The sequence below is a fragment of the Hypomesus nipponensis genome, chromosome 2 (assembly GCF_054491055.1).
Source record: "Hypomesus nipponensis isolate SF chromosome 2, ASM5449105v1, whole genome shotgun sequence".
Lineage (NCBI taxonomy): Eukaryota > Metazoa > Chordata > Actinopteri > Osmeriformes > Osmeridae > Hypomesus > Hypomesus nipponensis.
Window position 1 is genome coordinate 6,794,654 of NC_140362.1, and position 72,089 is coordinate 6,866,742.

Here is a 72,089-nt window from a genome sequence, read left to right on the forward strand (position 1 = left end):
CTGGCCTGTCCGCCAACATACTTGCGAAGATAGTAAATCTTCTCATTCACCGGAATGCTCTTCCTGTCTATTAGTGTCTGAAAGGACATTTTCCAATCCTTGTACTTGAGAGGGTCGGCATTAAAAACACCAGGCTCTGGTACTAGTAGACGACTTATGTTGATGGGCTCTGCCAACGCTCTAGCCAGTGCTGTGGTGCTATCTTCTTGTGTGGCATTAGTTGTAGGTTGCCACCTTGTAGTCTGTTGTGGAGCAGAAAGCTGTTGCACATTTGTAATGGGTTGTAATGGTGCGAGCTGAAGTGCAGGAAGACTTGCTGACTTAGGAGAAGTTTTTCTTTGTTTAACATTGTCGTGTAAAAGATCTGAGATTTCTTCATCTGAGTTGCTTTCTTGTTCATACACTTTCAGTCGTGCTTTGGGAGCATTCATTTTCTTTACAGTTTCTAGACGTTCTAGCTCTCTTCGCTTTTGTTCCAAAACTTTTAGTTTTTCAGTGTTTTCTGCTTCTTGTTTTGCTTATCTTTGTTGGTTTTCTACTTTGAGGTTTTCAAGCTTGTTGGGGAGTGCTTGCCTTTGGCGAGGACAAACCATTGTAATCTCACATATATATTCTTATTATTTATTTCTTTTCGCCCCCCTAAGGATGCCTCAATATTTGGACTATATAGACAACGTCGATGTCAAAAGGTTTGTCTTGGTCTCGATTGCGTTGGTTCTATTTGGATTTATGTTCCGTTGCACGGTTTAGGTTTTAATTACGTTTTTTGTGGCAAAAGTGAAGCTAACGGTGGCTAACTTGCTAGCCACAATCACTGACGCTACTGACGTCACTAACGTCACAAAATATCGCGTGAGTACCTCTAGCAGAACATTAGTTCAGCAGCTCGTTAACTTCTGGGAGATAGCTAGGCTAACTGCTTAACTGCAAGGGAGCTGCAGAAACACCACAAGCAAAGAGGCCAGGGTGATAACTATTTACTCATTTTACTTTGTGATGTGAAACACAATTGTGAAGTGTAATGTACAATATAAGCTGATATAAGGAAGTAGTTACATCTACTTTCGGAAACAGTAGTCTACTATTTCACTGAAGCATTAGCATCATGACATTAGCCTCTGTTGCCCGGGCAACACATACTACAGCAGTCTATGATGCATCTGTTTTCAATCGTTAAAATAAACATTCCTTACAAATACATTTTTTTGTAGGATTTATTATGACATTAAATTACAAGTAAACAATTTGTTGGTGAAATTATCATTACCTTTGGTTTCAAACCAGTGCAGCTCACTGCAATGCTGAACTGTAGCATTGTCTAGTAGCTAAAAAAAACATCTCCACAACTGTTTACAGTAGCCTATGTAGGAAGTCATACGGCGGCACTACCCTTAGTAAGGGCCTTACTTAAAGCAAAAGTCTTTCAATAAGTGAAATTATCTGACTAGTGACTACTAACCTGAACTCCATTGCCACAGCCTAAACTTCAATCGGTTCATGAAAATAATTCATTTCAGCCTAGACCGTACAACTGAAGTAACGCTAAATCCAATTCAACCGACGCAATCGCTACCAAGACAGTCTACTAGTAGTTTTTACCAGGGCAGCTTCTCCACACAGCTCTGCTATATCGCATTTTGCCTTGTTACTGACAATGATCGCTACCACTGACATTTTCCCCTAGATAAATGTTACGTTTTTGGGGGCATATTTTCAGTTAGCAGATGGTACTATTTGAATCGCGATTCCATCTGAGATAGCTACTGCTGGTAACGTCGTTGTTAAAATAAGCTTCAAAGGGGGTTATTTATTAATGAATGAATGCAATATGAGTAGGCTAAATGCCTGAAAATATCACTAGAAGGGAAAAACTTACAATGACGTTTAAGTCATAGAGATTAGGTCAATTTTTACACCGGTCTGCCAAATGTATTAGTTTTGATGAGGTTCAACTATGAGGTTGCTGATCACCATTCCCTCTTGCAGGGGAAATTAGAAGACAACTATTTAATTCTACTCTTCACTCTTAGTATTTTGAGTTGTAAATGAGCAGAAAAAATATGCTTTTAAATCTATGTAATCTTTATAAATAATAGGTAGGCTATGCATTTTAACGCAAGCAAGCACACCCTACAATTTCCCCAGAAATTGTACCCTCTCTAGCTTATTTCGCAATCCATTTTCTCCATAACTTTCAGAGTGGCTTCAGTTGCAGCTAGTTCGGCTGCTGCTTCTAGTTTCTTCACAGACAACCTGCTTGAACTTGAACATGTGCTTCTTGAACCTTTGGATCTTTGGGAGGCTGCTGTATTTCTTGACCCTTCAGATGTTTGGGACGCTGCTGAGATGAACACTGAACCAGCTTCACTCCAGTGAGTCGATCTCTTTGCTGGATCTTTTACATTTTCTTCTTCTGCAAGACATTCATGTGCTTGCTGTATGAGCCTTTGAGAAACGGCATCACATGTGTCCACTCTGCGACGAGTGTCTCAGTCAGGAGTTGCATGACTGCGTAGCTCGCCATAGGCTTGTTTTACTTCTGCTGAAGCATATTGGATTTGGACAATCTGATCAAGTAATCTTGCACTGACAGGTGCTTCAAGTGCTCCTTTAACTTGTTTAGCAGCAGCTTTCCATCCATCATAGCTTGCCTTAAAATGAGTCTGGAGCTTATTCACTCTTTCTTCGTGCAGTGCTTGGCCCTTTTCAGTGAGTCTCCTAACTCTTTGGCCTTTCCTCAAGCTCTCTTCTTTAGCAGCTTGACCTGTGCTTGGCTCGTGTGGGCTTGTGTCTGGAGTTTCATCATCAGAACTTACTTCTTGCTGCAACTCCACAGCTTCAGTGCCACAGTCTTCTTGATCAGCCATGTCACTATTCTAGTGTGCTAAAGACTTTGTTACTTGTGACCTTTAACTTAACTAACATATATCACACTTAAATGTGCTTATGAGCTTCACTCTTTAAAGATGACATAAGTGTGTGATAAACACATTAAACCAAAATTAGGAATACACTTTCTTGTTATAAAATAAAAAACAAGTGACCTTCAGATCCAAAAATGAAATAGTCAAGACTTTAACTTTACCCTTAAATTAGCTTGAACCTTAAATACTTGTAGTTAACTGGAAATAAGCTCTTAGTAACAGTAATCCTTCTTTAAACAAACAATAACTTAAGCTTGGACTTATATTTTTTGACCACTGCACTTTACCCCTTCAAGCACTTAATGGAGTCCCTTCAGAGTTAGCAAAAGGTTAATTTACTACTTCACATTTAACTTGTTTTAAATGGGTTGCTTCTTCTTTGCTTAACCACGCTGCACTCTTGGACCTCGATTGCCGCTGATTTGGGCCTCACGTGCATACAGTCCGTCTTTCCTTCGTTGCTTGAGAGTGACGTTACCACTCAACGAGCTGTGTAAAGGATTTACGGCTACGCTGCGACTGGCACCGCTCACCTCTCCTCCAGCACGAAGCAGGCTGAGTTCTGACTGTTACTCCTCTCAAGCTAAATGAAAGGCTATCGTTCTTGGGTTCCAACTGACATTTATTCTCCAACAATGCCGTCAGAACTAAGAAAGTAAAATCATCAACTTCAATTACCTTTCTTAACAGTGTATTACACAGAATAAACGAAATGTACATACAAAACGAATACATAAAGTGCACATTCAACACGTACGAAAATATGCTTAATTGGCTAATTACACGTTCACATACAGAAAAGCAATAAACACGACAAACACATACCTCATTGGCCTCTCTTACTCGAGAAGAATAAACTTGGACAACTTCTTCAAAATAAACTTATTTGACTTTGTATGTACAGTATGTTGGCTTATTTACTTATGAACTGTCTCGTAGGCTACATGCCACCAGCACAGCACCTCATGTGTCTCCTTTAGAGTAGTGCACCGACAAACCCATCCTGACAGCAACAATCAACAATACAAAAAACGTAAAGAAAGATTGGTTCCCACTTTTGTTCATGGTTCTATCTAAATGACAAGAAATTAACCAACATACACCAACAGAAAATATAATCCTCATTCATTCAAAACCCATGCTGACATGGACATGGCTAATTCAAAAGCAGTTTGCTAGAGGCAAGCTAGCTGCCGTTGCTATCCACACTCCACTGATTGTTTGAAAGCGCAGGAAATTAGAATGTTTCTTTTGTAAGGGATAATGTATAGTAGACCCGACAGGGCGAACAGCACCCGACGCGAAGCGGAGGGGTTTTGTTTCGCCCTGAAGGTGCTTATTTCCCCGATAATGACCGGCGTTCTATACATTATCCCGCTTATTACATGGCTACTTGCCAACAAAAATAACTTAACACAGTGTGTCTTTTTACAATGTATTTGTTACCATTCGTATTGTTGATCATCAGAGAAATAGTTCGCCAAAGACATTGAACTTTATAGACTTAGAACATTATTTAGGCTTCAAATCAGCTGAAGTCGCTCAGCAACAGAGTACGTTGGGGTTGAAAAGTTACCGGACTACTTGCGGAGTGCTACAAAAGACGTGAATCCGAGGCAAAAAGGCCCCTTGACAGCGGTCAAATATGCATAGCAACGGTCAAATATGAGAAAATTGTTCACCGCAGAACGTTGGGAAGCCCCATTCAAGTGAATGGAGCATTCTACAGCATTAAGAACAGCCGTGTAATAAGACATAATAAAGTTTAGCTGTGGCATTGAAGACAGAACTGTAGCCTACTACTACACACTGCCAGTGGGCGAGCCGAGTTTGTTACTCTGAGGCTAACGTCAGAACAAGACGCGGTCTCACTCAAATTCTACGTTTTATACAAATAACAAAAATATGCTGACCCGCTGGCTGTCTTCGCAATCGCCATATCTTTAAAACACTGCTGTCCCTTTGGATGTAGAATTGACCCTGGTACGAAATTAAGAAAATACTCACCAGGCGCAGATCGACAGTTAAGTCAGTGTCAACACTGTTGACAACACTGTTCTTGCTGCCGCAATCGTCAATGGAGGCTGACAGGCTCTCACGTAGAAAACAAATCAAAGTGTTTACAGCAATCTATATTGAAATCTCACCACCTGGCTGTTTTCACAATAGTCATATCGTCATAAAATTTCCCTCTTTCAGTTTTTTCGTGTAAAATTGAACTATAAAATTAGCTACAGAAAATACTACTATGATGCTTTCCAGCATGGCTGCCGCTTAAAAGACGAGGCGGTCTCACGGGCGATCTGCACTCGCTCAAATTTCAAAGACTGTCACGACCTAAATCAAAAATGCGAGATTGCAGTTCCACTCGAAATCGCTTTCTCTACAAAGCCAAATGGTTGTGATTTTTTGGGGGTGGTATATTTCACTCGTAATTCAGGCTCCAATTTGGGATCTAGAAAGTCTATCACGTTGTATCCATGCGTCGTTGCTAACGTGTGTTGACGTAGCTAGCACAGATTACCCTTTATCGACAAAAGGCACTTTGTCACCACAAAAACGTAACCTCCTAAACTGTGCAACGGAACTGAAATCCTAATACAAGCAACGCAATCAAGACCAAGATGAATATTTTGACACAGCCGTTGTCTATGTAGTCCAAATATTGACTGATCCTTAAGGGGGCAAAAATAATAAATAAATATATATGTGAGATAACAACCCAGTTAGCAAAACAACGTTGAATCAATGTTGTTTTTCCATCGCGAAAGGCGTTGTTTTAACGTAGTTTTCCGACGTCGAAATGGATTCTAACGCGCACATTGATTCTTGGTTGATACAACATTGTTTCAACGTTATTTTACGATGCATCCAAACGCAGAAACAACATTCAATCAATCATACCTTTTGGTTGGTTTATGGTTGTTTAGTGGGTTCCCACTTAATCAATGGAGTGTATGCTTACAGGCTACATTGAGAGAAAGTTACTATTTCCCAGCAGGAGCAGTTTCTCATTAGGTCTAGGCCTACTGTTCTTTGGGATAGGCCTACATTAGTTTCAGCTACTGGCTGTAGCCTATCGAGGCTACGATACTGGCACAGCTGGACATACTCATACTCATTTACCATTGAAGTAGGCTATACAATAAAAAGAAAAACATGGTTTGATATTCAGTAGAATGGAGACTTTATTTAAGTAGACCTATGGTTCCTTTGTCTCTCCAGCGCGTTTTCGTCCTTTCCCCCCGTCTCGCTCTGGCGCATACCGCAGCCAGCGCTTCACGGTGTCAGAAAACTCAGCATGAGTTTCGCCAGGAAATAACTTCCGTACAGCATCTGAAACAGATAAGGGACTTAGTTACATACCAGTTAATGCAAATGATACAAAGTAGCTGACCTTACATCTGTAGCTGGGTGGGGAAAATACAGTGTATATTTTGTCATAAACCTTGAAGGTATTTAGATTAATTTATTTCTGTCACTAGGTGGCGGTGTGACGAGCCAGGCGTTAGCGTGGTGCATCTTAGTTGTTCACTCTTTTTCTTTTCTGCCAAGCATGAAAGCAGCACCTTCGTGGATGCCGGAGTTAACCTTGTTAAATATAGGTAAATATTGTTATACCGTTTTAAAAATATGTTAGAAGGTTTGATTTACACCTGTTAGTCTTGTGACTGGATGATGTTTTGTGTTTATAATTTATTTTTGGATATGTCTATGGATTCGTATGTGGCTGCTAGCGCCAGGGTTTCCATGACTGTATATTGTTTTCAATGTCAGTGTCCTAAGCCCACTGCCGTATTGTTTTGTATTATTTTGTTTTAAATAATTTCTTGGGGTGGCCTTTAGGCGAAAGTAACAGTTAATACACGAACCTGGGAAAAGTAATTGTGTCCTGTGTGGGTCTCAGTTCGGCAGGCTACACATGCACTAGACATACAAAGTAAGTTAACTCTGGTCGGTTAATGTTTGTGTTTCTTGACAACAGTCTAGCGGAGTTAGGGAATTATTGTGTTGCCAATGATAATAAAAAAAACAAACATCTGTTGTTACTTTGTTAACCTCTGAATAGTAATACTATCAAATTCGCCTAAAACGCCTAAACCAGGGCATATCGAAAGTAAGTTGAAAGCTGTTCTTGAACCATTTGGAGTACATGCATGGTTGTGGTCTCTTTTGAAAGGATCCCTAGAAGTCCTACTGGTTATGGTACATACAGTAATATCACAGTGCAACATCACAACCATGTGATATTCAGCACAAACACATAACCTCGGGTGTCACATTGCTTAAATTTCAGTTGAATAATTATCCTTATTTAAATCTATTATGACTTTCAGAACATGCAGTCTTGCACTTTTGTGGATTTTAGTCCTGTCTTCATCCCTTTCCCGGCCCAGTTGAGAGAACTGGCAAAGGAGTTTGTGAAGGTCTGAATGAGCAGACGCCTTGTGAAATCCTTTGCCGTGTGACCACCCAATACAGTATAGTATGTTGTCTAGAAAACAGAAATACAATGGAAATTAATTTAGAACTCACTGTATTAGCTGTGACAGTTAGAGCTTATTGGCTAGGGTCTAGAACGAGTGGATGAGCAGTCTATTGTTGCCAAGAGAGGTTGATATTTATTGTGACTTTAATTTGTTGTTTTGCATTTTGTTAGTGGCCTCTGTATAGCCTTTTAATTTGAAATATTAGTTTGAGTGAGTAAATAATTATGACAAAAATAATTCTGGTTGAAATTTAATATTTGTTTAGTGCCTACCAATTTTTGCCGCTCCACCTCCGATAGTAGCATCTGCTCCATCTCCTCTAGCTTGGCAAAGGTTGTGAGGGGTAGGCTGACTGGTGGTCTGGAAACAGTTTGAGGGTCATTGGATCCTGACTTGGATTTGGTCCCCCAAATTTTCATTTCAGCCCTCATCTGGACCGTCTCCTGCCTGAGTGCCTGCACCTCCTCTTTTAGCTCCCCCAGGGCCCGCAGGACTTTACTGAGAGCGAGGTCTTTGGACAGATAAAAGAGAGGGAGGGGAGGAGAGGAAGGAAATTAATACAGACCCAAACTCAAAGTCTTTAACATTTTCTCAAATCTAGAAATACTAATGATCGGGAGTCAGGTGGCTGAGTGGTTAGGGAATCGGGCTAGTAATCTGAAGGTCGCCAGTTCGATTCCCGGTCACACCAAATGATGTGTCCTTGGGCAAGGCACTTCACCCTACTTGCCTCTGGAGAATGTCCTTACTTACTTACTGTAAGTCGCTCTGGATAAGACCGTCTGCTAAAAGACTAAATGTAAATGTAATGATCTGTCATGAGATATGACTGAAAAGTCTCTCCAAATCCTATGCTTACCACTCATGATCTTCCTGGGATCCTCAGACTGCCCAAATCGGAATCCTGCACAATATTGTACTGATTAAATCTGTGTTTAGTTTTTTGGTACAAGTAAGAGTACAAAAGAGAAAACCTGTAGTTACCCTGGTAGAAGGGAGGTGGCTGAGGTTGACCATATTGCCCTTCACTGGCCCGTGGTGCTTCAGCTGGTTCTGAAAACAACATACTATTTGAAATTGAACTATACATTGATACACTAAACAGACCTAACATGATACCAAATTTTCATTCTAACCCCTCCTGTTGTAGAAGGGGTTAGAATGAAAAATTGGTGTCATGTTAGGATTAATGATGAAGTGATAAGGAAATGCATATGGTCTCTTGTCGTTATTCAAGTCTGCACAAATAACACAGTTTACAAATGTTTCTTTTTACAGCTATTATTATTATTTATTTATTGCTGTTTTGATTACCTGCAAGTGGTCTCTGGGACAAGCAATTCCAGGACATAGATGGTTGTGCCAGGACTTGATCTAAAACCAGAACCAAAAAAGTTATATTTTATACTTTGTTGTATACACAAGTGTTATAGCTATAAACACTTGTGTGTTTATGTAAAGTCCACGGATCTATTGTTTTAACCATACCTGGCATGACTATTGTGGGTCGGACCACTCGTCTTTTAGGACCCCTATCAGGTTCCTCCTCACTCTCCTGATCCTCCAGGTAACGTGGATTAGGCCTTTTGAACAAAATGAGTGATGTGACACAACCCAACATGGAATTGATATGCAAAACAATTTACGGTGAATAAAATTAACTGAACAGAATGCACTCACTTATAGCTGGGCAATATTTACGTAGTCATAGTTTAAATATCAAAAGTGAATTGACAGTACAAGAGGAAATTCAATTTATTACAAACTCTTTGTACAACAAGACATTTACCTTATTTTTCTTTGCCTGGTGTTGCTCTCTTCTTCGGACTGAATGTCCGACGTAAGGCAATCTGCCTGCAAAGACTTCTGGAGATGTTGCTTTGCCTTAAGATAGGATGCTGAAAGGGAATTAAGTAAATTAAACTAAACAAGCCTGTTTTTTTTTTCCTGTTTTTTTCTTTAAGTAACCTTACTTACCACAGTTAGCCAAGACCCTGACGCCTTTATGAATGGACCACTCTCGTCCTGGTGGGATGTGGTTCATTACTGCTTTTTGCATCCGCTGTCCATCATATGGAGGCCAATAACATGTCTTCTCTTGTCCTGTCTCTTCCAACCAGTTTGATGCAACAACTGCAGTGCTTTTGTCTGGAAATTCCACCACTTTCCACAGCTGTGCCATCTGGTAACCTAATAGTTATTGAATTGAATGAATTTGTTTGAGAGAGATTCATTAAACAGGGCATATAACATATTTTGAGTGATAAGAGTGTTAAAGAGTGATAAAAGGCCACCCTAAAAACTGTAGCCATTTATTATTATAATTCTTATTGGTTTATAAAGATTTCTGCCATCCTTTTTAAATATTTGTATTGTTATTTTGTTATGTTAGGCTGTACCCAACCCCCAAGGTGGAAACAAGAAAGAGACAGCCCTATCACAGAAGTGGAGCTAACCCTAACCCAGCAACCTAACCCATTCACTAACTCAACCCTAGTCTTCATGTGTGATACTGGCGGTGGGTATTTATGCACTTGAGCCCGATGGAATGTTGAGGCAACCAGCAATTGGCGACCCGCTCAAACCATGGATGTGCCCCCGAGACCACTGCTCTAGCCGCACGGAAAACACACAAAAACAATAAACCAGCTACAAAACAACAAATCAATGAGCCCCCTCTATTGAGGACACATAGCTTATTCCTATTTGGGTTAGGGTCTGCCATCCACTTGTTTGTTTTTTGCTATTGTTTCCTATTAGGCTTGGTGAAGAAGGGGGATTGCAATGAAACTTTCTTTTTCTGGGAACAATACACATGTTCTCTTAATATTCTCAAGTTGCCCAACACCAAAGCACTTGTGTAAACCATAAACTCTGTAACAACTGATGTATGAGGAGGGACAAGGATAAGAAAAATATGATTCAGTGTTGTTAAACTTTCTATAAATTACATATACTGCACCACTGAACTTCAGTATGTTTTGTACCAGTGCAATTTCTTGTCCTATTGCAATGCAGTTGTCTCCCTGCTTGGTGGAAAGGCAAAACTCCTTTGTAACAACCTTCCTATACTGCTGTGCAAGACTAAACTGGGGTGGCAATGGACCCTCCTGGTGAATGTCTAGAAGTACAGGCTGGACACCTGGCGGTTGTACCAGTATACCAGGTACCTCAGAAAGCCTTTTGACCACTTGTTGTAAAGGCTGGTGTGGCTTTCTTAACATTCTTTTTATTTTTCCAAGGAAATTTTCAAATGGAAAAGAAGATACGTTGTCAAGTGGACCAAACTGCCTATACTCATCAGCCAAATGTATTACTTGATGTATGGTAAACACCATCTCCTCTTTACCATACAACTCACCAAAATTACTCACAAAAGCTACCAACATTCTATGTGCAAAATCTATCATGGAGCCCGAGAGGTTAGGGCAGAGAAGCAATGACATACCAACTGAAAATAATAAGAAATTCTCATAAAGCTCCTGTGGAAGAATGTCTTTGAGAACCACAGGCCCACTGTAAATCATGAACTGTCGCAGTTCTGTTGCCTTCCATCTATCAATTTCTGTCAATCCACGAGGTTTGCGGGCAAATTCTGCTGGAATATGTGGACGAAGATTAATTAATTTGTCTGACAATGCTGAAACCACTTTTGACGGCTGCCGTGTGGTCAAGTTTTTGCCCCTTAACCAAAACTGTATTAATTTCCGAGTAACACCAAGACAACAGAGGTGCATGTAGTCGATAGGAAACTGGGACACCATTTTCACAATACCTGTGAGAGGACTAGGGTTTAAATGATGACCCTCATCTGCCATCATAACAAACTCCTCATCAGATCTAAGCCTAACAGTGGTCTCTGGATATGTCATTTTTCTCCGCCACTCACCAACTTGATGGCATTTGTCACAGCCTGAGTAGCCATTGTGACATTTTACCTGTTTGACAAATGCACGTGCAGGAGCATCACAAATAAAGGAGGACACAATGACTGTCAAAGGTGTACCTCTATAAGTCACACCATTCTTTAACAAGTGGGAGAGGTCATCCACCAAGGCTTTCAGATACTCCCAAACACTGTTTGGTTTTCCAGATCCACAAAAAAGACCAACAATGAATGGTGTCTTTGTGTAGTCACAATCAATCATGCATAGAATAGACCAAAACTGAATCTTAGAGCTTTTGAAAAGAGGAAGACCGTCAATATTAAACTGTAGTTTAAGTACTTTCAGATAATCGGGGAGGTAAAGGATGCTACTCAATTTAGATAAAATCCCCTTTGCTAATCCAAAGTGGTAGTATTCACCACCTCCTAGTCTTTCCACAGCTATTTTGGACTGTGTACCAAGTAGTGTCCTTGCATCCTTTGGCAGGTTAGGAAGGTACATTCTTAGGATAAGAAGAAGAGCAGTTACTGCAACGAGAGGCACAGAGAAAGTTGAAGCCCAGTGTTGCAATTTAAGCTTAAGACCGATGTCTCCACAAGAGTCACTCTCACAAGAGTCACTCTCATCTGAATCTGATGAAACAGTGAAATCTGCCCTTTGGCTAACCTCTTCGTCGTTTGTAATTGTGTTAACAGGACGCTCCTCATTGTCCTCATTAGTCTCACATATAGTCTCACATATATTTTCATTTCTGGCCTGATTTGCAACTTGTAATTCAAACTCAATATATCATTTTCTGTTTCCTTTGTTTTGCTTAAGATTCGCCTCCGTTTTGCCCAATAGGAGGCCATAATGTTAAGGTCGAGGGAAGGTAAGAATTACCTATTAAGAAGAGCTTGAAACTGAGTCTTCAATGTCCGGTCATAGGGAAAATGGGAAAAGAGACAAAACGAGTTAGTTACAAAGACAAGGATATCATATTACGTAATCTTTTATATGGGTATATATCTACATCTTAAAAACAATGCTTTGACAACATTTATATTTTTATTTATATACTGTATATAGTCTTGCTCTACAGCATTAAAGTATGGAAATTCAGTAGACTAAATGTTCTGGTTTCGTTGGTAAATACACTTATCATGGGACTGAAGAGGTTAAGTATCGCGACAATTGTACACTCAGTAAAGAAGTACCAGTCACTTGCGTCCATAGCAGTTTATGAATGAACTTCAACAACGGCGGTCATTCGTGATGAACACAAGAAACTGGTAAGTTGTTTACCTATATGCTTAGTAGATTAATAGTTGTATTGTCACATGAATATTTGTTTATCAGTGATCGTGTGTTTGAAAGGTTACCGTCAGTATCGTAAGGCTATGTGTAAGTTAACGTTGACTCCCAGCTCGTAGCTATAGCCAGTTCATTCGCTCGCGCAATGTGTTTGATTTTAGCCGTTAGCTCCGAAGTTCAACTGTCATATTTAGCATAGGCAAATCTGACCTTAACAAATGGTTCTAATAGAAAAACTGAGATTACTGAGATTCCTAAATGTAAATATCTTAAAACTCAGACCCACTTTAACCGTAAATACTAAACGGTAATAACATTGTGTAGTGGCTGTGTACTGTACTCACCTGCCAATAAATTGCGTTGTCGGTTGATGATGGTCAGCCTTGGGTACTATATCTAACCTACTGTAACTGACGCTAAAACCTAGACTAGCTATGTTGTGGACTTAAAAACCGTACAAAACACTGCTATTAAACAATTAATTACACGAAATATAAAAAACACTACTGTAAGTTACTGTACACGTCTAGAGCTAGCTTTATGAGCTTCGCTTAAAAATACTAACAACCTAACCTTACTAGCTACTAGCTATACTATAACGCTACCGGAACACTAAACAAGAACTGTCAAAAACTACTGTATATAAAATATTAAACGACTAAATTCAACTATTAAACTATCAACTATCAACCCTAACTATATTCTAAAAGTCTCTTAATCTCTCTCTGTCTTATCTTGCTGAAAACCACCACCAACTGCGAAAGAATAACGTTAGCATTTGAATATGTTGCTAAACCATCCACGAGACGGCCCGGCCCGTGCCCTCAGTGTTTGGCTACGTGTTTAGACAGCCTATGTTTTGGTGTGTTAAAATTAGTTAGCTCTCTACCCAATATAAATGGAGACATTAAAATAAGTGACTTACTGTATGGTAACCATAACCAACGTTAGAAGTGTGAACAACAGAGTCGGATGAACCAGTCAAATTTGTAACAGTAAATGTTAATAACATGCAACAAATAATAACACTTGTTTTGTTACTGATTATAATGTACCCGGTGCTGTTAAGGTGATTTTATTCACATGATTGCACTGCAATGTATTTTACATTGGGAAATCTACATTGTAGGCCTGTACTTTTATGCTATATGTGTTATATCCAGTACTGTGTGTACATAAGTAGCAGAGGGAATATGTTACAAACATGCACAAGTATTTGTTTTCCACTCATTGACTCTTGATGTCACTAGTAGCGTGTTCACATGTATTCTCTCAAAGTAACTTTTGCCTCAAGAATTCTTAATGTAGAGATATTGACCTACTAAATACTACTGTAAAACTAGTGTTAGCCTAATACAATTTAACTATATGTCTCCAGTTTCAAATTCCTGGCTGTTCACACCTCTGAGGAGCTCTCCTGGCCCCTCATAAGAGAGCCTGCGGAGGGCTCGGGGCATCACCAGGGACCCCAACCAGACTGTTTGTCCCCCACCTCTTTGCTCCTGCACCAACAGGTACAGAAACTGCACTACCACACATACAACTACAAAACTACACCCAGACCACATACCTATTCACTTCATATTTACATGTCTCACTACATATAATTATGTATTTACTTACAGTGTATGTACAGTCAGGGGATTGTTTTTGGATCCCCTGCTGATTTATGGTATGTTTATTTGAACAGTGAGAGACAAAATACAAACAAAAAATCCAGAATGGCATGTCAACATTTTTTTAAATTGATATGCTTTTAAGGAGTGAAATAAGTATTTGACCCCTTTGCAAAACCTAACTTAGTACTTGGTGCAACGTTCAAAATCACCATGGAATCAAAACATTTTCCCTCACTGTATATTGGTATGCATACCATCTGTAATACTACATATACCTGTGTAAATGCAATTCTGGTTCGATGCTACTCATTTTTTGTTGTTGTCATAGTACCTGAAGGCTGAAGTACCTGAAGTTCAATCTGAATTACATATGTATTTTATGTTTCAGTATTTTATTAATGGAGCAAGCTGATATAATTACTCACTTGCTCATGACATGTCATTGTTGTAGAAAGTAAACCTATGAAAATGATCTTGTATTAGAATACAAAGAATGAACATCATATCTAGAATTGGCTGCAAATTTTCATCTGTGTCTCTCCTTCTTTTCTCTTAGCAGCGAGGAAGGCTAGCAGAGGAAGTTCATGGCCAGGAGGCCGAAGTCCTAGAAGCATCCACTGCCAGCTGTGCTGCTTCAGTGTGTGTGTGTGGGGGGGGATAGATCACGGCAAAAGCAGACCTGCATAGTATCTTTTCTCACTAGCATTTTTATGGACAGGTCTTTGAGCTGCAATCTCTGTATGAAAATGTGTTGTATCAATACAGTTATTATTATTATTCTGCAATTGCTGTAGTTGTGTATTCTTTTCCAAAATGTTAGTTAGGTTCACTCAGAACTGTGATATCCTGTGATTATTTGTCTTTGGAAATGAAACTCAAGGGAGATTTGCCGTTTCATCACATTTAACTCTTAAATTATTGGAGCTCAAATTTGCATCAGAATTGGTGTTTATTCACCATGAAAGTTTGCACAGACAAGGAATTTACTTTGGCAGGAGAGCCTACCTAGGCAGCCATTTTTGCCTTCAACTAGAAAAGTTACAGCATAACATGAGAGAGGAGGAGAGAAAACCTCAGAACATAAGCCCAACAACATTTACAAAGACACTTGCAGGGGGGGGGGGGGGCAGGCTGGACCTGCAGCCATGGTGGGCGCTGGACACAGACCCGCCAGCCACTGCGGGGAAACAAGCAGTTGAAAGCGTTGAGTGGGGGTGGGGGGGTGGTGGTATCTGTAGTAGGTGAAAGTTAATGTGTACTAGAAAAGTTGCAGCATAACAATGTATGATTTATACAGCTTTGGTCTGCTATACCAATAATGTTTGCTTAATAATGTCACACATCACCAATTGATTGCTTCTGTAATTTTTTATAGTAAAGAATGGAAATTATTCCAAGTTCATTTTAGTATCTTAGCTAGTAGCCCAAATAGTTTCTGTAGATAAAAAAAATGAATGACTACTATGATATAAGGCTGTGTTGCCAATTAATTACATGACATAGCCTACATTTATGATTGAAATCCATGTGGTAGCTATATATTTCAAAACTGTCACTTGCAATAGGTTACAAACTGTTAAAATGAAAATGCACTCGAGATCTGTGGTCCCATGACCAGAACGACGTCGTCACGGCAATTGTAGCCAACCCATCTTCCTCACTGTAATGCGAATGATCATGTTACAACAATTTACAATAGAAGAAGGTGATATGAAGTTGCCTGTCTAGGTTTATTTTTAGGCGTCGTATTAATTGTAGCCTATATAGGCCCAATGTAGAAAAACTAACCGTTTAAAGGAAGCTCGCATCACGCACTTTTCAAATGTGGGGTCGAAGTCTATGCTGCAAAATCCCTATTCTACGTACTGTACCCACTTGTTAACAAATCCGATCCATATTCAACAGTTGTGAACGATGTTGAAACAATCAAAAGCAACGTTGAATCGATGTTGTTGGAACGACGTTCCACGACGTTGATAGAACAACCACTTACAACGTCGATTCAACGTTGAATTTAGGTTATCCGACGGAAACCGATCAATATAACCAAAACTCAACGTCAATTCAACGTCTGTTTGCTATCTGGGAATGGTTTGTGCTCGCCGAAGGCAAGCATACCCCAAATATATCCCCTGTATGTTCTATTGCTACTGAGAAAAAGATGGTTGAAGCACCACAGATAGCAGCTGATTCCGCGCCGGATCCGGCTGAGTGCCGCAGATCCGCGTAACAATCGCATCCGTTTTGCGGATCCGTTCCAGATCTGATACAAATCCTACATTCTTAGTATCATTTTACGGAACTGGCCCGTTTTTGGAACGGATTCGGACATTTCTCAAAATTATCATTAATTTTACATTTAAATTGCTCAGTCTTTTTGACGGCGTCTTAATCGAGTTTTAAACTAGTTTGACACATTCCCAGACGAAGTATTGGACATTGAGTCTTTAAAAGACAGCTTGCTTGCATATTCAATAGTCTATTAGCCTACGTTATTGTCATTTTCCTTAACCCATTGTGTGTTACTTTTTATTGTAAGACATGTCAATGGGTTACACACTCATAGGCCTACCTGCATTCATAGCCTTCACCCTGATATACACAAGGCCAATTATAGGCAATCTACCCCATAATCCAACATCAGAAACCATGGTTTGCAAACTCTGTGCAGCCACATGTGGGTGGTTAAACAATAACACACAATTAGCACCACAATGTGTGATTAACAAGTCAGTTTATGTATAATGTTAAGCCTAAAAGCCTGAAACTTGTAAGAAGGCAGATTTATTGACAGTCTGTTCTAACCAACATAAATGTGCATTTTCTAGGAGGGATATCCTTAGCGGAGCTCATGGGATGAGCCCTCTGGAAATTGTAATGAAGATGTGCAATTATAATAGAGAGGCTATATGGATTGATAACATTGGAGTGACACACCAGCCAGGTTGTCTCCAAATTGCCTACCATGCTAACAAAACATTTACATAACTTTGTAAGACATTAAAGTAACCAAGCACTACACCATCTGATTTGACTTTGTGGCTCCCAATTAATAAAGAGCAGCACTCAATTGTAAAATCAGCTGGTATAGTTGTTGTTTGAACGAAAGCCCACACCCTCTTGGCACTTGATTGCTGTACACATTTTGACAAATGAGTAGAGACAACAGTTATGTTTGTGGAATGGAGAATGGTTGTTATAACAGGAGGTAAGAAGAAGCACACAGAAGTCCCCAACACGGTTGATGATGTACAGCAGATCACCAGGAAGAATCTTCAATGCTCTGCTCACTGGAAAATAAAAGTAGTAAGTAAGACACTCTTACAGAAACAGCCAATAACATTAAACTCATCTTGCTACAGAACCATGTTAAAGATTTGCTTATAACATGCTAAATAAGAGTCACCATCACCAACAGCCCACTGGCAATCAGAACATAACATTAGACGAGGAGGAGTAATCCAACAGGCCTACTTTAGTAATTAAGGAGGTGTTTAGTTGGTTTCATAGCCAAATCAGTAACATCTCATGACTTGAAGGATTTTTTGACATCATTTGATATAGGATTGCTGTTAAGACTTTTAGAAGTGCATGGCAACTATCAGTTAATTACATATTTACTTTTGCAGTATACCGATAGACCTCGTATATTACTCTACATCCCAAACTGTATATAAAAACAACGTTAAAACGGTACAAACATTGACTCTAAATGTTGTCCCTTAATAGTCAACAAGCGGCAAGCTGATAGCACGAGATGGCTGTCTCGTGAATTTGTGGCTAAACATTCGGACAAAAGCCGTTATTTTGGCAGTTTGTTCGAGGACACTTACAGTACTAGATGGTCTACCAGCTTTTTCCAAAGTAACGTTGAGTAAGTAGATAAATGTTTATAACCTTCTTGTGTCCATTTCCTTATATAATGGGTAGACTAACTGCTGTAGCTAGATGGCGCTAGCAATGTACTGTACATCGAATACGATCCAGTGGTGTGCTCTGTTAAATAGTTAGAGCTAGCGAAGCTACTGTAACTACTGTAGCCTCTACTAGTACTACTGTACTGGCCGGGCATTTCTAGCCTCTTTATGGCTAGACCTGTTGCTAGTAGCTTGTATATATATATATATATATATATATATATATATATATATATATATATATATATATATATATATATATATATATATATATATATCACATATAGCCGATTGGTCAGTTCATTCTACAATTATAAAATATATTGTAAAACCACGACTGGGAGAACTGCTGTAAAATAAACTACTCACTAGCAGCGAAGCTAGTAGTAGCTCTAGCTTTGTCTACTGTAGCCTAGCAACTGATCAGTGCTATGACGGAAAATTAGCCAGATTTGCCAGTGTACGAGCTACAACACAAACGTAACAAATACACTGTGTTCCATTATTTTAATTAAATATTACTTGTTGCACCTAGATATTTTATATTATCACGCTTACCTCGATGTTGGGTAAAACTGTTCTTATCAACGTCGCTGTCCGTTACTGCTCACGTATCACGAATAGCTCTACCTTTAGCCAGACAGGATATGGATGGGCATGGCAACGGCAAATCAAAAAATTATGCACTTTCCATTGTATTGTATTTTATTATTTCACCATATAATTTGTAACGGCAATTAATTCGTTGATTCTGATCTATCATATAATATGTATGTATTATGTATGTATTAATAAATGTAAATAATAGAGACCCTATATAATGCTCTTGTTCCTAACACCACTGACAAAGTGAAGCACTTTAGTGCCAGCTGGGAATTGTTTTGGCAACAACAAACAACATTTTACACTATTGTAAGACAAGAAAGCAGGGTCCTGGACTTGTTTTAAGTGCAAAGATACAATATTTCTCTTCACTGGGATACAAATGGAATGAATGACTGACATTTTGTTTTTCTCTTTCAGAATGTATCACTTGGTAAAATTTATCCAGACCAAAACTGTTTCAGTTGTACCATCTGACTGGTACAGAGATGGAGCATCATTTTGGCCATGCTACACCACTGATGACAGGATAAATAGAGCAGTCAGACGAAGAGAGGAGCCTGGAGAGGACTGGGAACAACATGACTGCACAGTTCTGAAAACTTGTGGTATGTAACCCAAAAGCTACCCTTTCAGACATGCACCCCAATATGGCGTCATATTTCTCTATGCCTGTGATAAAACACATTTGAGCAACTCTGTAGTCAGTGACCAATTGCCTTGTGTTCACAGACAAAATATAGGCTACTCTATAATCTCATTTAGAGTTCACAATTTTAGGTGAAATGTGTCAGAAACCCATGTTTTGATCAGTCAGTGTGTTATAGAGGGGGTTCGGGAAATTTTTAATCACTGAGGGTCATCCGATTAGAATGGGAAAGAATGGAGGCGTGGATGTCCATTTATCTGAATCAGGTGTGTTGGAGCAGGGAAATAAATGCATCTAAAACATGCAGGGCAGGGGCCCCGAGGACCAGGATTGAGAACCACTGGGCTAGATAATCAGTGTGGGACTAGTTTAAGTCCACTCGTCTACTTTTTTCGAAGGCAAAGTCACGAATCAAATCGTTGAAGTCAATTTGGCGAAGCAGGTCAAACTCGTTTGACATCACCTTCTTGCGAAGCCATTAATTGCGTTTGACTTCATGCAGCGCCGGCGGCACCGACAGCCGGCTGCAGTCGGCTGCCTTGAAGCTGAGAATGCCATTGGCTGCTTCAAGTCAGCCGGGCTGCAGGCGACGCCGGCGATGCATGAAGTCGAACGCACCTATTGTTGTCTTGCATGATTTGATACCGGCAACGACACGTGACGCTAAGAGAACGTGGACTTCACTACGGGTGGGTAAATGCATCAAAAAATATAGATTTTTGTTGTGTTTTTTTTATCTCCCGTGCCGGGGCCCCCTAGTGGCCGGGGCCCGGGGCAGCAGCCCCTCCTGCCCATTGCACAAACGCGGCCCTGAGTGGAGTGGAGTCACATGACCAAACAATTACCAAATATGGTCATTATCCAAAACATGCTCTGTTTTGGCAACATAACAAATAAGTACTATTGCCTTTTTAACAGTGTTTATATGTTCTAGATGACTATTTGTCAGCAAGACAGTCACTCAGGAAGTCACTGACTTGCAACACGTCCGACTTAGAGTCCGAGTCTGAGGATGATCTCAGACCACGGAGAAAAATCAAGCCAAGGTTAGTTTCAGCATGACAGAAAAACATTTTTTGTTCCACTCAAACATTTAAAACTAAATGATCTGTTTGGTCTTGTTTATTTTAATTCAGGCACTTATTTGGTGACACCGATGGGGAGGAAAGTGATGAGCCTGTCTCACAGAAGGCAACCCCCCAGCCAGCTCGGCAGTGTCCAACTGTGTCACTGTCTAACCAGGCACCACAGGTTCCACCACCACCTATAACTCCCTTAAACCCTCTACCACGACCTGGAAGTTCAATGAATCCTCCTCCACCACGTCCTAGGGCTTCCTCTCCAGGGGATTACATAAGTGGGTGCACAGGGGATGGTGTACGCCTGTTTACACCAACATGCCGAGTGGCCAGGTCTGGGATTGGACCAATCCCATGCAGTGGTAAGCTCCATTGTTACATATTTGTGTGGTTTGTGTAAAACTGTCTGCACTCATTTACTTATGCTCAATCTTTAGTTGGTCATGTTGACAGTATATCTGTTTTTTCCCTTGCTTTTATTATCTTATTTGCAGCAGGCCAATTGCAAATGCTCACCTTGTTGGAGCATATGAAGCACCAACAAACACAGATGCTCTCAATGATCAACCACTTGGCTGCTAAAATAGATGGCAATGAAAGAGCATGCCCTTCTGAAATGCCAGTGGATGTGTCTTTCCCTTTGGAGACTCTAGGGGACGTAGATGATTTTGAAGCCTGGCTTCAGGAGGAGTGTCATGCTGCTGCAAAAAAAAATATGGTACATATTGTCTGTCTTTCCATTTAACTATTTTGCTCAGAGTGCATATCACTGTGATCGTATTTTCAAAAAGAGTAATTCAAGTGATGATTTCCTAATATTTGTTTTTCATACAACAGATTGCAGTTCTAGCTTCAATTGGGGGACAGGACACCAGAAAGGTGACTTGGAACATCCTGGCCCACATGTTTTCCGACAGTGTTGCCAAAAGAATAAATTGGAAGGGCGTGAATGGCAAAAAAAAGTTTTGCCAAATGAAGGCAAAGGCTGTACTCATGCGTGAGTAGAAAATTGGTTCCCTCAAAATCTTCTTTTCATTATTTTGAGTTGATGTAACTAGATAAATAGGCACTGTTTGTTGATGGGGATGTGAGTGTCTGTAATTTTTTTACAGGTGCAGTGAGGAGGTGCAGTGTCTGCAGTGGGGCCACAGACACCGAAATCACTAAGCACACAATCCGATGGTTCAACCTTGCATCTGACCGTGGGGGTGGACGTAGGGAACGCAGCAGGTGTTTAAGGGTTCTACAATGCTTTTTAGCTTAATTTTTTTTTAGCAAAATGAATACCTTTAATTCCAAACACAGGCAATGGAAAATGTTATGTTACTTTGTGAATAAAAATGTACTTATGTGTGTGTAAAGTACTCTTACCTTTATTTACCACAGGTCATCTACTGCTCCACCTGCCTTGATGAACTCAGACATGTAGAGGGATGTTCTCAGACATGTAGAGGGATGTTCTCAGACATGTAGAGGGATGTTCTCATACATGTAGAGGGATGTTCTCAGACATGTAGAGGGATGTTCTCAGACATGTAGAGGGATGTACTCAGACATGTAGAGGATGTCCCTCTACAAGTCTCAGTACATCCCTCTACATGTCTGAGTACATCCCTCTACACATGTCACATGTATAGCCTATATACATTTTATATACTTAATTGTACTTAATGTTTTACTTATGTTTATTATTTCTTAAATAAAAATGCACCCTTTTGAAAAGTATGCAAGAGATGTTATTTCTAATGTAAGTCACCTGTTTACAACATGGAGTTTGAATACTAAGATACAACAACATTTGACGGTATTATTTGCTCTGTGACATCGGTTCTATGTTTTCAATGCTCTGAATTATATAGCCTAACTGGCAGCAACTGCATGGGCCATTTTACTTGATAAATGAATCCGTAATACGGAGCCGGGCCGGTGTCCTTTTGCAATGCGGGACAATCCGCTTTACGGGTCTGGGCCAGTCCTGGCCCTGTTCCGTTCTGGATCCGTAAAACGGATCCGCGCCAGCATTGGGCCGCGTTGCAAAAAGACACCGGCCCAACTCCGTCTTACGGATCTGGCCCGAATGCTGCCCAACATTCGGGCCAGTTCCGGCGCGGAATCAACTTGCCAGCTGGGACAGTTTCAGTCGCTAACAAGCATTTGTCCAAACAGTTGTCACATTTTCAAAACTCTGAACATAATTAGTACAGCATCAGTCTTTTTTGGCCATACAATTCACATATTTCAAACAAGCTATACCTCCCAACAAAATGATGGATTGTTTGTGTAGTATTTACGAATGTTAACACACAACATCCCACAATAGCAAAAACAATTATCCAAACCTTAGATACAGTATAAAAACATCTGCTTCTGCAATGATGTTAGTTCAAAAACAACATATGTCAGCTGAAAAAATAAATAAAACTGACACACATCTGATTGATGTTGGGTAAAGTGGGCAAACCACAGCTGATTCCATTCTAGCTTAGACTCAGTGGCAGGGGTTATTTCCTTCAATTACTATAAAAGGACTTTGAGGAGTGCTGTTTTTGGAAACAGAAAAATACAAACACTGTAATGTTTGGACGAGGAAGAGCAAGGGGCTCAGGGAGATTCGAGCAGGCCCAGTGAGAGATGGAGGGAGAGGTGCAGAAGCAGTGAGAGACGCAGAAGGAGGTGCAGGTGCAGTGAGAGGAGCAAGGCTGGGGATAAGAGCAGGCCCAAGGAGAGGGCAAGGTAGAGGTGGTGGCATTCCAAGGGCTGCAAGAACAGTCGTCAGTGATGAACTTCGTACCACTATCATTGACCATGTAATCAACCACTATAAGAGAGGCTGGTGAAAGAGTGCAACCCAAGTTGAGGTGGTCAACGGTTGCCTCCATTATACACATCTTTCAACAAACCAATATTTTGTTCACTGTAAGCATTACTGTAAAACTTTTTCTGTTCTATTACTGTATACTGTGTTTCTACTGTACTTCCTTTAGTAAACACTAAAACTGATTTGCTTTTTACTGAAATGTGTTTGAATTTAAACATTATTGTATATGTGGACCAGCCTGATCTTGTCATACTCATAATTCTAGTCAGAATACGAGTCTGATAACTCTCCGTTGGGCTGTGACTATGGGGCATGTTTCAACCGAACTCGTAAAACAAATGCCACTTCGCTCAATTGGATAGACCTACAACCAATCATAGCAATGTAATATGTTGTTTGTTGAAAATGAAGTCAACCCAAGCGCTCTTTTGTAACGTTGTTGATTACGTTACTGTTGATCATCTGTCCATCATCCTAAAGGCCCGCCCTGGCAATTTCATTGGTCCGCCCAGCTCCTGGTTTTATATAGTTTGTCCCCAATACAAGCCCCTCCAGACCCAACTTCCCGACCAAATGTTTTTGGGCGGGGCGAAGTTGGGATGGAAGCCAGGCTATATGTGGACATACAGTTCCCAACCAAGACATTTAGTGTAAAAGGTGGATTGCATGTTTTGCATGCAAATACCTGAAACATAAGTCTACGCTGTTTTTATAATGTCGATAATAGCCAGTATTTTGAAACCTGGTGTACTTTGACTGCAGTTGCCTTGTTAAGTGAAAACAAGTGTTATTCTTTGATAGAATCATTTCATTTTGAGTCAGATTTCCAGTAGCTTTAACGGTGAAAGACTGTAAATTAGCAACAGTAAAGAACTGTTAATTATAAAACACGAATTAACCGTTGAATTCACAGATAAGTACTGTTGATGTAAATACAAGAAAGCTCGATAACATTTGCATTATTGCTTTGTAAAAAATATATTATTTCACCGTAAAAAACAAATGTAACGGTGAAAAACTGTAAAGTAGCAACAGTAAAAAACTGTTAATTATAAAACATGAATTAACTGTTGAATTCACAGATAAGTACTGTACATATAAATACAAGAAAGTTTTATAACTTTTGCATTATTGCTTTGTAAAAACTAAATTATTTTACCATAAAAACAACAGTAAAGTACACAAAAAACTAAACGGTAAATTACTGTGTTTGTATCTGTATACAGATGCATGCTGTTAGAAATGTTTTTACCCCATGTGTTTTCTCGATGATATGAAAATAGCCTGCACTAAAAAATGCTGGGTTGAAACCCAGCGGCTGGTTAACATTTAGTCATTTAGCAAGTTAAATATAGGAGAGAACATCTCTCCTACATTTAACCTGCTAACCTGTGCACACGTTGGGTTAACCCAGCAAGATTGTAACCCAGCAAGTTTATCATTCAACTCAAATATGGTTCATATTGAATTGACCAGAAGGCTGGGTAAATTTGACCTAATGGGTTATTATTATGTTTCCTTACAGTTAAAATATTTAGCTAACGCCTAGCTAGCATTACCAGAACAAGCTATAGCAAGAACAGGGCTACCAACTTTTCAAAAAACATTGATAGAACTTGACAGTTAACAGAACTACTTGGTTGGCATTAGCTTCTCAGCTAAGAAATACGGTGTGGCTGAGAGCGTGTGAACTTGTTGAAATGCGTGTCTCACGGCCAATACGCGAGAGTTGGCAGACCAGCACATGCAACAATAAAAATGTACTATACAATCACGGAGATAATTAACGTTGTTAGATACGGTTTTATTTTCTGTTTAATTTACTATAGACTACCTTTTCAATTTGTATGACCATCCAAAGACAACTTAATCAATGTGAATGAATGAGATGGTGCGAGATCTCTAGCTAGCTAGCTAGGTAGCTAGGCTAACAAACAGGACGTTCACAATGCTGTTTGTCCGTTGCATAGCAACAGCCACAAGTACGGGACTATTTTCTCTCGGCCACTGAAATGCGATACACAACATGTTGGCTATAACTATTTTGTGCTGAAAGGCAGCAATATTTATTTAGTTACTATAATGTCGCAGGTGACCGTATCATAAAAGCAATAAGGTACTCGAGGCAGTACTGTATCGTCAAAAAGTACGTGTTCCAGGGTTTGCCGGCCCTCCGCTGCGAGTCGGGCCTAACAACACCCTTGAACACGTACTTCATTGACGATACAGTAAAGCCTCTGGTACAGTACCTTAGTATAAATACAAAATCTACACAGACATTCTACAACACAGTGTCCATATTTTGCAGTTAGGTTCATCATGACCCTAAATGTGGAAAATTCATTTAATTTTATGATGAAAACGAGAGTTTAACTAGTATTTTAGACAACTCAAAATTGTAAATGGGTCAAATTGACCCGCAATATAATAGAAGGGTTAAGAGCCGTTGAAAAGACCTCGTTCTCCCAGATTAGATTGTTTCAATGACTCCTTGATGAAAAAGATAATTTGTGTGTGTTGAAGCTCAGTCTTTTTTTAAATTGGCTCTTCAGTTGTCCCATATGTACCACGACGCTGCATAATATAAAGAAACCATATTTTTACAAACATTTTATGATTTGAAGTTATTATCTTTTGAATTGTCCAATAAGCGCTCAGGAAGTTGCATCACGTGCGCTCGCGCCTTTTGCCCTTGAACTGGCGGTTTTTCTGGAACAGACAGCACAGCAAGCACAGACCGTCACAGACCGTCAAGCTACTGAAAACGAAAAAAAATTCCCCACACAAAATCTGTCTGGTAAGTACAAATAAAGAAGATTAAGTTAAATAATATGTTTACAAGCTGTTGACTACAGCATGTGTGTTGTAAAGCGTTTAACTGGCGGTTTTTCTGGAACAGACAGTACAGCAAGCTAGAAGAAAGTCACAGCCCGTAAATTGAAAACGGAACATTTTTCCCCACACAAAATCTGTCTGGTAAGCACAAATAAAGAAGATGAAGTTAAATAATATTTTTACAAGCTGTTGACTACAGCATGTGTGTTGTAAAGCGTTTATTTTATTTTCATATAGCCTACTAGCATGTCGTTATCGTAACTGTTTGCTGTCTTGATGGAAGCTAACGTCTTCTCTTTTTAATATATACAGTAGACTTACTCATTGGAAATACACGAATTCGCTCAAATGTATTTGATTTTAAACGTTTGTAAATAGGTTTAGTAGTAGGATGTCGTTCTATGACATTTTGCTAGGCAAACTTCATGTTTAAACGATATCTCGCATTGGTTACATGTTGAATTCAGGATGAGTACGTTTTGAAAACCAATTAAAATGTACACTTGTTGTTTTTGTAGTTTAACAGTGCAAAGTCTGAGGGAATATGTTCTGCACTGCAGACTGCATCGTAACGAACCTCGCGCCATTTTCAAATGTGCAGCATTTGAGTGCAAACAGTTATTTTCCAAATATGTAGCATTCAAGAGCCATTTCTATCGGCGCCATAACAGCTCTACCACTGCTGTGACTGCACATGCAGTGGTTGATACAGCCTTGACATGCAGTATTTCACTATGTAGTCATCAGTGCCAGGATGTGACCAGTCTTGTTGCTCACTTAAAGAACCATATGAAGGAAGGACGTGCAGTTAACTGTCCAGTGAGAGGGTGCAAAAGTGCTTTTCAAATCATGTCCTCTTTTACCAGTCATATGTCTAAGAAGCACAGGAACTGTTCCATAAACAGCATTAGCGATTCACATCGGCATTCTGCATCAGAGATACCGTCTGTTTCAACTGAGCAATGTCCTGTTGACCTAGATGCATGTGTGTCAGAAGAAAGTGAAACGGGTTTGTTTCAAAATTTTGATGATTTGTATTTGAGAAATGTTAGCTTATTTTATCTGAAATTACAAGGTCAGTTTCTTCTCCCAGCGTCTACAATACAAAATATTGTAGATGAGATGCAAAATATTTATGAATTGGGACAGATATATACTTTTAGTAAGCTACATTCACTTCTGCAGAATTTGTCGTTACCCACAGAGACTATTTCTCAAATATTTTCTACTGTGCAGGAATCAGACTTGTTTTCTGTTTGTCATAAGGGACCTATGCGAACAGAGTACTCAAGGGGTCAGACCTTTAAAAAAGTTTTCAAATATGTTGAACCAAAAAGAATACTTTTAGGTAGAGATGTGAATCGTACAGAGCGATTTGCATACTATGTACCTGTGAAAGAGACATTGAAGTGTCTGTTAAATTCAGAGTTTGGGAGTAATTGCATTTCGATGCACCTGCCTGAAACAAACTCTCCTGATGTACTTTCTGATTGCACAGATGGCCAAATACTGAAGTGCAGAGATGTCTCTCAAGACAACCCAAGTCTCCAGCTACTCCTTTATCAGGATGCTTTTGAGGTGGTAAACCCTTTAGGTTCTGCACGAAAGAAACACAGCATCTTGGCTGTATATCTCTCTCTTGTTAATTTGCCAGTTCATCTCAGGTCAAACACAGAACATATGCAGCTGGTTATGTTGTGCAGAGAGAAAGACTTTAAATACTTTGGCCATGAAAGTGTTTTCTCAGAGCTAATAGCAGACCTGAAAGACCTTGAGGAAAATGGGATTTCTTTGTCAGATCAATCTGTTATAAAAGGCACTCTTTACTGCATTGCTGGAGACAATTTAGGATCCCACTGCATTGGTGGTTTCACAGAAAACTTCAGTCAGTCCAGCTATTTTTGCAGGTACTGTCTAATTACCAGAGATAAATTCCAAAGTGTTGACCCAAATGTATGTGGTCCACCACGCACTGTTGAGGGCTATAGTGCTGCTGTTAACCAGTTACAGACAGAAAATGCAACTGTTCAAGGCATAAAGTTCGATTCAGTTTTCAACTGTTTGAAGAACTTTAAAGTGTGCCAACCTGGCTTGCCACCTTGCCTTGGTCACGATATTTTTGAAGGCGTGTTGTCTTATGATGTTGCTCTTTACATCAAGTACTTTGTTAAGAAGAAGTGGTTCACTTACCCAATTCTTAACCGTCGAATCAGGCAGTTCAAATATAATGGCTCGGATGCTTTAACAAAACCTTGTGAGGTCAGTAAACATGGAACTAAGCTGGCAGGTCAGGCCATTCAAAATTGGAATTTTTTACGGCTTCTACCTGTTATACTTGGTGATAGAGTAATGGATCCTGCTGATGAAGTTTGGCAATTAACTCTACAGCTAAAGGACATTGTTGAACTGATTTGTGCTCAGAAAATCTCTGTGTCACAGGTTGCTTATTTGAATGTTCTTATCCAAGAATAGTTGGAGTCTAGAAAATTAGCTTTTCCAGAAGTGAATCTAAAACCAAAACATAATTACCTGCGACACTATCCAGGTCTGATACTCATATTTGGTCCGTTGATCAGATTATGGACAATGAGGTTTGAAAGTAAACATAGTTACTTCAAAAGGTGTGCCAGACATTTGAAGAATTTCAAAAACTTGTGTCACACCCTTTCTGAAAGGCATCAATTGTTTCAGGCTTATTTGACAGCTGGGTCTTCTCCCCCATGTTTGCAAATGAAAGACTGTTCTTCATTTTATTCTGAGCTTTACAGTGAAACGGTCAAAGATGCAGTTAGTCAGTTCAGCTTCAGTGAAATAGAAACAAAGGTTTCTGTGGAAATACAGTATAAAGGAACTGTATTCAAAAAGGGCCAACTGTTTATCATTAGAAATGATGAGACAGTGGAGTTTGGTGAACTTCTGCTCATGTTTGTCACAGAGGAGCGTGTTCATCTGCTGACCAGGGTGTTTATAGCTGATTTTCTTCCTGAGTATCATTTGTATTCGCTTAGAAATACCAGCGAAAGAGTTCACTGTCTGAACATTGAGAACTTGCTTGACTTTTACCCATTGACGTCGTACATGTTGCAAGGATGTAGGGTAGTTCCACTGAAACACAGCGTAGTGTCACATTAGTTCAGTACAAGTCTCACATTGTTGTAACATTAGATTGGATTGATAATCAATGCAAAAACTTAAATAATACAAACCAAAATGTGATACATATTTCTTTTATACCTTTAATACATTTTAATGACAACAAATTGTTCTCTGTTTTAGTCATGGATGAATCGGAACACAGCAGTGTAGTAACCAGTGCAATTGCTGAGGTACTGAAAGATCTTTCACCCTCGTTGCTGCAAACAGTTGTGGACACACTGACTTCACTTGGAGCAACATCACCTGAGGATTTTAAATACGTTCAAGAATCAGATCTCTTGCCAGCATTACGACCAATTCAGGCCAGAAAACTTGTATCTGCCTGGAGCCATATCAGTAAGTACATTTCATCCTTTGATTTCATAATGTATAAAAATTATAGTTTTCCTAAATAATCTGGTATCATAAGTGATCAAATAACTCATTTTTTACCTCTGTGTTTTTAGAACTAAGTGCTGAAAGCTCGTCAAGTTCCAGAGAGAGCAGCAGTGCTTCATGTTCATCATCCCCATCGTTGGGCAAGACTTCAAGAGTTGTTTCGGACTGGGCAGACAGTTTTAAGATTCCATGGCAGAAGTTTCCAGAAGAATTGACTCAATCTTTAGAAAGGAAGAAAAGACCAAGTCCAAGAATGCGACGAGATATGGTCAGAATTGTCGTGTCTGAAATGATGAAGGTATGTGACTGTCCCAGTAAACAAAGCTCTACAGCTATTGCCAAACAGATGGTGGGCAAATACCCTGCATCCTTGCAGGATGTCATCGAAGGGGATATTATCGGTTCAGGATATACCTCGCTGGTCAAGCAAATTCAGAATCGCATCGAAAATGTGAAGAGACCCAACGTGCCAAAAATCAGAAAGCGCAACAGAACAAGACTCTGACACAGAGGAGATTTCTCCTGAAAAAAAGGCAGTGGTTCAAGACACCTATGGCTGTGTAAACTGGAATTTAAAATTTATGCCGCTCAATGAGACTAAAGAGAGCCAGTTGGATCAACAAGAACGGATGAAGATCATGTCTAAAACAACAAACGTTGACCCAGAAGAACTTAGCAACCTTATGAAAGCAACATACTACTCTCAACGCAAAGACATAAATAACGGAGCAAGCATACAACAGCTTTGTGAGAACTGGCCTTTTCTCTTTCAAGAGGATGGAATATGTGTACACTTCAATCAGCTGACTGGAATTGATCTGAAGGAGATGTTCTTTAAAAGCTTGGATAAAAAAGGACAGCGGCTCCTGAACTTTCTCAAAACAGTTGGTGCAGAAAAGAAGACAAAAGTAATGCAAGCTGCTGCAAAACTAGAAGTTATGAGGTGCCAAACTGAGGGATGCAGTGAAGATTTGAAAGATGTGGTGCTTCTTCTGCTTGCCTACTTCGATGAAAAGGAAGAGGTGATGTTTCAGTATGTGGAAGAGTCTTACCCTGTCGAAGATGTGGAGGTAGACAAGTTACCAGCAACACCCTGCATCATTGTCTGCGGTAAGTTTGAATGAATAACATTCTGTGTCATATTTTTTTAAAGGGACAGTTCACCCAAACATTATTACTTTTACTCTACCACATGATGTTCCAAACGTAAATGTCTTTGTTCTGCTAAACACAAAGGAATATATTTTGAAGAATGTTTGTAACCAAACAGTTTGTGGGGCACCATTGACTTCCAGGAAAAAAATACTACCGGAGTTAATGGTGCCCCACAACTGTTTGGTTACAAACATTCTTCAAAATATCTTCCGCCAAGTGACTGTTAAAGTTAATTTTATTGTTTGCTTTTGTCTGTAGGATCTTCCTGCTACGCATCCAAAATGTTCATGCTGAGCATTGACCAGAAAATAACAACTCCACACATTTCGACTTTCATCTCTGCATTGTGCATGATGTTTGGCAGTTACTACTGTTTTAACATTCACTACCCTTTGGAACTGGGTTCTACTCTAAAGTTCATGCAACGGTAGGCAGTATTACATTTTTTTGTGTGAACCATCCCTTAAATTAGTGTATATATTTGTGAGAAACACATTCCGTAATTTAATTCTCTGTTCTAGGTGCTTCTTCAGCATAAACCCTGAGAAAGGCACCAAAGTCGAATCAAGGAAAAACAAAAAACAGCTCCCAGTGAACCCCCGAGTCCTTACACTCATAGCAGACCTTGCTGATCACGAATGGAGAGCAGATTAAGATGCTTGGACTTTGAATGACTTTGAAACTACTTAAATGTAAGTCCTGTCCTTGGAAAGCAATGTTTGGCTTGTATACTGTTTTGTACTACTATTGAACATATTTGTATGCGCCTTCAACTGATGTTCTGGGCGTTGATGGTTGTTTGTGTGTGGTCAGGGCCAGAGGTAACATCTGACACACTCTCCCGAGTAGGCTACATAGGTGTTGGCTGCTCAAATTATTCCTTGTAGTACCATACCATTAGTAGAATAGAATATCTTTATTGTCATCATACTAATAAATATATTCTATTCTACTAATGGTATGGTACTACAAGGAATGATTTGAGCAGCTAACACTTATGTAGCCTACTCGGGAGAGTGTGTCAGATGTTACCTCTGGCCCTGACACACACAACAAACAACCATCAATGCCCAGAACAGCAGTTGGGGTGAAGACACATTTTTGCACTGTTATGCAATACAAGAAGCTTGTAAAAAGCTGTGTTAATGCTGTCAAAGAATGTATTTCATTTGGTTTATTCTGTAGAAGGATGTGCTGTTATGCTTGGACTTTGAATGACTTTGAAACTACTTATATGGAAGTCCTGTCCTTGGAAAGCTATGTTTGGCTTGTATACTGTTTTGTACTACTATTGAACATATTTGTATGCGTCTTCAACTGATGTTCTGGGCGTTGATGGTTGTTTGTGTGTGGTCAGGGCCAGAGGTAACATCTGACACACTCTCCCGAGTAGGCTACATAGGTGTTGGCTGCTCAAATTATTCCTTGTAGTACCATACCATTAGTAGAATAGAATATCTTTATTGTCATTATACTAATAAAGATATTCTATTCTATTAATGGTATGGTACTATAAGGAATGATTTGAGCAGCTAACACTTATGTAGCCTACTCGGGAGAGTGTGTCAGATGTTACACACATAACAAACAACCATCAATGCCCAGAACATCAGTTGGGGTGAAGACACATTTTTGCACTGTTAAGCAAAACAAGAAGCTTGTAAAAAGCTGTGTTAATGCTGTCAAAGAATGTATTTCATTTGGTTCATTCTGTAGAATGGTGTGGTGTTATTGAATTGGCATTCTGGTAAAGATTCAATAAAAAACTGTATTTGCCTTTCATACCAGTTCTGAATGTTTTATTTATAGCAACCAAAACAAGTTTTTACTGTAAATGTTACAGTTCACTTTTAAGTATAATGTAAACAGAAGAACATTTCGACCGTATTTTTTACGGTAGATTTCTGGCAACCACAGCTGCCAGTATTTCACCGTAAATTTTACGGGATTTTGTAAACTTTTAGACCATATTTTTTACGGTAGATTTAGGTCGTAGTTGCCAGCTTTTTCTGTAAATTTCACAGGATTTTCTAAACAGAAAAACATTTCGATTGTATTTTTTACGGTATATTTCTGCCACAATTGCCAGTTTTTTCCTGTAAATTTCACAGGATTTTCTAAACATATGAACAATTTGACCGTATTTTGTACGGTAGATTTCTACCACAGTTGCCAGTTTTTTCCGTAAATTACACAGGAGTTTGTAAACAGAAGAACATTTAGACCATATTTTTTACGGTAGATTTCTGGCAACCACAGCTGCCAGTTTTTTACCGTAAATTCTACGGGATTTTTTTTACAGTGTAAAGTCAGTGTGTGCAGAGAAACATGTGTTCTGTCTTGAAATGGAGAGTTAGTATATATTTAACAAAATTTGTTGAGAAGAAAATTATCTATTTGGCCAATTGTGTTTTGTAGGTGTCAGTCTGTGTTAAGAGTTTAGAAAAAGTATCCAAAGTATGGGTAAGCGCTTCTTAGCAAAAAACTGTAATGCAAAATACTGTAAATCACAGCTGATTCCCAACTAGGAAACACTCAGATGTTGAGGTTCTTTCAATCACGTGATCTTATGGTAGAGACAGTAAAGAGGACCTTTTCGGACTGAGAACAATATAGAGCAACACAAAGAAAGGTTTTGAAAAAACTATCATAGCGATTGTAAAAACCTAACCCTGTTGCCAGTGCAGCATTTGGCACAGAAATTTCATATGACAGTAAATCTCTGTTAAATTCCAATGTATCATAGGCTTTATATTCACAACAAAAAAGAGATGAATCAACAACAAAAATTGTATTTATCAATCCAAAAACTGTCAGCCCATCATATGAGCTTGTGACTATGAAAGTCTTCTTACTCATGTATTTATTACCATAGAGTGAAATCCAATTTGTAGTGAATATATGGTTGAAATTGTCAATATTTAAGAAATCTCTTATCTTTGAACTAACATATTCATACAAGTGTAATAGTTTTGAAGTGGAAATGATGTCAGATTTCGCGCTTTTCCGACCATTTCTCTTTTCCACTACTTCATCTCAGCGCTGCCTGCCAGAATTTAGATTTTTGCTCCGTAACGGTAAACTATCAGCAGTCATCCGATTTAGCTGCTAGTAATCTCTGTGCGTACCTATGTTTTACTTGTGCAGTTAATACCGCACTTCACTAATTTGAATAATCAAATCCAGTTAATCCGTCATGATTGTAAACATTTTTCGTCTACATAGCTAACTAAGTCTCACATGGTCGATGCTTCAGCTTGGGTGGCTAATTTGCGGCTGGCGTCAGTGAAATAGGAACATAGAGTATGTTGCCTCAGCTAAATATTCGTAGCAAGTACTGTTCAAATTATACATACAAACTTGTAGGTTTTTGCCAACTCCAATTTTATATGAACTATTAGCTAACTCTGCTGTGGGTCAGCGCAAATGCTATTTTTATAGGTAAGTATTAACATTGGAGTGAACTACTGTTGACAGTAAACCTGTACTAAAAATAGACACTCTTACATAGCTTCAGTGTTCCTGTGCATACATAGGAGACAATCACTGCAAAAGAGCTGCAGTTCCGGTGCAGACAGGAGAACCCAGCAGAACACCATCTCTGTAGCACTCCATCCAGTCCAGAACCCGTCTGGCTAACTGTCGTGACCTCTCATGTGGGCTATGGCTGCGATGGATAGCTGGTTGTTCTGCTAGGTTCTCCTGTCTCTGCACAGGAACTGCAGGGGCCTCATGTATAAACACGCACCAAAAGCTTGCGTACGCTGGTTTTCATGCACACTTTGTGATGTATAAAGATTTGCTTGATGAATGTGCGGGCCGTCACAGAAACATTTGAGCAGACGTGAGAATGTACGGACTGTCCGTAAAGTCTTGTCTGGCTCTGTAACGTGGCAAATTCGAAGTGAAAAGTGCCGAAACTCACCAAATATTACAGAATAAAGTCACCACTACTACGTTTATGACGTTGACTATTCAAAAAACATAAAATAAAAGATTGTTCATTAATGTGGATGATCACATCAAAATGCCAAAACCCAAAACGGGAAATGCTATATAGCCTTCTGTTTAATCCGCCACCACTTAATAATTTCTGTTAAACTTGAGGGTCAAACAAACGACAAAATCACTCAGGAAATGCATGTTACGCTAACCCTATAGCTGCCATGCTGTTACGATGCGCCACCACTCATTTCTTCATTTAAAGTTTTACATCGGACCATTTCTTCTTAATTTCTGCCATGGTCCGGTTCACTGACCACAGCATTTATGGCCCTTTTTAATAATAATAACAACTGTATTTGTAATGCACTTTACATTTAGCTAAATCTCAAAATGATACAGGTTAAAAACAAGAAAGGGCGCAAATAGTGACAGTTTTCCACTCCGCAGACTTTCTATTGTCGCTAATATCTGATGACAGGCCGCCAAACAGAACACAATTTCTCGCCTCAACACTCGGTTGTCAGAACCTTGATCTCACAATCACCGTATTTCTTCGGATAAAAGCAGCTGAGTTTAACGTTCATTTTTGGTGAGGCGTTGATTTGAGGGTGGCGTTTATTAGGAGAAACAGGACCTGGCGTACGACCAGTTTTAAACATGTAAATATTTCTGTGCGTAGGTACTATTCGAGTTTTGGCCGTATGCCATCTTCTGGTATGAAAGCTGCACAATCCTTTATACATGAGGCCCCAGATCTTTTGCAGTGATCGTTAATGAGCCTAATGACGAATCATGGTCAGAATTATGATGGCCCATGCTACACCCCTTTACCAGATATCCAGTACATAGATATATCTATATCAATATAGACGGTACTACAATTGTTCAAAAATCTTGATCTTCCCACATTGTTAAGTTTATAGTCTTGAATCACTACAAAATTGCTATAGTTTTAAGTATAAATTGCTATCGCTATAAGTCCTTCGAGACTTGCTGCATGAGAAGGATGCAACTCCAGCCTTTAAACGGTCCAAAGCCGACTGGGATGCCTTTATTGGCTAGATAACATATAAATGACCATATAGATAAAATTGGATAAATGTTTCAGGTCTTGGATCTTTTTTTGCAATGTTTTTATTTTAGTATACCATAATTTCTGATTTGAATAAACAAAATGTTTCCCTGTTGAAATCAAACTTTTGAGTTGTCATTACTAATAAGTATGTGTTTTAGTGAAAAATTACAGAAATTCAGTGCACTGATCATGTTAAGCAAAGACAACTACAAAGTACAAGTTTTGCAAGGGGAGGGGTTCGGAATTCTGCCCTTCAAGTCTGAGTGGAGAGGCTTTTAGATTTAATGGCTGCTAGGAACAGGATCATTTGTCTTAACAAGTCTTCCATACATAAGAATTATCTACTTATTATGAGATTCACAATGTACTTAAAACAAGAATCTTAATCAAGTTTGCATGACAATTGTCGTTATGGTTACGCCACTCCTGCCCCTCCATCCCACAGTCTGTGTGCTCCCTCCCGCCACCTTGTTCTGTTTACATGCGCGCCATGGTTACGCCACTCCTGTGCTCCCTCCCGCCACTTCGTTCTATTTATGCGCGCAACCATCTGAGCTGTCATCTTCAAAAGAGAACATCTTTGTTGTCATTTGGCCTATAATCAAGAACGTCATCTTTCCCATGGATAAAGTCAGCTGTATTCAGAAGAAGTGGAAGAACAGTTGCATTACTTTTGAGGTGAGTCTCGATATCTGGCAATGAAGTAATATATGCTATCTGTGACTTAAGTTACACAGCATTATAGCAACATTATCTTACTTACGTAATCTTACTTAAAGGCCATATGGCAGGTTGATTTTTCCAACGAATTTGCGCAATTTACATGTTGGTTATAAACATTTAAACTGTTATCTATTGTATTTGACGTTGTTGGTTGTCACAAAACGTAATATAATACGAAAAAGTAGGTACTTTTTTGCAATGATTCTCCTTTCCCCCACACCTGTCCCCCAAAGCCCGCCTTTAGACCATTGAGATCAACGAGAGAGATTAACGAGAAAGTGTTCAGCAGTAGATAGTTTATAGATAAATACATTGATAGAATATATAATTAGCATAGATATAAAGATCAAGAGATAGATATATAGATAGCATAGATAGATATATATAGGGAAATAGATAATAAATAGACAGACAGCCAGATAGCATAGCTAGCTAGCACTATAGCTACTAGTAGCTAATAGCTAATAGCAAACGTGCAACTTGTAAACATTAGCCTGAGGCTTACAGTTGCCAGCTCTCGCTTGCGGCGGGCGGCACCAAGCTTGTCAGTGCTTCTCGGTCTCGGGCCAGGGCAGGCAGAGAGGTGCATGTGCACAGACGGCACGGCGGTCGGAATAAGCCGTGCCTGGCTCAGCTTCTTCAACCCCAGAGAAACCATCCTCATGTCCCCTGGGTTGTAATCCTTCTCCCTGAAATGCGCGCTGCAGATCTTGGAGTTCTTGGTGGCAGAGGTCATTGAAAAATCTTCCCGCCTAACACGGACAAATTGTACCCACTGTCTGAGGGTTGCCTTATGGTTCATCGGGAAGCCATGGACCCTGTGTCCAGTTAGGGTGGAGTTCGTACACCCCCCACAAACACAGTAGTTTACAATTTTTCCTACCTATAAATATTTCTATCTAGCTCTATATCTATATATGTAGGCTAGTACTAGTAGCTATTAGCTACTAGCCATCTACTAGCCAGCTATTAGCTACTAGCCAGAACCATAAGGCAACCCTCAGACAGTGGGTACAATTTGTCCGTGTTAGGCGGGAAGATTTTTCAATGACCTCTGCCACCAAGAACTCCAAGATCTGCAGCGCGCATTTCAGGGAGAAGGATTACAACCCAGGGGACATGAGGATGGTGGCAGAGGTCATTGAAAAATCTTCCCGCCTAACACGGACAAATTGTCTAAAACAGACGTTGCCAAATTCTATGCATGCAAGACATGGATTGACTTGGGGGGGGGGGGAGCATTTCACAGATGGGACTAGTAAATGAGCCCATAGCTAGCATGATGCCTTCTAGATAAGAGCTACTTATCTGAACTATTTTAGGACTATGACATACATTAACAATATGCTAATGCAGTGGAGATAGCCTTCTAGCTAGTATTTAGTAATGATTATATGTCAGTTATTGTACGGTAATTACGATTAGCATTTAATATTATGTAAATAACACATTTGATATGATAATGTGTTTGTGATGTATCTGATAGATAATAATTGAAAATATGAAAATATGATATGTGTCTAATATGATAATATTAGAACAGCATTTGAATGAAATTTTGCCTGACCCTAAACTGTTCTTATGGCTTTATTCCAGAATGAGAGATCTTGGAGAGCAGGATGCCCTTACAGTCAAACAGCTAGATGCAGGCCTGAAGTGTCCCTGGAATTTGGCCTGGCTGAAGTTAGACTTGCATGTAAAAGGGGACATGCAGCCATTTCCCTATCTGATGTTTTTTTTTTTTTTTTTGAAAAAAAGGGCCATGCGAGATGCATCTATGTTGCAAAGAAATAAATTATGGGAACAAAGGGAGCCATGCTCTTCTTGCCCACTGTAAGACGGATGTTCACCAGAAAAAAATCCTAAACATCGCTACAACACACAGTGTAGCTAGGGGGGCAGGAACATCATCTGCTGCAGTCCAGGGTTCAGACAAGATCAGAGAGAAATGCCAGGAAAAACTTCCAACTCCTATTGCACATCGTATAGCTAATGCAGAGGTAGGTAGGGGGGTTGCTATTATTTAAACTATTATTTTCTATTGCATCACTACTGTACCATAAAAACAACACAAGTTTTGATATTCAAATATCTGTTCTAGGCCATGGTTCTGGGCGTGCTGGCGGAAAATTCCCTCTAATTTGCTGTTGAACCAGTAATTGTTGAACTTGCTCAGACACTGGCTCTTGATAAAGTGGACGAGTTTGGTAAGGTGATGGTTGAGGTCCCTGGAGATAACGAAGGCTAATGCTGCCAATTTAGAGAGGGTCATTTGCGAGTTTTTTGACAAAAACCAAATCCCATGGGGAAATCTAGTCAGCATTTTACTAGATTCATGTGCCGTCATGAGGGGTAGCAAGACTGGCTTGGAGACAAGAATTCATCAACACTGTCCAGGCCTGCTTGATATTGATGGAGACTGTTGTCACCACGTGCACAATGCGGCCAAGAAGTTCACAGAGCCATTCGGAGGTTACCTTGAACAACTATTCAGTGATCTGCAGATTGACCATCAGTGGTGCCCAGATCAGGTCAGAAGATATGAAGTGAAATTCTATGTTTTTGAATGTTAATTGTCATTAACTTTAGAGAACTGCCATGCATGACTGTATGACAGATGAAGTCTGTATGGTGTCTTCCATATGACTTTAAATCCCAACAAAGCCTTAGGAAAATTGCACCTGTTTTGATTAATCTTGCCTCTATATGTAATTTTGAACATGTTTGGTTAAAGTTGGTAGTAACTAGCTATGTAACTACTTATTACAGGGATGCAAACGGCGCACTGTACGGCGCCTCCCGCTTTTTTCACGTCAGTTTGGGTGACTTGTGTGAATCGTGCAGATCCGAAGAGTTTTTTTTTAAGGGGGGGGGGGGGGGCTGATTATAATTGCACCAACAGTAATTCTGGATTGCCTCCACCAAACAAGTAAATAGGAAATAAGCAAATCAGCAGTATGTGCGCAAGCCTACTCGTGTGTCTTATTGCTGCGTATCTTTTACTGTCTATGGCGAGGTGACTCAATAGGCAGATCCGGACCTAGACGCAATACAAGCAAGTTTTCATTGGTGCGTGTCCAATCTAAAGCTCCATCAGGAGCTGTAATAACTGTAATCACCATGACAACTCACTCACTCAACATTGGCCGCAACCTTTCTGGGTCACGCAGGTCGTGTGTGTCATTGGCAACAACGCAGGCTCATCAATTTGGCTAGCAATGGCTAGCAATTTCGTCAACAAATACCAAGAAATAGGTTGCAGCAGTTTGTCTTTTGACTACACTTGCAAAATCCGCTAATAGGACTGAGCTCGAATAGCTTCGGCGACTTTTTATAGTACAAAATCCAGACATCCCGAAATGCAGAAACTCATGCAAGATAATTGCAGCATTTATCCAGTGACCGTATAGTTTTGAAGCACCAAAAAAACTGTTCAAAGCAGCTCCATTCAAGTCCTTGGATGCTGGGCTTCAACAGAGAAATGCACTGTGACGCTATGGGAAAGTATGAGAAGGAAATCGAGTCTGTCGACCTGCTACTATAATGTATCTGATTCTGAACGAACTCGTCTTCGAGATGAACGTGTTCTAACACATTCAAAATGTTAACACAATAGTAAATATTTGACCATACATTTTTTTGACATTTTAGGGGAAGCCGAGTTTCCCTTGCAGTCTTAAAGAAATCGCCTACTGTCATGGATTTTATTGGGAAGGTGACCATACACAGCTTGTGGCAAGTAGAATAAACTACCTCTCAAAAGTAAGACCCTACAGGCCTTGTCCTCCATTGATCCTGTGGTGAGGGGCCATTCCCAGGCTACTCAGCTGAAGGAGTTGGCTTGGATCATCAACATTTAGTGCCCTTAGGTGGCCAGGAAGAAGAGGAAGGAGTAAAACCAGAAAAAGTGCTAGATAGTTTAATAAGAGTTTATGTATCGGAATACAAAATGAAATAGAATATTCCAAATAAGTGTTGGTGTATTTTGATCTTCAGAATGTCATTTTACTCAATTTGCATGTAGGGGTGGGCCAGGGATGTCAGGGGGTTGGTGGCAAAGTAAGGATATGGATATTTGCTGCGGGGCGAGGGCTGAAATTACTTCTCTCTTTTTTGACCATACGTGTTTGCATCCCTGTTATTAAGCAGGTAGTAGTGGATAGACCTGAACTGATGCATCAGAGAAACAGTGTTAATGGGCAAACAGTTAGGGATAGTGGTAGAAGTTACATAACCTAATAAACTCTCTATTGGTCAGGTGATGTATCTCAAGGAGGTATGTGCCATACTGAACATTCCTGCATCCAACCCTCAGAGGGGATTTGTGAAGCATCGATGGCTCTCTGCCTATGATGCCAGTATGGCATCACACACAATGCTACCAGCATATAAGGTCCTGTATTATGGATTTTTAAGCAAAGAGGATCAGGAACTCTTCTTAGAACCCCTGGAAATGCTTTACACGGAATACAGTGAGTCAGGCATCAAAGGCTAGAATCAAGTGTATACACGGAGACCTCAGGAAGAAAGGTGATGATGATCACTGACCCTATGAATACTTCAATCATGTCTATTGCAACCATCAGTTATTAGTATTAACTTTGTTAAGGCTGTTTTGTGCTCATGTTTTCACAGGCATGACACAACAAGGGAAAGACAGAAAGAGGAGGGTCTGTCAGAAGATCTGGGCTCAGGAGAGAGAGACACGACTACTGCTCAGTGCATATATGGGCATACTGGTTATCTTGAAAGAATATGTTATGGTTTTTCAGGTGGCTGATATCTTATTACGTAGACTTTGCAACTGTTAATTGTAGTTGTATTCAAAAAGCATGTGTTTTTTTTTCACACACTTTTTTTTATATACACAGGGTAGCCAGACATTAGTGCACAAAATGCACGACAGACAGCTTGAGCTGTTCCTGTCTTTCCTGGGCTGTTTTGTTAAGGCAGAACACATAACTCAGCACTCACCCAGGGCTCTTGCTGAGTTTCAGCTTCAGGATGACATGATTTTGTCCGCCACGCACATATATTTGGGACAAGCCGCAGACACATTCCGATCTGAACACCCAAATCATGCTGTAAGTACTTTGCTACACGTAATATTACCTAACCTTTCACTCACATTTTGACAGATCATGTATTATTTTTCCAATGTTGGGGTATACTCTATTTCAGCTACTGAAGCCATTCCTGGAGAAGCTGAGAACAGCATATGCAACAACCTCCTTATTTACTGAAAAAATAAAATAAATATCTTAAAATGTGTCCAAAAATCTTAACAAGAACGCTCAAAACAAGTAGTCCTATATTGAGATTTTGAGCGGTCTTATTTTCTGGATTTGTTTTTCTTGTTTTAAGAAATCCTTTTCTTGTTTCAAGAAATCTTAACAAGTGTGATTAACTTGCTGCACTGGCAGATCAGTTTGCTTGTAAAAAGAACATTTAGCTCATTATTAGTTATTTTTTTCTTATTTTTAAGTCATTTTTTGCAGTGATCTTATTGAACTACAGTTTAAAGGACACTGTGTGGTTGGTTTGCCGTAAATCGGCCAGAGTTGTCTCAAATGCGATTCCTTAAAAAAACACAAGGATCAGAGGAATCACATTTAAGAAAACTGTCTGTGTTTGAAGTGTTAATGAAGTTATGAGAAATCGTTGGTGATTGCATTCAACTCTACAGACTATGGCAAGCCGTTTTATCATTTAACCAATGAATTCTTGATATCCAAAATTTGAATTCTGGATATCAAAAATTTTATTTTGGATATCAAGAATTCATTGGTTAAATGATAAAACGGCTTGCCATAACAGATATCCTCGGATTTTAATAATTAACCTTGCGTAGTGTGCACACTGTTAGATCCAGTGGAGAACAATTCCACTGCATTATACTGGTATGATGTTGCACACCTGTGCCCCAGTTGCTTTTCGCTTGGACATAACTTGCGTTCTTGTTGCTTTCCTGTGTCAATTCTGACTGCACACGTCACTGCTGTTGCGTGTCCTTATAAGGAGCTGTCGGTGCGTGTATGTATGCAAATTCAGGAGCACGAGGACGCGCTTTCAACTTAAGAAAACTCTTCCCAGGGAGCACAGCTCAGAAAACATCTGCTGCGTAGGAACACATTTTCTAACGTTCAGGAATTTGGCGGATGTGTTTTTCTTACGCTGTTTTTTGGAAGCCCGTAAGAAACATTTCAGAAGAAACTTAAGAAAATGTTAAAGAATGAGGCCCATTGTCTTCTTGGCCCTCCAAAACATCCTCAATTACCGATAAGTAAGTTTTTAATGGAGAATTACAGTGTGTGGTTCCAAAAGTCGTTCATCAAAAGTATTTCCAAAAATCCAACACTTTTTTGTGTAATGAAAGTTGAATAAAAACTGTAAGAAATATAGCTGCAAGCAGCAATGTGGTGGCCAAGCAGATGGCCACCACACTTAGTACACTTTAAGTATATGGACATAGCCGTATACTTAAAGTGTACTAAGTATACTTGAAGTTGTTCCACTTTAGCACATAAAAGTACACTTAATACACTTTAAATTGTGCTTTAGTACAATTTAATTACAATTTAAATATATTTTATACAAAATATGTTGTTCCAAAATAGCACACTTCAAATTAATCATTCAAAAACTTAAAGTATACTGATGATTCATCACTCTTAAAGTATACTCAAGTATGCTAAGATTTAGTATACTTATCATATTTTTTTTTTTGCTGGGCATCGCCAAATTTGATCAGCTTTACCGAAATGTGAAAAGGTTTGTGAGGCTTGATCTGAAGATAAATGGTGCCACATTTTTGCTTATTTCAGAGCCACCAAGGGGTGAAATGGCATGACCTATTTTTGACTTGTCAATGCAGTAAAGAGGTGCTGAGATATTACCTCACTTCTTTTATGGTGGCTTGGTTGACGACTTCGATTGGCTGATGAATTTGATTGGTTGTTTCAGTAAAAAAGTGTAGAAAATCAAAAAAAACATGTGATGTCTTTTGTGAGGCTTGATCTGAAAATAAATGGTGCAAAATTTTTGCTGATTGCAGCACCACCTAGAGGTAAAATGGCATGACCTATTCTGGACTTTGTTAGAACAGGGTCCCTAGTCCCCATACCAAATTTGGTGTCAATGCAGTAAAGAGGTGCTGAGATATGACCTCACTTCTTTTATGGTGGCTTGGTTGACAACTTTGATTGGCTGATGAATTTGATTGGCTGTTTCAGTCAAAAAGTGTAGAAAATCAAAAAAACATGTGATGTCTTTTGTGAGGCTTGATCTGAAAATAAATGGTGCCAAATTTTTGCTGATTGCAGCGCCACCTAGAGGTGAAATGGCATGACCTATTCTGGACTTCGTTAGAACAGGGTCCCTAGTCCCTATACCAAATTTGGTGTCAATGCAGTAAAGAGGTGCCGAGATATGACCTCAATTCTTTTATGGTGGCTTGGTTGACGACTTTGATTGGCTGATGACTTTGATTGGCTGTTCCAGTCAAAAAGTGTAGGCTTCGCGGCTCGGCCACCAAAAAACATCAGACATTTAATAAAAAGCAGATATTCCAGGCACCAGGAGAAGACTGAGGGTCCGTTTCATTTACTGCCAGGGTTCCCTTGAGGTAGGGGAAACTTTACATTATAAGGAATGAATTAGGGATTGGATAAAACATGGTAGTCAGATGCTCCTTGGTTTTATAGGATCTGTGCTAAAACAAACTCACCATGGGTCTGAAGCAGTCAACCCATACCCCCATTCCCATTACTTAGGTATAATTGTCCACCCATGAGATGCCAGTGAGCAGAAATGTAAAGTAGATTTCCCTGCCAGTGTTGACATCTAACTTTCCTAAAGCTAAACCCTCAAGAATTTAATGTTGGCGTAACCGACACTAATGCACTGTAATTGATCTGTTAGTTTTTTTACTGAACATAAATTGCGAGTTCCACTTCACTTTATTTTCTCACCTCTCATCGGCAAGTCCATTTCTGTGCTAGCCATGAGAGTGCACTGTTTGAGGTAACGCCTGTTAACATATTTGCGCTTTCCAGTGCCGTCCAACCTTAGTCTGTGCCTCAGAGTCTAGGCCAGCCAGGCTTGGTGGCGCAGGAAAAAAAGAGTACAATCATAAATATCAACTTTTGAAAATCTCAAGTTGTCTATGTCAAATGAGGTAAAGTAAAAGCAAGCAGCAACCAAGCTTGTGAATACGTAATCTGTTAGGGATATAAAGTATTTTTTTGTGGATTTTGGAACTAGTGTACTGTATTTAGTTGCTGCTTAAGAAACAAACTAATTGGGAAGAAACAGCAAATACTTATCTGGAAGCAATCTGAATATCATTCAACGGTTTAAAAAATTCAGCACCCGAAAAATTGATAACTGCATTTGTTTGACGTTAAAACATAATGTAGGTCTATCCAGTCCTTCTGAGCTCTCCCTGACCCTGTCTATCCCTCACTAGACCACTGCAGTGCTCCTCTGCCCTTCTCAGACTTATGCTGCCCTCCTCAGTCCTCCCAGATGTAATCAGCCCTATAATCATCCCTCCCCAGCCTTCAACATCCCACTTCACAGACCTCCTAATCCCTCTTCAACCATACTGTACTCAGCCCACCCCAGACCTCCTGAGTCCTCTTGAGAACTGTACAGTTCAAACCTGCTGTTTACAACGACGTTTGGTTAGAGGGATGAGTGTTTGACCTTTTCCACTTGGCAGGGGGAGCAGGCATGGTGTCAGCACCCTACAGGGAGCTTAGACAGTGCCCTTCACACGTCTAGTCTGGGCCAACAAGGTGGTCTCACACACAAACACACATATGCTCGCAGTAAACATACACCTCTCTTTCTACATGATTCTCTGTGACTCTCTTTGCCGTTTTCCCAAGCAACCTCACCAGGCCTACAGTAACAGAGGCGAACCACAGCATAAACTAAAGTGGTTATTAACAAGGAAACGCAGGAAGGGGTTGGAGACAGGCTGTTTAACATACCATGTAGATTACCTCCAGACACTGATCCTTGGTCAGTTTCAAACTTCTCTGCATGAATGGTGGAACTGCTGAACTGATTCTGTATCAGATGTATAAAACATCACACCCGCAGCAAAACAGACATGGTGGTCATGGTACCTACCTGGCATACGCCCTACCTTCTATACACTCACACATCCACAGCTCCTTTCCAATTCAACTTATTAATGTGGAACAGGGCTCATTAGGGAATAACAGTTTTATTGAGATGACATCATCCAAAAAGTTACTGTAGGAGGAGAGCTTGTGGTGTAGCTGTTGGAATAAAGAAGAAACAATCTCTCTCCTGCTGCAATACCTCTACTACATTTGGGCCTTTGTTGTTGAGTCTATACTGGGCCTCCTGGCCCAACATGGATCTGCAGTACCAGTCCTGCTGGAATGGTGTATTAACAAAGGGTATTGACATTGAACTCCTACAAACGCACACACTTGATCTGGAAACTTTGTGTCCCAGAGATGGAAATGGCTAGTTGATTAAATCACACCAGCCCTTGATGGAAAATGTGTCCTTTGTTTCAAGGGGTTCACTTTATTGTGCTTCCCCATGAGGACTTACCAGAACCACGGGCACTAACGTGGGTAGGCAACACCTTTGAGATGTCCTCGGTTATGTGGAGGCGGCAGGGGGGAACATCTTTAAATTAGTGATTTATTCTAATATAATAAAGTGGGACTCATGATGCAGAACTGCTAAATCAAAACTACTAAATCTGCTATATCCCCCTCTCATTAGATAGGTTGTTATCTTTATCGGGACATTCAGCTATGCCGCTTCTTCCTCCCAAACCTCCTCTCAGGTCCTATCAGCATGATCTAAAAACATTTTTTGCAGCAATAAGTCGACAAGTATCTCTAACTTAGAGAGGCCCATTAACTTTTCTTTTTCAAAATTTGATACATTTGTTGCCCCTGACATTAATAGTTCCCAGTTTATTGCTTGAGTACAATCTCTTTGAAGTTATAAATGTCAATTTTTTATGTCAGGACTGCATCTGCCTGACTGAGGGGCTGTGTATCTGGACTGTAGGTGTGTTTGCTTGCTTTGTACAGGAAGATGTACTAGATCAACATCAGACCATGCAAATGTTTATGCTGATTTGTTCTGGCTGTGGTTTTGCCCCAATAAATTGTAATGTCTGCAAGTCCATCTTTTCACTAAGATCTCAATATTTTCATGTTTTGTGACAGAACACAAATACACACCTAATTGTCTGCTAACAGGCCCTGACATCCCTGCTTCATCCTATTCCAGAGGAGGTACATACTCCAGATTGAGGTCTTAAATTGAAATTACTTGGCAGGCCATTAGTATCTCTGTCTTGCTCTCCAACATCAGCAACAAGATTTCACTCCTGGTGAGGCACAGGCATTCAAAGCAAGTGTTTAGCCTCTCCAAGTGTGAAATGAAATCCTTAATATGACAAAATGTGTGAAAACAGTATAAAAACTGGCCATACTGCGTGAATGACAATTTGAAGTAGTTCCATTTCATCCTCACTGTATCCTAAAACACCCAACAACAGATTCATAATTTGTTTATTATGTACACTGCATATAACACATATAACACACACTTACACACTAAACACACCAATCAGTCAACATGGGGACTAGTTCCATGACTCCATTGTTATCTTTAAAGAGATACAGTTAAAGCCTTGCTGAATGGAGAGTGTGTGTGTGAGTTTATGGAGGTTAGCCATGACAGGCTCTTTAAGCCCTCTACTTTGATGTCCCACGGGCCCAGAGAGTTGAAAGGGTAACATGAGAAGTCGGGTCCCACAATGCCGATCTCACCTGCGGCCTTTGAAGATATGTTCGGGGCTAAGTAGACCCTTTGACATCTCTGCGACGGGATACACATACACACACACAAGCAACAACACAAACACACACAATCTTACACACAGCCATGAGAGAAAGAGAGAGACAGACAGAAACGCTCTTCTTGTTTGGATGAGTGTGCTAGTAGGCACACTCCAGTGGCCTTCTGTAGGAGTGTGTTCCTCGCTTCTCTGGTTACCTCGTCAGTCAGGGGGTGTCACTCAGGGGCTACGGCCCCATAGCCTCTCATCAGTCTCTGTGTTCAACTGACCCCTGAGAGTCACATCACTCCTCTTCCCCTGCCCCTCTCTCCACACATATGGAACTGTTCTTAACCGTAACCAAAATTAATCATTAAAAAAAAATCTCTGCTCAACGTGCATAACCCACCTCCCTGTCACATACAGGAGCACCATTGCCTCCCTACACTCCTGACTGAAAACACAATTGTCCTGTCAATCTCTGAGGAACTGGAGCTGGTGGTTCAGTCATTGGCAGGCTAGGTTCTCATTTAATCTTATTTCAACAAGCCTACAGTGTTTATCTGCTGGGGTTGGGGGAGAGACAGACAAGGGTCTGTGTACCGTCTTCACACCTGACTGGGTTTGACCACCGGAGGGAGTCAGAGGGTCAGAGTATCTCCTCTTTTCCTCTCCGATCCTCTCTTCACCTGTCCTCTCCTCTCCCTTCCTCCCTTTAAATGTAAATCAGTTTGCCTTCTGGATGAATGTGGATTCAGGCACTGACTAATAACAAACTACCAGGTTTGGACTGATGCACACAAACACACACACACACCTACTGTGAACAGGTAAACCAGATACCCCTCAGGTCGGGACAAGGTCACTGCTCAAAGAGAGATACATTACTCTGCATGAGGTAACATTTTCCCCCAGTACACACACATTCGCAAACATGCAGACACACACACACACACACACACTGTTTGGATTGGCAGAGGCAGCCCATTGTGAGGGTAGAGAGGTGCTGAAGGGGCCTGTCCTACACTCCAGCCCCCAATCCTCCCCCCTACGGTGACAATGACCCCACTCTGAAACAGTATACATTGGGCCCGCTACCTGGGGAACATTATCTGATGTTATTTATTCTTGTCAGTGTCATATCATTTGAGGTCATTGGAGAATATTGTAATTGTATACGCTAACTCCATTGCAGTGTCCATTCACTGCTATTTAGATGATAAACTACACCAACATTACATTTAGTCATTTGGCAGACGCTCTTATCCAGAGCGACCTACACTAAGTACAGGGACATTCCCCCGAGGCAAGTAGGGTGAAGTAACTTGCCCAAGGACACAACGTCATTTTGCACAGAGAGAATCTAACCGGCAACCTTCTGATTACTAGCCCGATTCCCTAACCCCTCAGCCACCTGACTCCCACCTACTACAGTATATGTTTGGACAGATAGGTTTGACTTTTGCCAGGATGTATTTGAACTAGTACTACTCTGCCCAGGGCTGTTTCATTGAGACAGAACAACCCCTGGCGAGGAAATCTTGACTTAAATGTGTAAATCACAGAGATTGAGACCTCCCTTTTTGTGACCCCTCCCCCTCAGACTCAGTGACCCTGCTCCCCTGGACTTTGTGTGTGTCTGTGTGTGCAAATGCATGACAATATGTGGGTTTGAATGTGTGTGTGTGTGCTTGCGTGTGTGTGCTGGCAGTGCCCCTCACCTCCGGGTGACTCTGTCCCTTGGCAGGGTGACAGCCCCAGTCTGTCTCCGCCCGGCCGGCCTGAACCAACAAGGCCCTAATCCCCAGGATCACCCTTCTCCGCTGGGGACACAGGGCCGGATCTGCCCCCCCACCACCTCCAGGAATCTCCAGTCAGATTCTCATGACTGGACCACGCGACAGGCTACTGCAAGCCTTGTCTGTGTCATTACAATGGCTGAATTTGCAGGGCTATTTATTGACCGGCTAAGCCCATGTAGCTACCAGGGAAGACATGATAGGGGGGAAGAGGACAAACTGGTGTAGTAGTAGTGGACTGTACAGTGTTTGTGTGTTTATGAGTATGTGGTTCTGAGTATATATTTAGGAACCAACACTAGGGACAAATACTTCATAAACTGTCATAGCTGACCTTTCCATTTCTTCCCTTGCTGTCCCACCATTTTGTCTTAGCTCTCCCTTGCCCCTCGTCTCCTCATCCCTCTCCCCTTCTCCATTTTCCCTACCTTACCCCTTCTCCTCTTCCTCATCCCTCCTCTACTCTCCTCTCCCCCTCCCCCTTTCCACTCTCCTCTCTTGTCTACGCTTCAACTCTCCTTTCCTCATCATTAGCATTAGCAAGTTGTTTCCTTGCACATACATCGCTTGGTGGCTTGATCTTGCTGTCATATATCAGTACACACCAGCAGGTTATTACACAGCTGTCATGGTGGACAGCACTATAAAGACCACTGAGTCTGGAAGGCTGCCCTCAGTAGTGCCTGTCTCGTCCCGGATAACCCAGCCTCATCTGCTTAATGTCAGCAGGACCGTGGCGTTGGGTCCGGGCTGGGATGAAACATAGATAGGGAGGCTTTAGTAGTGTTTGATTTAAACTCAGCTGTCTGTTTTCCCTAAAAAGAGGAGAGGAGAACTGGCTAGTTCCACATCACGTGTGTGTGTGCAAGTTTGCGTGCGTGTGTTTACAGAGTGCAGGTGTGCAAACGTGTGGGCTTATGTGGGCGTTTGGCATCATGTTATATGTAATGTTGTATGTAAGGCATTTGACGTGTGGATGTGTGGGGATACTTTTGTGTATGTGATTGGACGTGTGTGTGTAAGCACACAGGCTGTACAGCGAACCAGGTTAAAGGTTGTTCGTCTCATTGGATGATGCAGCTGGGTTGAATATATGGTGATTGTAATTTTTGCCACAGATTCACCCTCTGACCAAGCAGTCCAGCCCTCCTCCACCAACGCTCTCTTACATGAAGCAGCTGTGCATCCAGTCTGCTACATTACGTTGTCATGCAATATTAATGCTTGGGTTATCTAGTTCAAGCTCCAGAATGAGATAGCAGAAACTAGGAGCATGGAGTACTGCAGTGCCTTAGTTCAGATGCATTATAGATTATCAAGTGTGTTTGTGTGTGTAAATGGAGGATTTGTTGTGTGTTTAAAGGTATGAGTCCTTCCATTGCTATAATTGGAGTTGGAGGTGCCGATGTGGCTTTATTGTTATCAGAGAGCCCCTGAACGAGGCCGGTGAGCTAAAACAGAGCCTTCCCCTCTTCCACTCCCTTCCCCTTGTACAGGACCCCTTCTCTTACACAAGACCTCCGCGCATGGCACTGCCGACCCGACTCCCCAGCCAACAGATACGCAACACTGTTCACACTTATCAGCACAAATTAATTGCTTTCTTTGTTTGAATTGATGGAGAAGAGAGATCTGTTACCTGCCAAGATTTCAGACACATACCTTCAACCATCCAAGGTAGGAGCAAGACAAAATAATTTTCAAAAGTCCTCTTTTGTTTCCTCATGAACGGAAGATGATTATCATTTTACGAGGGTCTGTCTGTTCCCTTAAAAGGGAGTGTCAAAGAAAGAGAACCGGGTGAATAAGAGAAAGAAATGGTCATGTTTGTTTGTGTATGTTTGTGTGTGTTTTACCTGGGTCGTAAATCCCACTACGACAGTTTTATAAAGTGCACTGCACCCTGCAAGAGGGCCGTAAATCAGTTTTATATGCTGCATTCTCGGGTCACACTTCTTCTGACCTTTGAACCCTCCATTGGAGTACACTGATGCCTTACTGGGCTCTGGTGTACAGCTGTGTTGTTCTAGCTAGCTAGCGACCTTCCGCTGGACTGAGTCAGAGCTCTCTCTCACAGACTCCTTGTGCATGCACGCACACATGCACAGTATCTCAGAACCATGTATGTACCATAGACTGTATTACAATGGACGGCATGACAGCTCCCCACAAGGGAAACCAAAACATCTCAATCGATCCCAGGTGGCTGGCTGCAGTGTAGCTCATAAGTCCCACCCCCTCTCTAAGTGCACGTCAAATTATTTTTCTCCCAAATATGGTTTCTGTCATTTTAGGTAGTTCTAATCATGCTAATGTGCAAGTGAAAATTGTTCTGATCACTTTGTTTTTTATTTATATAAAAAGGACTTAGTGTGTGCTCACTATTGGGTCGGGCAAGTTTATGGGTGGGACCTTGATACTGCGGCTCCACCACCCGATCACTCCTGCGCAGACTTTGGCTCTTAAAGACATCATCAGCACAAGATGGCAGCACTTGTATCCGGGATATTTTGGCTTCATTTTTGTACAGTGGGAGGAAGTGGAGACGTTCATCTTTATACAGTCTGTGGTCCGTACCTGGACTGACACCTGTGCCTAAGGTTTTGTGACTGAGTGTGTAAGATAATTAAATTAAAGACATTGGGCCTCATTCTCGAACACAGTTAAGAAGAATTGTAGAAGGAATTTCTTCTGAATTGGATTTAGGAAAACATTTGGCATTCATGAAAGTTTTCTCATCTGGGATTTGTTCTGAACTTCAGAAGACTTTCCGAACTCGAAATAGCAGTCGTAAATCGGCCAGAGTTGTCTCAAATGCGATTCCTCAAAAAACCACAAGGATCAAAGGAATCACATTTAAGAAAACTCTTTGTGTTTGAAGTGTTACAGTAATGAAGTTTTAAGAAATCAACTCTAGACTATGGCAAGCGGTTTTATACTTTAACCAATGAATTATTGATATCCAAAATGGTTAAATGATAAAACGGCTTGCCATAACAGACATCCTCGGATTTAAATAATTATAATAATTAACCTTGCTTAGTGTTTACACTGTTAGATCCAGTGGAGAACAAATTCCACTGCTCATCTTACTGGTATGATGTTGCACCGATCAGGGCCGGCGTTTGCTATAGGCGAACTAGGGCGCCATGAAGAGGGGGGCGCCAAATACCGAAGTGCGTCCATTAATTAACCGTCCCGCACCACCAGCAGGGCAAAGCTGCCGAAGGTACTCGCACTGGCCCTGGCACCAATGCCGCTGTGCACCGGTTGCTTTTCGCTTGGACATAACTTTTGTTCCTGTTGCTTTCCTAATTGTGTCGATTCTGACTGCACACATCGCTGCTGTTGCGTGCCCTGAGCTGTCGGGAGCTGTCGTATGTAGCCTATGCAAATTCAGGAGCATGAGGACGCACTTTCAACTAAAGTAAAGTCTTCCCGGGGAGCACAGCTCAGAAAACTTCTGTTGCGTAGGAACACATTTTCAAGCGCTCATGAATTTGGCGGATGTTTTTTTCTTACGTTGTTTTTCCGAAGCCTGAAAAAAAACATTTCAGAAGAAAGTTCAGAAAATGTTTGAGAATGAGGCCCATTGATCTTTATGGTTTGCTTTTGGTTTTTGTTCATATAGTGTACACCGCAGTACTACTGACCCGAGTTAATTTCCCACGTCTATGCTGAAAATTCTTACCAGAGTTTTCATGTTTGTTTGAACCTACGTTTCTCTCATGTTCCTCCAGCCTAGACACTACTCGTTCCTGTCCGTCTGCCTGCCCACCAGTCCGTTCTTCAGTCCAGCCTGCCCTGCTTACTGCCCTGCTTACTGCCCCTCCTGTCCTGCCCTACCTACTGGCCTGCCTACTGCCCAGCCTACGCTATCCTGCCCTGCACAATCTACCCTTACATGCATAGGCAATTTTACCACGGGTGCAGGGGGTGCATTTGCACCCCTTACTGTTGGGATGAAAAAATTTATATTTTCAAATTGATGTAAAAAAGCGCCGAAATGTTTTTAGAACATTTTTAAGTGATGTCATGTTGTATGTTCTATTGTGGTTTGTTGGACTTTAATGATTAATTATACATGTTAAGATCTAGTATTAATTTTGATCATGGTTTGTAAGCAAAAATGACTATGTTTAGGTTGTGTTCTGCTCCTCTCTCTTACCAACCGTCTCTGGAGGAGGGGATCTCTCTCTGAATTGCTCCTCCCAAGGTTTCTTCCATTTTTTCTCCCATTGGGAGTTTTTCTGGGAGTTTTTCCTTGTCTTCCTTGAGGGTTTAGGTTGGTTGAGGGGCAGTTCTATGGGCGTATGTGAAGCCCTCTGTGACATGCTTGCGTGTAAAAAGGGCTATACAAATAAATTAGATTTGATTTGAAAAATAAATTAATCACAATCAATCAATCAAAATGTATTTGTACAGCGCATTTCATACACAAAGGTAACACAATGCGCCTCACAGTAAGTAAAAAGGATAAAAAAAGGGGGAGGGGGGTTAAAAACACAAATAAATAAATGTTCCATACATGTTAAAATAAATACATTTTACAGTGAGTGATAAGCAAGATCAAAGAGGTATGTCTTCAGTGTATGTTTAAAAGTTGCAACCGTTTCAGCCATTCTAAGGTATTCTGGCAGTGTCCCAAAGGCTGGGAGCATAGAAACTAAAAGCTGCTTCCCCATGTCTCTTTGTCCTGGCTTTTGGAACTGTAAGAAGTTCAGTACCGGAGGACCTCAGGGATCTACTGGGTGTGTACCTTGAGAGCATGTTTGTAATATATGCAGGTGTATGATTATGGAGTGATTTATAGACTAGTAGGAGAATCTTGAACTCTATTCTAAATCTAACAGGTAACCAGTGCAGTGATTTTAATACTGGTGTGATGTGCGCTCTCCGTCTTGTTTTAGTAAGGACTCGAGCTGCTGCATTCTACCCTTTGCACCCCCAGTTTTAAAACCTAGAATCGCCTATGCTTACATGTCTTGCCTTCCACTCAATTCACTTTTTAAATCATTGACATCAAAGTTAGGCTCCAATCTGCCAAAATGTTTGCCAAATTTGCTTTGATTTACTTTAATTATTATTACCTTACATTTTACTTGCTGGAGCTGTGTCACAGGAACTGTACCTGACTTCCAAGTTTAATGTCTCTTGATATGTCCAGATAGGCTTCTAAGTTGGAGAAGAAGAAAAAGAATCATAACAATGATGCTTGGACTCCAAATCACAACATACTTAACTGATGTACAATGACTACAATACTTATCCATACCTTTTCTAAGCCTTGTGTGTGTGTGTACTGGCTATGAAATATGCTGTAAGGACCGGAAGTCTCCAAAAGAATAGTCAATTAAGGAAATATTTAACTTTGGCCAAAGACTGCATATAATTTCATGGTCCTCACGGGTTCAAGTGCTATTTCTAGGGGTTTACCAGGAGGGTTAGGGTTAGAATTAGTTTCAGGATTAGTATTACATTATGGGTTAGGAGCCATGTTGCATTTGTGCCTGATCCTGCCGGAACAGGATCTGGGACCTTTCGGATTTTGAATGTCTTCCGATAAGTTTTCCGGTACGTATTTTTGCATCGATCAGGTACCTCACTTGGTAAAAAAACACTTAAAATATACATTAAGCATGGCGATTTGGGCATTTGGGTTCCCAGTGTTGCCCAAAGAATCTTACCAGAAGTCGCTGACTAACTGAAAAGTCTCTAAAAGCAGCTAGATGACTTGATGTAAATTCAGACCAAATTGTGCCCCTCATCCATACCCAGCTCGGTGCGGAGGGGGGGGACATGAAATGACTGTCAGCTATCACAACACGGAGGTACAATTACAGTAATATTGTTGCAGCTCAACAACGAAAACAGACATTGTAGCAGGAACTGGCTAGATTTCAACAAAGTTGCTTAATTGGCCACCCTAGTGCACAGTGCAACGTGATGCAGTCAGTGATCAAGATCAGTGAAACACAAATTCAAATTTCTTGAACTATAGATAGTACATAGTGCCCGTGATAAAATTGGTGCCACACACACAAATTCCTGGAATTATAGATAGGGCACAGTGCCTTTGATGATGTTGGTGACACACACAGATTTCTGGAATTATATATTGATAGGGCAGTACCCGTGTTGCAGCTGGTGATGACATTTCTTCTCAGTGGTTTTGGTACCTATATTTCTCAGGTCACAATTGAAATTCTCTCATCTCTGAAGTACTTGTTCAACCTCCACATCTATTCTAGTCAAATTGCCTATGCTGTGGTAGCCAACATTCATGCAAATGATTATGTTCCCCTCATTTGTCTGCTGTTTCCTACGTTATAAATTGCTTATGTTATATTGATCAAAATGTACTATATTGGTTCTCTGTTAAATTGTCTAACCAGCACAAACATCTAAACATTTAAGCTAGTTCATGACAAAAGTATTATATGCACAATGGTTTAGCCAGTTGTCCTAATTGTAGGCCTAATTCACTATACAGCACTTGTAAATGTTGCAATGTGCAGGCAGTTTTGACATCAGTAAACACATTATTAGAAGCAAATTGGCTTTTACAACCAATATTCAGCTGCTTTCAAAGAGGCTGGCTAGCTAACAATATACCAACAATATAAAGTGGATATACTTCTAGTAGGCCCTATAGATCAGTGAATTTTGTTACATAAATGAATGTGTTTAGCCTACTGATGTCAAAACTGCCTAAGTAGCCTTCCGCAATTGAACTAATGCAGACATCCCAAGTTGCAGAAACTAATTTCCGGGAGGTCAAAACTACAGTAATGAGCATTGAGTGGAGGCGCAGAGTGTGCGCAGGTAGGTAGACAGACAGACAGACAGACAGACAGGTAACCTGTCCAATCAATAGTCAGGGTATCCCTTAATGATTGTTCGTGTTTATTACAGTATTGTGACACCCACAGATTACGTTTAGATATATTGGTTGCTATCAAGATGTGAAGTTACTTTCGGCAAATATGATAAAAAGTGCATATCAACAACATTGCCTACCCTGCCTTTAAAGTGCAGTTCAGTGAACTTTATTACATAACTAAACAGAATTTTCCTATTTTCCTTTGGCTACTACGCTTAGTTTCATTTAATTGCGAATGTCAAATGAGTTCTATTGCGGTAGGCTACTTAGGCAGTTTTGACATCAGCAGGCTAAACACATTAATTTATGTAACGAAATTCACTGTTCTATACTGAAAGTATATCCACCTTTTATTGTCGTTCTGTTGGCTAGCCAGCCCCTTTGAAAACAGCGGAATATTGGTTGTAAATGCAAATTAGCTTCTAAATAACTAAACAGAATTGACCTATTTTCCTTACTAAGCTTTGTTTCATTTATTTTCTGATGAGTTTGTTATTCGCATTAGTTCAAGTGCCCGGTTCTCAAGACAGGCCTACCTATTTGTCGAAAACTTGCTGCACCAGAGGACCAATCAGAGTGAAGGGGCTGGGACGGGAAGGGAGCAAGCTAAACTGGTGGCATATAATTTTTTCATAATTTGTCATTATTTGATGTCGAAATGCTTATCCAAACAATGTCAATCGCAGCACTGCACTCTGTTGGATTATGAAAAGGACACCTGCAAGATTATCTTTCTGTGATCGTAGGAAACTAAACCCGTATAGACACACACAAACAGACAGAGATTCCTGTCATTATTAGAGATATTGAGCGTTCCGACACCTGTGTGTGCCTCGTCACCCCTTCGCTCTCATTATGCACTTCGCGTTCCAGCACTTTCTGATTACAAATTAAGCACTGGTTAGGAGTTGTTAGGGTCAGGAGCAATGGTTAGGTTTAGGGTTTAGAGTTACGGGGTCAAGGAAAACAAGATTCGACTATGACTGAATTGTGAGTTCCCACAAGAATAGCCATACAAACTTGCAGAATAGTAGTACTTGCGCCTATGTGCCTGTGTAACAGGGTAGTCGCTCTGCTATTCAGTCCTCCCGATCTTTCCCCTCACTGGTACTTGATCCCTTGACCTCTGACTTGCAAGCACAACTCCTTACCAGCAACACCTACAAAAAGTGAGCTAGTTGCTTGCACTGTTGGCCTGTTTACATACTTGAGGAGGGATTTTACCAATCCACATCAGCTACACCTGTACACAGGGCTGGCCCAAGCCTTTAATGTGTGTGCATTAGTGTGTCTCAAGCTTAACATGACAGATAATAGAGCTATCCCTGGTCCCAGAGAGCACACAGCACTCTGGAGCATGCAAGTGAACATGTAAACACAACGTGGGAATGCAAACAGACTTCTCTCCAACTTTTTTCTGCTTTCCACTCTCAGTAGGCCTTGTGCTAATGGCCAGCATAGTAGCAACTCAACCGACACCCACCGATCCCCTTCATCTTCCCCTAAACTGGCACAATTTAAGCTTTTGGCCAAATAATAAAAATATGGGTTCATTGCAATTAGATACAGTCGACTCTCGCTTGAGAATGTTTGTACAGCTATTTGGTTGGAGACATAGTTTGTGTCCTAAAATTCTCACATTTACTTTGACATCTTTAAACTGGAATGGAGGCCCTCTAGGGGGGGTCAGATGGCTATTAATCAGAAGGTTGCTGGTTCAATTCCTGGCCGTGCCAAATTACGTTGTGTCCTTGGGCAAGGCACTTCGCCCTACTTGCCTCAGGGGTATGTCCATGTACGTACTATAAGTCGCTCTGGATAAGAGTGTCTGCTAAATTACTAATGTCATGTAAATTCCCTTGATGCCTGTCTTAGTCAGGCAAAAGTCAAAGAGAGCAGTTAGAAACTGAATGTTCCAGTTTATGCAAAATGTTATAAAACTCCCCCTACCCCTTCCCCCTCCCACAGGCTTGCTCTATCTGTGATGAAACTCTTATTTGCTAAAAAGTTGAGTAGTTCGAACTGAAATGTTAGATATAAATAGGTTTAGAGAAGAGAAAGAGAAAACAGGAGAAAGACAGAAAGTAAGAGAGACAATGAAAGAGACAGAGCTCAGGTCAATTGAGTAAATGTTTAACAGAAGTGAATGAGAAGATTTTGAAGAAAATATGAAGTCCTGGGACTTGTCATTGCTTATTTGGAGGGACTGAAGGAGATTGGAGGGGGGGCATTTCAACCAACAGTGGTGTGTGGTTATTATTATTGAAGACTGCAAAACGTGTTCTTTGATGGACACAAATCCTACATCCGTGTCTGACGGGATGAGAAGGTTTGGATCTAAATAGTGGAATAGTTTGAAGGTCGTCTTCCGGACTCTGCTGTCTATTACCATGACTGATTAGCCAGCCTGAGGGAATGCCATATCTGGGATGACACCCTGTTGCTGCTTGTCAACACAGACAATTGCACACACACGCACTTACACATAAACACACACACAGTGGTCCTATGCACGAACACACACTGTATGTGCATACATCAGAGTTGTATAACCCTGTTACAGACTGTCTTTCATGTTATATGCAATACAGTACATTACACCTTGGTATGCCTGTTTGCTTCTATGCATGCATTGGTAAGATAAGGAGAATATATGTCTGATAATGAAGGTCAGAGCTGGTTTCACAGCACAGCAGCTTCAGGCAAAATACACCATCATGGAACTCCATTACAATGAAAGAATATTGCATATATGTATACAGTCAGGTCCATAAATTTTTGGACATTGACACAATTTATCATTTTGGCTCTGTATACCACCACAATGGATTTGAAATGAAACAATCAAGATGTGCTTTAAGTGCAGACTTTCAGCTTTAATTTCAGGGTATTTACATCCAAATCAGGTGAACGGTCTAGAAATTACAACACATTTTGTATGTGCCCCCCCCCCTTTTTGAGGGACCAAAAATAATTGGACAAACTAACATAATCATAAATCTAATTGTCACTTTTAATACTTGGTTGCAAATCCTTTGCAGTCAACGACAGCTTGAAGTCTGGAAGCCATAGACATCACCAGACGCTGGGTTTCGTCCCTGGTGATGCTCTGCCAGGCCTCTACTGTAACTGTCTTCAGTTCCTGCTTGTTCTTGGGGCATTTTCCCTTCAGTTTTGTCTTTAGCAAGTGAAATGCATGCTCAATTGGATTTAGGTCAGGTGATTGACTTGGCCATTGCAGAACGTTCCACTTCTTTGCCTTATAAAAAACTCTTTGGTTACTTTCGCAGTATGCTTCGGGTCATTGTCCATCTGCACTGTGATGCGCCATCCTATGAGTTCTGAAGCATTTGGCTGAATCTGAGCAGATAATATTTCCCGAAACACTTCAGAATTCATCCTACTGCTTTTGTCATCAGTCACATCATCGATAAATACAAGGGAACCAGTTCCATTGGCAGCCATACATGCCCACGCCATAACACTACCTCCACCATGCTTCACTGATGAGGTGGTATGCTTTGGATCATGAGCAGTTCCTTCCCTTCTCCATACTCTTCTCTTCCCATCATTCTGGTACAAGTTGATCTTGGTCTCATCTGTCCATAGGATGTTGTTCCAGAACTGTACAGGCTCTTTTAGATGTTTTTTGGCAAACTCTAATCTGGTCTTCCTGTTTTGAGACTCACCAATGGTTTACATCTTGTGGTGAACCCTCTGTATTTACTCTGGTGAAGTATTCTCTTAATTGTTGACTTTGACACAGATACGCCTACCTTGTGGAGAGTGTTCTTGATCTGGCCAACTGTTGTGAAGGGGTTTTTCTTCACCAGGGAAAGAATTCTTCTGTCATCCACCACTGTTGTTTTCCGTGGTCTTCCGGGTCTTTTGGTGTTGCTGAGTTCACCAGTGCGTTCTTTCTTTTTAAGAATGTACCAAACAGTTGATTTGGTCACACCTAATGTTTTTGCTATCTCTCTGATAGGTTTGTTTTGATTTTTCAGCCTAACGATGGCTTGCTTCACTGATGGTGACAGCTCTTTGGACTTCATATTGAGAGTTGACAGCAACAGATTCCAAACACAAATACCATACTTGAAATGAACTCTAGACCTTTTATCTGCTCCTTGTCAATGAAATAACGAACTCCCTTTATGATGGAATAACATACACCTGGCCATGGAACAGCTGAGCAGCCAATTGTCCAATTACTTTTGGTCCCTTAAAAAGGGGGGGGCCACATATCAAATGTGTTGTAATTCCTACACCGTTCACCGGATTTGGATGTAAATACCCTGAAATTAAAGCTGAAAGTCTGTACTTAAAGCACATCGTGATTGTTTCATTTCAAATCCATTGTGATGGTATACAGAGCCAAAATGAGGAAAATTGTGTCAATGTCCAAATATTTATGGACCTGACAGTATGTATTAGTATAGCCTGAAATACATCAGCAAAAATACCCAAAGACTTAAAGATCCGACACAGATATCTGCAAAATGTGTACATTTGCATTTAACATCTATTGTTGTCTCTAATTATTGTCTTAAGAGTTGGTTGAGTTGGCCCAGAGCAAAGAGCAGTTGGGAAGAAAAGAGCATAGATTTTAGAGGTGAAAGTAGAAGGTATTTTCCGTATGGTACTGTAAGTAGGCTACCCTCGCTCTAGCACTGCCAGCAATGCTAGTCAGCCCCTTTATTGCATTTGACCGTCAACCACACCAAACTTTAGGTTCTCTCTTTCCTTAAGGTTCCAAACACTGTGCATGGGAGTAGTGAAATGCCACATTGTCCCACACTGTTACAAAGGTTGGCATATTTTGCCTCACTTTTCCCCCTATTTCCGCACATGACATAAGCCTTGCGTAGAGGTCATCCATGAATATCACTTCTTCAAAACCCTCTCTCTGAATGTGAGAGAGGTGAAAGTAAACACATATTCTTGTATATGTCCCTTTTTAAAAATGGTTATGATTATAATGTATTCATTTAGAAAACGATTTTATCTAAAGCAACATACACAGATTGGGATTTAGACCTGCAACCACTTGACTGTCCGTCAAAGGCTGTACCGCTTAGCTATACTGTAGCTGACCCCATTCATTTCTCAATAGAACACAGTAATACAGTTAATACAGTGATGGTGTTGGAAAGTAAAACACACAGGTTGGTCTGTAGCTGTTGTTGTTCTCATGAAGCAATTTGTCACAGCCTTCAGCCAATCAGATTTTGAGATCATAACTACACTGTAAAAAATAAGTAAAACATTACAGCGCTTTTCTGTAAATTATACGTGTTTTTTTCTGTATTTATGAATTACAGGAAATACAGATAGAAAGACAATGGCAAACTGTACATTTATAATTTTACATAAGAATTACAGCCAAATGTTGTTACTTAAATACACTAAAATGTCAGGTTTTTTTTACAAATTATTTAAAAAAATCACGAAAATGTTACAAAAACACATAACTTCACTTTATCAAAACTAGCTATTTTATCTGTTATTTTGCAGATATTTACTTTCATCCCACAGACAAATAACTTAATAACATAATTTTTGGTTTAGACAGGAACCTTGAATTGTGAACTGAGCTCGGGTGGTTGACATCATGCAATCCCAGCATGCACCAGTCAATATCATAGACTACAAAAGCCTGCAAAAGCCTTTTTGGGGCTATCTCGTTGTTTATGATCATTGACCAATGCACTTAAAGTAAAGTTCTCTTGGAAGTGGCTTTTGATAAAAGCGTGCTAAATGAATTAATGTAAAGACGCCAGAGTAGGACGATGGAAAGTTGATTAGATAGTCGTGTAGCGGCAACGCTACTGTTACCCGGAATGCCCCGCGGCAAGCTGAATGTGATATTACAGACATATCTCGTACATTTGGTACTGGAAAATTGCAATTGATGTTAATGAAAACACTTTTTTTTTTACCATAATTTAATGGGTTTAAATCTGGTGTCCCAGCTGCCAGATTGTTCCAGTTTTTTTACACTTTATTTTTTTACAGTGAAGCCAAGATATTCAATGTACTTCAATACCATATTACTGTACAAATGTTTGCACATTGCTGTCCAAATCAAAATTCTAACATTTACATTTATGCATTTAGCAGACGGTTTTATCCAAAGCGACTTCCAAGAGAGAGCATTACAAAAGAGCATAGGTCACTGATCATAACAACGAGGTAGTCCAGATCATTGCAAGCAGCCAAAACACGAAGCATACATTGTGAAAAAACTAAACAAGGGCCAAAGGGAAGACTCATAAGAGCATGCAGTTATACACGTTACAAATTAAAACAACATGAACCACAAAAAGTGCAAGACTGTACCTGTTGAAGAACAATCAACAGTAAAATATTTCACAGCGAGTACAAGAGTTAACTTTGTAATAACTAACCGACAAGAGCAACAATTCACTCAATAAGAGTCATTGTGATCCTGGAGGAAACTAACATCAGGTCCAATCAAGCATTCCTAAGTGCCGTTGTACTCCCGGAACAAGTTTTTCTTGAAGGTGGGGAGACAGTCAGTGTCCCTGATGGAGGTGGGGAGCTGGTTCCACCATTGGGGGGCCAGGCAGGAGAAGAGCTTGTGTTGGGACCGGGCGGTTTTGAGCGGTGGGACCACCAGGCGGTTGTCTGAAGAAGACCGTGGGTGACGGGTGGGGGTGTAATGCTGCGGGAGAGACTTGATGTAGTCGGGTGCAGTCCCGTTCACTGCTCGGAAGGTCAGTACCAGGGTCGTGAATCTGATACGGGCGTTGATAGGTAGCCAGTGGAGAGAGATGAGGAGCGGGGTAACATGGGAGCGTCTGGGTAGATTGTAGACCAGGCGGGCCTCTGCGTTCTGAATCCTCTGAAGAGGGCGGGTTGCACATGTTGGGAGACCAGTGAGCAGCAAGTTGCAGTAGTCCAACTTAGAGAGGACCAGTGCTTGGACTAGCAGCTGGGTGGAGTGCTCAGACAGGTATCTCCTGATCTTCCGGATGTTGTAGAGGGTGAATCTACACGATCTGGAGACTGCAGCAATGTGGGCCGTGAGGGAGAGCTCGTCATCCATGGTAACCCCAAGGTTCCTGGCAGAGGATGAAGGGGTCACCATCGCAGATCCCAGGGTGATTGACAGATCGTGGGAGATGGAGGGTTTAGCCGGGATGATGAGAAGTTCCGTTTTGGCAAGGTTGCTCGGTCATCCAGGCGGAGATGTCTGTGATGCAGGCCTCAATCCTAGCTGAGATCCCAGGATCAGTCGGGGGGAACGACAGGTACAGCTGCGTGTCGTCAGCGTAGCAGTGGTAGAAGAAGCCATGGGAGGTGATGATTGGTCCAAGTGAGGTGGTGTACAGAGAGAAGAGGAGGGGTCCAAGAACGGAGCCCTGTGGGACGCCAGTGTAGAGCTGGCGAGGGCCTGACAGTTTGCCTCCCCAGGAGCCCTGGTAGGATCTTCCCGACAGGTAGGATGAGATCCACTGGAGTGCAGTGCCAGTGATGCCCATCTCAGAAAGTCTGGAGAGCAGGATCTGGTGGTTAACCGTATCAAACGCTGCAGAAAGGTCCAGCAGAATGATGACGGATGACCTGGAAGCCGCTCTGGCAGACTGGAGGGCAGTGGTGACTAAAAGGAGGGCAGTCTCTGTGGAGTGGCCAGTCTTGAAGCCCAATTGGTTGGGGTCAAGCAGGTTGTTCTGAGAGAGAAAGTTTGACAGTTGGTTAGATAAAGCACATTCAACTGTTTTTGAAATAAGAAGGGTAACAATGATACCGGTCTGAAGTTCTGGAGGACGGCAGGTTTAAGGGAGGGTTTTTTGAGGAGAGGGGTAACTCTGGCCTGTTTGAAGGCAGAGGGAAAGGTGCCGGAGGTAAGAGAGGAGTTTAGGACATGGAGAAGAAAAGTTATGATAGAGGGGGAGATGGTTTGAAAAAGAGGGGAGGGGATAGGATCAAGAGGACAGGAGGTGGGGCGACGAGAGAGAATGAGGTCAGAGATCTCTGCCTCGACAGGGGAGAGAAAGAGTTTAGACCAGGGGTCGGCAACCCAAAATGTTGAAAGAGCCATATTGGACCAAAAAACACAAATCTGTCTGGAGCCGCAAAAAAATGTAAAGCCTTATGTAAGCCTTATAATGAAGGCAACACATGCTTTAAGTGTCTATAGTAGCTATATTAGCCTACTATTTTCCATGCTTTATTCAGGGCTGCCAACTTTTGCAAAAACCTTGGAGTGAGATTTGGTATTTAGCCCCACTCGTTATGCGAGCACGCATAGCGCGCGAGCAATTTTTTTTTGCCATTATTTGAGCGCAAAATAGTTTAATTGAGCTTTATGTAAAATAAACATAGACGTTTATCAAAAAACCTTGTCTAGTGATGCCATCACTCCGGCCCTGCTCCCATCCATCCTCGCTGACGCGTATCGTTACGGTAGGGCCCCTCGGCCCAGCTATCGGTAACCTATCTGAGAAAACTTTTTGGAAAAGACGGGCTATGGACCCAACCAACTCTATTTGGAAGGGGAGAACTCCCTCACATGGTACAACCCATTTAGAGGCTGATGTGTCAGAATGCGAAAACTGTGTAGCCTACTTTAAGAGAAGATAATACAAACGTGACAAATGTCAACAACAAAAAATCCTCGACCGGCCAAAAGTGAAGCGGCCCACCGGCAACTCTCCCGATTACTGAAGGATTTAAATTGTTTGTGTCTATTCCAATATGTAATGATGGTATTCAATGACACAAATATGTGTTCTAGAAAGAGTGGTCTGGAGTCGCAGAGGTCTGATAATATCAGCTTTAATGCAGCAGTTGGAAATCAACAAGTACAGAGCTCTGGGGCTGTCTACGCTTCCCTACCCGCAACAGAGTTTGGGTTGGTTCACGAAGTCCAACTGGCTATCTGTCCCTGCCCCAGCATATATTATACAGTGCAATTGAAACAGAAATATCAAAAAAGGGTTGAGCTTGTTCTCTCGTGTATCAGGGAGTTGTTCTTCCTTACGCATCCCACCTGCTCGGGCTCTCTCTCAGCCTGGATTCAAGGTTGCTTCTGAAATGGAGAGATAACAACACAAAATACAGCCTGTTTCCCACACCCTGTGTGAGACACAATGTTTTAAGCCTGAGCACACTTCTAAGTTCATAAGACATACATTTAATAAGCACAATACATAATTTTAATACATGCATCCTTTATAAAGTCTTATGAGCATTGTTCCCGTTGCTGTATAGTGCACAGTGCCCGTGATGCATTTGGTGATTAAGTTGCCACAAATATTAATAACTGGGATTATAGATAGTGCCATGCCCGTGATACAGCTAATGATTATAGTTCTAGAATTGTATTGTAATGTATTATAAATTCTTTATTACCCAGCCCGGCCTTGTTTACAACGTTTACAGGACAACTTGGTTGGCGTTGCCTTTTAAGCGTGAGATATGCAAGGTGTGGCTTGAGAGCATGTGAAATGGTTGAAATGCGTGTGTCTCACGGCCAATGCGTGAGAGTTGGCAGCCCTGATTTAATTTATTATCTCCCGGGTTGCAACAAAACTACAGCAGTAGTGGAGTTTGGAGATGCAATCCACTTCTTAAATCTATCTTTGCGCTCGTCTAATTTCTCCAGAAGTAATGCAATCGCACTTTTTCTCTCACTCCCAACTCGGTACTCAGCTGCAAATGTAGCATGCATTCCCTGGAAATGTCTTTTCACGTTTCTCTTTTTGTTATTTGACAACTTCTCATTACAAAGCAAACATTCAGGCAATCCTTCCGCATTGGCAATGAAAGCAAATGATTCGGTCCAATAACTGTTGAATCCTCTGTTCTCCTCAGCTATCTTTCTCTTTTTCCCTTTGGGACCCATGGCCCATGACACACCCGCCGGTTTGTTTGCAACAGCCACCTGTCTGGCACTACGCCGAACTGAAAGAAACGTGTGTTGCAGGCTATGACGTAAATCTTTGTTGACAGAACGAAGCAGAAGCAGACAGACGAAGCAGACAGAACAATATTAAAACATTTCTGTTTTAATAATTAAAACAAAAAATAAGTTCACACCATCTTTTTTCATATTTTTGAAAAAGCTCCAGGGAGCCACTAGGGCGGCGCTAAAGAGCTGCATGCGGCTCTGGAGCCGCGGGTTGCCGACCCCTGGTTTAGACATTTAGTTGGGTCAGCCATGGAGAGTGACAGGGTAGGAAAGGTGGGTTTAGGGAACCGACTGCTAATGTCGGCAACTTTTTTCTCAAAGAAGGAGAAGTTGTCTGCTGTCAGGGTGGAGAGAGGGGGTGGGGGAGCTGGGTTAATAAGGGTGGGGAAGGTAGAGAAAGGTTTGTGGGAGTTTGAGGCAGAGTTAATTTTGTTCAGAAAGTAGAGGGTTTTAGCACCAGTTATGTGAGAAGAGAAGGAGGGAGTGATACTTATCAAGGTCCAGACCGTCTTTGGACTTGAAACAGTTTTGAAAAGAGTATTTGATAATATGCAGATGCACAAAATACTCAAGTTTTGTCCAAATAGGTGGTTTTACTTACTACGTTATGTTTTGAAAAACATATATTATTGAAAATCCATCCAGCTAAATGCATGAAACAAAAAAACTAATTGAATATAAATGCTAAAGTTGGACAAGGGGCCTTTTATGAGTTTTTGTTAACAACTGCAAAGTTGTGTTCTCCATGTCATTGGATGTGTAAAACTCCAACCTTAACAATAAGGTTGAAAGGTGACACTGGTGTATGATGGCTATCTGCAAGGTGAACAAAAGTGTAACTCCAAGGTGTGATGCGTGTGCCTCCTCATGGGTTTCATGTAGAAAGATGTAAGATACATTCCTTCTGAACACACACCTTCACAAACACTAAGAACCTTCCCCAGTTCTCACCCACTACATCAAAAACCTGGAGACTGAACGAGCACAGAGTCTCACTAAGTCCTATTCTCTGCCACATGGTTGGTTCAAACGATGCCCCCACACCTACACACGTGTGCAGGTTTAAAACAAGGTGTATTGATATTGAACAGGGACAGGAAAACACCCTTCACACATTCTGCCTGTGAATCTGGGTGCCATTTCCTTACATTCATGCACCTGTTTGATCCTTCATGCCAGTGCCGGAGATCTGGGAGCAGGTTGGCCAAAGACAATAACATTTGCACATGCACGCACACACACAGGGTCACTGTCAGGGGGCGGGAGTCACACACCTGGGGCCTGTACAACGAATCAAGATCAACATGCTCTGGATTACTTTCAGTTACCCGGCTACGCAAAGCCTAACAATCGCAGTCACAATAAGCGGTACTACGACGGCGGTTATCAATTCTCTAACTCAACCCAGATCTTTCCAATCTAGAGACGTGCGCGTTCACATAAATGGGCGGTGTTTGCACCGTATGTCCAATCGCAAACATGGACGAAACAAGAGCCGCATATTTCACGCAGGAGGAGCAGACAATAATCTTACAAACTTTGTCTACTCCTCCTGCGTGAAATATTGGAATACAAGCATATGAGGAATTCAGACATAAAAATTCAACAAAGTCGCTGCTGCCAATCTGGCAGAAAATAGCAGATGCTGTAAATGCGTAAGCTACATGACTTATTGAAGATGTGATCATAATTACACGTGTGCATTCCACAACGTTAAACTTTTGTTGCTGTGTTATTTTAGTTGCAACCCTGCAGTGGCAAACGATTGTGGGAGCAAATAAAAAATAAAACCATAATTCAAAACGGTAAGCCAATACTTGTACATATTTTAAGGCCAACAAGTACAAGGCTGAATTGCCTGAACTAGTCCCTTTTTTAGGATATCTATCTGGGTCACCCCATGATGGAAGGAGTGGAAGGAGGCATTTCTTCAGACCCTGGTGGCAGCAGGTTGGAAGCCCAGGCATATGTATGTTTCAAGTAATCAAGTAATGTGACCATGTTCATTCAACAATTATTTATGAATATTGTAGGAGTGAAATGTATTACTTTTCTCTGCAGTGACTGTTGTCCCACTGTGCCATACAGACGTAAGAGTGAAACGACATAGTCATACGCCAGTATGTATGCCATATGTGGTTGCTGAATATTGATCCAATATACCATTTACTTTCTCAAGTGGAGGTCCAAGATGATCTCTGTCTGCCTGCTCATTTTGGGGGTACACTTTTGAGTTGTGTTTACCACTTGCAACACAGATGGCGAGAGTGTGTGAATGTGTGGCTGTAATTGAAGTGTCTGTGGTGACTTACTAATGGTGGTGGTCTCAACACAAGACACAAGTCCTTAAAGTGTTCATTTCAAATATGACTCAATTGATTAAATTGCTATGGTGTTAAACTCAGCAGGAATAGGAACGTCTTCCTCCCCCTGAGCCTAGGGCCTCCACTTCAAAGCCAAGACAAAGACACAAGCTATAAGCAATGAACCTTGTAGTCAAATGGACACCTTCAACTTTGACCAAGTGTGCCTTGGAAAGGGACAATGTTCTTTTGTTTCAGGTTGGAGCAGGCAATGTGAGGGGCCCTGTATAAAAAAAAAAACCCGGAGCTCGATTATAAGAGGCTTTTAATAAAAAAAACAAGGCTGGAGACAGAAAAACTGGAATATGAGAAGAGATAGTAATTGACTGAATGAATGACACTAAACTTGGTTACACTGACATATTTTTCTGTGTTCCTAGGGAAGGGAGAACACATGAGGATGTATTTGTTAAACTTTGTTCTACGTTTTGGTCTTTTTAATACCTTTTTGTGGCTTTCTTGTTGTGCCTTTTGAATCTTTTCTAGTGGTTTTCACCACTTATCTCTTTCAATGTCGTATTTATTTATTTTAACCAGATAGAGGTCCTGTATCGCCCGCGATACAGAAATGCTGCGCCCCCCTCCCTCAGTGAGAACGCACTCAAATTCAAACAAATATTTTTTTTGATGGCTACACATATGATACCTCGTTGGAAAGCTACGATTCTTGTGCTTCCATTGAAATAAACCAATTCAAGCTCAACTCGCAACAGAAAGTACCGTCAACGTCTTTGTCCGGTGACCGTTCATTCAACAATGCCAGAGAAAAAATGTGTACTTACCTACGATTACTTAGGAATGTTACAGGTATGCACACAACTCATCAAAACCTCATCTGCTTACATTCCCAAGGTTCCAAAGTATCAAACCATGTCGAGTAGTTGTCCAAACAATGAATTATATCCACACATAGCCACGATCTTTTTGCTTCATTCTTACAAATCAAAAACATTTTTTGACGAAGTGTCACAAACAATTGCTAATAGCTACTCATGTGAGTAGAGTAGAAACCCGGGGATAGTCTTAAAATGGCCGCTACACTATGACCTTTTGATAGACATCTTGGTTGACCCAATAGGAGCTTCCATGCCCCGGTGACAGCCCTCTAAAGCCAACCAGGTCTGTGCGTCCTGCTACCCCCCCACCGCCCCCTCTACACAATTTTTTCTAACTGGCTTACAATGGCAATGAAATGAGGTAGTGATCCTTGTAGCTTAGAGCTAGCTGAAAATGGCGATACCCCATATGCCAGGTTTTGTGGAGCCTTCAAAATAAAAGTTGATTGCGCAATATGTCAGTGTTCTTTGTGCGCCAATCCTGGGAATCAGATAAAGCACTCCAATGTGTTCATGCTTCAGTTTTTGTGTTTCAGTTATACTAATGAGGGATTTAGCTGTTATATATGATAGTTCTAAGTACCACCTTTCATTAGAGATAACAATTATACCTTTTTATCCTAAGAATTTGACCTTGGTACAAGGGTTTTCTGGAGTCTCCAAAAGGCCCTTTTAGAAAACGCATGGATGTATTCTTATAAAAACATGTGTCAAATATGAATATATTGTGGTATTATGTTTGACTTTTGATCTGAATTGGGTAAGGCTTCAACCTGTGGTCCAATGCTGTCTTCCAGCTAATACCTACCACCTCTAGGCCTCTTCAGGCCTCTGTTTTCAACACAAAATCTATGCGGAAATACAAACTTTCACTTTCCTTGTGTTCAAGCTTCTATTATTCAACACCAGTAGGACTGACAGGGGTCCTGACAACAAGGAACATAACTTCAGAGTGTCAGCTTTCAAAAGAGTCCATTTACATACATGTACTCCAAATGGTTCAAGAACAGCAGTCAATTTAGTTTGGGTATGCTGTTTAGGCGTTTTTGGGCACATTTAACAGGAAAGAGAAGAGATGGTCAAATATTGCTTTCATTACTAGTTTCCTGTAAATGTATGTTTAAATGAGCAAATGATTAGTAAAAGATGATATTATTTGCATACATTTCCAGAACGGAAATCAGAACATTGAGTGAAAAACCTTGTATATTTTGTCAACATATTAGAGTCCAAAGTTTTTACAAAGGGCACTTTGGAAATCTCTTTATCATCACTACATTAATCAGAATATGGTGGCAACCGCCATTAAAGAAAATCTGTTGCAAATTGCGCGGCAGACCGAGTTCTTGCTCAGGTTCTCTGCATCACCCACACTTTAAAAGTACCCATAGCGAAATAACGAAACGCTATGCATACAGTCTGTAGGACTGAGTGCACAGCTTCAATGTGTCGCATTGGCAACATACGGCTCAAAACGCTGGCAATATACGTAGTTCCCTCTGCTAAGAACCTATATATTTCAGGAAGATACTCATAAGGGAGTGCGAAAGGGTTTTGTCTGTCTCCAAATGTTATTTCTTCTGAGCGCACCTCTGACTATCCGCGTACCAAGCTCCACAGGAACTTCTATGAACGGTGACGACATTATCGTCAAGAATGAGTTAGTGGGCGGGGTTTTTATACCGGTTGATCTCTGATCTCCAACTTAACCTGCTCCCGACCAGGTTAGCCGTTCAGCATGTGTTACCATGGCGATCTACCCCGGTAACAAGTGATCCACTGTCGTAGTACAGAAAACCCTGGGTTGAACCTGAAGTTACCTCTCTAACACCAAATCTTGATTCGTAGTACAGGCCCCTGGTAGTAAACACCTCACAGAGTAGGGATTAGATAAGATAAACAACACGTCACAAATTTAACCAATCACCTTGTCCAAAAGTGTTGGATGTTATCTGATTAGGATGCGGTGTATGTGAGTGCGGGGGGGAGATCTCTCCCAGGTGGCCTATGCAGTTTGGAACTAATCTAATTCAGAAGCTTCAATGCCCCCCAGGGCTGGAATAGCTTTCCCTCTATTGGGATCAACTAAACTTCCCAGAGATACACTGCTTATGTGTTTTGAAGCATGATCCTAGACATGAACTGTTAACCAATGGATGTATGTGTGGACTGGGTGAGCATAAATCCAGGGCTACTCACATAGTCTGGGTCATCAAACCTGGGAAATGGAGACAGGTGACTTCACAACAAACAGACCTATTGAAAACACCAGTATTTAAGTGAAATTGTACTTCTGCAAGAATGAATTTAAAACCCTAAACAATGTTTTATGTTTGAGTTGACGTTTGTGAAAAGCCTCAAAAGAAAGACAATTTCAAAATATAGCTGCAAGCAGCAATGCGGGTTCCTCCACAAAATGGCAAAATATTATAAACATGTACACTGTAGAAGATCGAGACCTGGGGGGTATTCGTCATAGCTCGTTCAGCGGTTTAGCGAGCTAATTTTCAGGCTAAGATAAAAAACGCCCCTCTTTTTGGTTCGTGGAAGCAACTTTCCATAAATCACCATAGTAACATATCAATTAGCACTAACCTGCTCCAGAGCAGGCTAAAGTAAGTGTAGCTGGATAAGCTTGCCACACCCCCGGAAAATAATTGGAAGCTCTCTGTTTGAGAGACCCAGTTGACCAAGGAGATATATTCTAGTTCGATTAGCTTTCCATACCAATAGAGTTCTTCGCGATGGGCAAGATCCTTTATTTCACACGGATGAGTTCTCGTTTGGGTGATATCAATTCAGCCGACAAGGACTCATTTATTTGCAAGACCTTCTCGGGCCGTACATTGCAAATATCATGGCGCAGCAAGTTTTATGCTTTA

General features: G+C 40.8%; 3 protein-coding genes and 2 long non-coding RNA genes across 6 annotated transcripts; 4 read left to right on the forward strand and 1 right to left on the reverse strand.

Moving 5' to 3' along the window:
• Positions 1-6,095: 6,095 nt before the first annotated feature.
• Positions 6,096-13,824, reverse strand: LOC146300610 (uncharacterized). Of its 2 annotated transcripts, none has more exons than XM_084703954.1 (10): positions 12,939-13,824; positions 12,184-12,209; positions 9,392-9,604; positions 9,204-9,312; positions 8,903-8,997; positions 8,729-8,788; positions 8,399-8,467; positions 8,274-8,318; positions 7,687-7,925; positions 6,096-6,260 (listed from the first exon to the last, which is right to left on the reverse strand). In XM_084703954.1, the coding sequence occupies exons 3-10, from the start codon at positions 9,594-9,596 to the stop codon at positions 6,204-6,206; spliced, it is 879 nt and encodes a 292-aa protein (XP_084560080.1). In that variant the 5' UTR covers positions 9,597-9,604; positions 12,184-12,209; positions 12,939-13,824; the 3' UTR covers positions 6,096-6,203. The 2 variants fall into 2 exon arrangements, with proteins under 2 accessions (XP_084560080.1, XP_084560079.1); XM_084703953.1 differs by lacking the exon at positions 6,096-6,260 and adding an exon at positions 6,523-7,419 and having other exon boundaries at positions 12,939-13,820.
• LOC146300611 (uncharacterized) lies at positions 12,227-14,998 on the forward strand. The gene is made up of 3 exons (XR_014766413.1): positions 12,227-12,572; positions 13,973-14,108; positions 14,770-14,998. It is a non-coding gene; the product is annotated as an uncharacterized LOC146300611 (long non-coding RNA).
• Positions 14,999-17,910: 2,912 nt separating this feature from the next.
• On the forward strand, positions 17,911-22,159 carry LOC146300612 (uncharacterized). The gene is made up of 8 exons (XM_084703955.1): positions 17,911-18,087; positions 19,154-19,341; positions 20,317-20,428; positions 20,519-20,823; positions 20,956-21,179; positions 21,299-21,458; positions 21,574-21,691; positions 21,848-22,159. The coding sequence occupies exons 2-8, from the start codon at positions 19,155-19,157 to the stop codon at positions 21,888-21,890; spliced, it is 1,149 nt and encodes a 382-aa protein (XP_084560081.1). The 5' UTR covers positions 17,911-18,087; position 19,154; the 3' UTR covers positions 21,891-22,159.
• A 3,043-nt stretch (positions 22,160-25,202) lies between these two features.
• Positions 25,203-31,641, forward strand: LOC146300613 (uncharacterized). The gene is made up of 6 exons (XM_084669250.1): positions 25,203-26,076; positions 26,179-26,255; positions 29,391-29,606; positions 29,717-30,758; positions 31,062-31,230; positions 31,325-31,641. The coding sequence occupies exons 4-6, from the start codon at positions 30,230-30,232 to the stop codon at positions 31,455-31,457; spliced, it is 831 nt and encodes a 276-aa protein (XP_084525376.1). The 5' UTR covers positions 25,203-26,076; positions 26,179-26,255; positions 29,391-29,606; positions 29,717-30,229; the 3' UTR covers positions 31,458-31,641.
• A 6,214-nt stretch (positions 31,642-37,855) lies between these two features.
• LOC146300614 (uncharacterized) lies at positions 37,856-41,069 on the forward strand. The gene is made up of 3 exons (XR_014729667.1): positions 37,856-38,546; positions 38,648-39,077; positions 40,805-41,069. It is a non-coding gene; the product is annotated as an uncharacterized LOC146300614 (long non-coding RNA).
• Positions 41,070-72,089: the final 31,020 nt, after the last annotated feature.

Coding starts and splice junctions, on each gene's coding strand:
- LOC146300610 (XM_084703953.1), bottom strand. CDS start 9,596: ATGGCACAGCTGTGGAAAGTGGTGGAATTTCCAGACAAAAGCACTGCA. Junction 9,313..9,391: donor CAGGGTCTTGGCTAACTGTG/GTAAGTAAGGTT, acceptor ATTCCCTTTCAG/CATCCTATCTTAAGGCAAAG. Junction 8,998..9,203: donor ACCAGGCAAAGAAAAATAAG/GTAAATGTCTTG, acceptor TTTGTTCAAAAG/GCCTAATCCACGTTACCTGG.
- LOC146300612 (XM_084703955.1), top strand. CDS start 19,155: ATGTATCACTTGGTAAAATTTATCCAGACCAAAACTGTTTCAGTTGTA. Junction 19,342..20,316: donor CACAGTTCTGAAAACTTGTG/GTATGTAACCCA, acceptor TATATGTTCTAG/ATGACTATTTGTCAGCAAGA. Junction 21,459..21,573: donor GGCAAAGGCTGTACTCATGC/GTGAGTAGAAAA, acceptor ATTTTTTTACAG/GTGCAGTGAGGAGGTGCAGT.
- LOC146300613 (XM_084669250.1), top strand. CDS start 30,230: ATGCCGCTCAATGAGACTAAAGAGAGCCAGTTGGATCAACAAGAACGG. Junction 30,759..31,061: donor ACCCTGCATCATTGTCTGCG/GTAAGTTTGAAT, acceptor TTTTGTCTGTAG/GATCTTCCTGCTACGCATCC. Junction 31,231..31,324: donor ACTCTAAAGTTCATGCAACG/GTAGGCAGTATT, acceptor TCTCTGTTCTAG/GTGCTTCTTCAGCATAAACC.